The 68,990-nt window shown below is 44.5% G+C and overlaps 1 protein-coding gene across 2 annotated transcripts; it reads left to right on the top strand.

Annotated features, from left to right (window-relative positions):
• The first annotated feature begins 21,687 nt into the window (after window positions 1-21,687).
• kcnab3 (potassium voltage-gated channel subfamily A regulatory beta subunit 3) lies at window positions 21,688-68,472 on the top strand. Of its 2 annotated transcripts, XM_062983861.1 has the most exons (15): window positions 21,688-22,424; window positions 45,405-45,448; window positions 45,715-45,752; window positions 45,840-45,919; window positions 49,195-49,239; window positions 49,702-49,746; window positions 51,053-51,096; window positions 52,862-52,948; window positions 53,354-53,389; window positions 56,550-56,635; window positions 58,989-59,109; window positions 59,590-59,684; window positions 61,948-62,068; window positions 62,214-62,302; window positions 64,229-68,472. In XM_062983861.1, exons 1-15 carry the CDS (start codon window positions 22,165-22,167, stop codon window positions 64,316-64,318), a joined length of 1,281 nt encoding a protein of 426 aa, XP_062839931.1. In that variant the 5' UTR covers window positions 21,688-22,164; the 3' UTR covers window positions 64,319-68,472. The 2 variants fall into 2 exon arrangements, with proteins under 2 accessions (XP_062839931.1, XP_062839932.1); XM_062983862.1 differs by lacking the exon at window positions 53,354-53,389 and having other exon boundaries at window positions 21,714-22,424.
• The last annotated feature ends 518 nt before the right edge of the window (window positions 68,473-68,990 follow it).

The raw sequence follows: 68,990 nt of genomic DNA, 5'->3' as shown, positions 1-68,990 counted from the left end.
TATATATTCAAAATGAAATAGACTTATTATTATTATTATCCATAATGACCTTAGAGATGAGACCCAAGTCTAAATACAAAAATTCATTTATATTTGTCCGTAGACACCTCCTAGGTCATGTGGCCAGCATGACTGCATAGAGTACTGTTACCTTCCCGCTAGACCTATTGATCTAGTCACATTTGCATGTTTTCAAACTGCTAGGTTGGCAGAAGCTGGGGCTAACCGTGGGAGCTTACCCCGCTCCTCAGATTCGAACTGCCAACCTTTGGATCAGCAAGTTCAGCAGCACGGCAATTTAACCCACTGCGCCTTGTATCCTGGGATAATCCCACCCATTTTTCATACACTTTTGATTTTGCTGACCAAATATGTAGATCTGTGCTGTCTTAATGCCAGTAGGCTGAAAATCGGTGAAGCAAGTTTAGCTGCTTTCCACTTTTCTGTATTTAGCTTTTCATACATTCCCAGCAGGGGATTCTGGAGGCACCTGCTGTTGAAGTTACTTTTTGTAGACAAATGCACACAATTGTAATAGGATTGCTTAGAAGAGAATCCCACTCTGTACCAAGTCAAGCATTTATTGCATTGTTTACTGCAGGCGTGCTGCTGCAATGATACTGAAAGTTGCATTTCTCCAGCCCTCTGTTCTCCAGTGCTGATGCTGCTAAACACTTCCAGCTATAGAGGATAAGGAGGGAAAGACATGGACGAGTAAGACTGTAAATATGAGGTGTGCCTATATAGGAGAATTGATTCATTTATAGTTCCTGTTTATCAGTTTGGGAAGTGTGGATTTTGAAGATCTCTCTCAAAATGCAAGTTGATTGAACTCCTCTGGTGAAAGGCCAAAGAAGATCTTGCAGTTCAATGGATCAGGAGAGTATTGGATTCTGGAAAATTGGTCTGTGTTAGAAACACACCTGCCCTCTCCAAACAGATGTGGCTATATCTGTGTATTTAGAATACGTTTGCCCCATGACGCTCTCAAAGCTGCTTACAGGAGACCCTCAGACTAAAACCGCACTCCTATCCAGTTCAGGCACAGCAGCCCTGCAGGATGAAGATTATTCAGGGAATTTGTGGCCTTCGTCCTTGAGCTCACCAGTGTGATACAAGGCTTTGGCTCCCACCCCTGAGGGGTCTCCAAATGCTGGACGCGTCTCCAGTGAAAGAGACAAGGATTTTGGAGCAGCATCCAAGCCAGCTGCCAGGCAGCACCACTAAAAGGCAGAGTGCCTGTGCTCCATACTGGGTTTTAGTGTCTGATGGGGATTATCTTTGCTTAATCCTCTAGCAAGGGCAAGCAGGTAGCTTGGAAGGCAGAGTGAGAGGGCGACCATGCACCGAAGAGTCCTTGCAAGATCTAGGGCTCAATTTACATTGTATGCGGGAGGAGTCTCCCTCCTTATATTGAGTTGAAGATCTTTGAATAGCTGGGCCCAGGGCTTAGCTTGCCCTACCTGCCTTTTTGACATAACCTCCTAAAATCTTGATAAAATTGAATCTGAAGTCCTGCCTCTGAAAGCCTACATAGGCTTGCTTGCAGGACTCTGAAAGATTCTGCTTCGGGGATTCTGCCTCTCATCATCTACCAGACTTTTAAACTCAGGCCCCAAGACAGGAGCAGGTCGGTCTGTGACCCTTGTAGCCTTGGGACTGTAATATTCCTGACCATATCCTCCTGCTGCTGATAAATGTAACCATCCCTTAAATTGGCTTGCCAGTGGCAAAGAAACACAGGCATGCCTGCAAAATAAATGTATTTACTAGTGTGTTTTCTAAATGATCATCAGGTGTTTTATGCTGGCTTTTTAAAACCTTTGCAGTGTTGTTGAGGAATGTTGGACCTTGTAATGACTGCATAGGAAAGATGGTCTAGAGCAGGGGTCCCCAAACTAAGGCCCGGGGGCCGGATGCGGCCCTCCAAGGTCATTTACCTGGCCCCCACCCTCATTTATAATATAATATTTTATACCAGTTTTAATAATATAATATATTGTATATACATATGATATTGATAATAATATTATCATTTTATACAATATAATACTAATAATAATACCATATAATAATATTAATTATATGTTATATATTACATATAATATTACAGTACAGTGATATAGTTCAATATAGTAATGTATAATGCTAATATTGTGCTATGCTAATAATATAATATATTGTATGTATATATAGCTGCTCTGAGTCCCCTTTGGGGTGAGAAGGGTGGGATATAAATGTAGTAAATAAATGTAGTAAATGAATAAATAAATAATTTTAGGCTTAGGCTCCCCCAGAGTCTGAAATGACTTGAAGGCACACAACAACAACAACAATCCTAATTAACCTATCTCATTGGCCAGAAGCAGGCCCACACTTCCTATTGAAATCCTGATAGGTTTATGTTGGTTAAAATTGTTTTGATTTTTAAATATTGTATTGTTCTTTCATTGTTATTGTTGTTGTTGTTTTGCAATACAAATAAGATACGTGCAGTGTGCATAGGAATTTGTTTGGGTTTTTTTTTTCAAATGATAATTCGGCCCCTCAACAGTCTGAAGGATTGTGGACCGGCCCTCTGCTTTAAAAGTTTGGGGACCCCTGGTCTAGAGAATCAGACTCAGTGGACCCATGAATTCAAATGGCAGAAAAAAGGATTCCACCTAAACATTAGGAAGAACTTCCTGAGGGAAAGTTCTATTTGACAGTGCAATATGCTCCTCAGAATCCAGGGAAGTCTCCTCTGGAAGTTTTTCAACAGACCAATGGCCATCTGTCAGGAGTGCTTTGGACTGAGTGTTCCTGCATGACAGGGAGTTAAAGAAGAACCTTGGAGTCTCTCCCAACTGTATGAATCTATCTGGATTGGAATCAAACACATCTAGAGGTTTTTTTTTTTTACCATGTCAGAAGCAACTTGAGAACATACTGCAAGTCGCTTCTGGTGTGAGAGAATTGGCCGTCTACAGAGACATTACCCAAGGGACGCCCAGATGTGTTACCATCCTGCTAGGAGGTTTCATGTCCCCACAAGCTAGAGCTGACAGACGGGAGCTCATCCTGTCTCATGGATTCAAACCGGCAACCTTCAGGTCAGCAGTCCAGCCAGCACAAGGGTTTATTTAACCCATTGCACCACTGCTGCTCCTATCTAGAGTATAATAAGCACACTCTGTTTGTGATTCTGTGTACAGTACTGTGTACAAATTCCAAGTTGTACTTTCTATCATTTGAAGAATTTTGTAAGACAGAGCCCTTTGACCACAAACATCTCTGGGGATTTTTTTTTGTAGCAGTGACTTGCATTTGACACCTTTGGAAACATTTGCTTATTATTCCTGCAAGCATCACTTCAAACTGCCCAACGCAATTCAAGTACAGGGTTTGTTTAGACTGGGCTGCCCCTCTTCCCTGGAAGGGAAACCCATGTTTTGCCCTTCCTCCATGACCTGGCCGTGCCGCCCGCTGGTTCCTTCCTCTGTCCTCATCCCACTTGCCTGCCTTGTTGTTGTTTGCCCCTCCGCCCCACGCTTGTGCTTCCGGCTAATCCCAGCAAGCGGACCAGGTGGCGTTAGGCCGGTAGCAGGGATGCTTCGGGTGCGCTGAGAGGCTTTAATTTTTGCACAGTTCCCGAGCTTTAATTCCCACAAAGCCCCAATTGAGAACAGCCTTTGTGGGCCCTGCCAACTGTCGAAATTTTTAACCATTTGAAATCTATCTGAACATAGCTGCCAACCTGTGCACTGTAAGGGAGGGCAGGATGGAGGACTCCTTTCTAAAATTGAATGTCAGAAAGCTTGCCTGGTCCCATTGTTGGGAGTGGGGTCAGATCTTGTGGTCCAGAATTTGGAGAGATTACTTCTAGATCTTCCAGAAGCCACATTTTTATAATTTTCAAGTGACTTTTTGGAATACGGTCTAGTGGATTCATATGATAAAAGATTCCACAAAACATTAGGAGGAACTTCTTTGCTGTAGGATTTGTTCAGCTGTAGGATCTGACTACCTCCGTCTTTCTGCCTTTAGAGGTGTTTAAACTGTCTATTCCTTCATGACTGAGCACTGGAATAGATGAGAGAAATTTACCTTTTGGGGCCACAGTTTGCTCATGCCTGCTTTGTAGTGTTGAATTGAAACAGAAGCGTTAAAGTCCCCAATTTTTGTATATGCTAGAGTGCCCAATTCACTTGATGGGAAGATACTTGCTTTATCAGTTGCTTGATGCATCTTAATTAAGCTGGTCCCTTTGCTGGAGCATGGATGGAAAGTTTAGGCTTGCATAAGACAACTTTCCAGAAGTTTTGTGATCAGCAGTTGTGCCTTGGGTACGGGCAAGCAATAGGACAAAGAGGGCAAATAATTTGACTCCTGCAAAATTGATGTTGAAATCGAGAGCTACTCTGCCTAATGCAAGATTTGAAAACAGTGAATTCTGTTGTGATAACTCTGCATCCTACTGATCCCAACTCATACACATCATTGACTATTATCATTTATTCCGATGCAAAAGGCTTTGCCACTGCATCTTCCTAAATATGAGTGTGATGTGGCAGCTTTAAAAGCCAATGTGGTTCTAGGGTGCATCAAAAGGAGGATAGTGTCTATAAGTCTGCAGAACCTGTGACCCTCCAGATGTTTGGGACTCCAACTCTCAGAAGCCATAGCCAGCTTTCCAGGGGTCAGGATTCTGAGAGCTGACATCCAAAACACGTGGAGGACCACAGGTTCTGCAACCCTGGTCTAGAGCTAGGGTAATAATCCCCCTCGATGGATTGTCACCTTATGGTGAGGGGGCTTGCGTGTTCTAATGAACCTGCCGGGCGTAACCATCGGAGTCATGTCCTAGGAGGGGTGTCAAAAAAGGTTCCAGACCAAGCACAATCTTAAGACCTGAAGACCTCAACGGTGGACCAGGCAGACAATAACACGGTACATGTTACAATGGTTGTGAAGGCAGAAGAAGGCTGCAACAGATTGAGAAGCCACTGTCATCGTGTTAACCATGTCACTGGTTAGGATCATCAGTCTGTGAAGACTGTTGATCTGCTATGCACCAACTTCCACATATTAAAAAAAACTCACGCACAGGCGTCTTCCAAGAAAAATACTACACTTGGAAGGCCATCATACCCGGGAACAAGGGATCACCTAAGTAAGTTAGTAACAATAGACCCACTCTCTTCTACTTTAGTCAGACCTCACCTGAAATAACTTTGTGTCCAGTCCTGGGCAAAGCAAATCAAAAAGGAGATGGACAACCTGAAAGGTGTCCAGAGAAAGGGTAAAAGTTTTCCCCTGACGTTAAGTCCAGTCTTGTCCGACTCTGGGAGTTGGTGCTCATCTCTGTTTCTAAGCCGAAGAGTCGGCATTGTCCATAGATACCTCCAAGGTCATGTGGCAGGCATGACTGCATGGGCCGCCATTACCTTCCTGCTGAAGCAGTACCTATTGATCTATTCACATTTGCATGTTTTTGAACTGCTACCGGTAGGTTGGCAGAAGCTGGGGCTAATAGAGGGAACTCACTGAGTCCCCAAATTCAAACCGCCAACCTTTTGGTCAGCAAGTTCAGCAGCTCAGCGGTTTAAACCGCTGCGCCACTGGGGGCCCTTGTGTCCAGAGAAGGGCCATGAAAATGGTTAGAGGCCTGGAAGCCAAGGCCTGTGAAGAACTTGATGTGTTTCACTTGTAGAAGAGAATGACACCGAAAAATGGATTCAAACTTCTGGAAAAAATATCACACCTAACCATTAGGAAGGAATTTTGTGTGGTTAGAACTATTCCGCAGTGGAATCTGTTGCTGTCTCGGAGTCCAGTGGAGTCTCCTTCCTTGGAGATTTCTAAGCAGAGGCTGGATGGCCATCCATCAGAAACACCTTTACCTATGTGATGCTGGACTGCGGTATCTTCCAGCTCTATGACTATGATTGTATTCATAGGAATTTGACAGCAGCTCAGGTCAAAAGGCAGAGAGGGTTATGCAGAAGGAAAGAGCCAAAAGCAGAGCGCGTGGGCAGGCTCCGGTCATTTAGGGCTCCCAGGCCAAGGAAATGGGAAGGGTAGCAAGGGAGAGGGGGCTACGGTGGAGGAGGCTGGGTGAGGCCAGAGGCCGTGTTTCACCAGCTGCCAGGCCTGTAAATCCCCCACATGTTCCCTCCCTGCGGGGCGTAGAGGGGGGAGTGAGAAGGGAATCTCCGGGCATTAAGCACCGGGACTCCAGCTAAGCCACTGCCCTTGGCTGCAGCGTAGCAGGTGCCGCGGGCATCTCTTCCAGGCCCTTTTGCCATCCGACCCCCCCTCCGGTGGCACCATGTTTGCCAGCTCTTCCCGGGGGGGACCGGCCCCTGTGGGGCGGGGGGGGTGCCGGCGGCGGTGGGGGCAAGTTCAGTGTGGACGAACTCTACGGCTTGCCCAAGAAGAGCAAAATATCGAGGGGGGAGAGCGTCCGGCAACGGTCAAGCCAAGCCGGTCAAGGCGGCATGACAGGCCGCGAGGGGACGGCGTTGACCCCTGCCCAGATGTTGGAGGCGGCCAGGTGCCTGATGGAGAGGCGGCGGGTGGAGAGCTACCTCCTGGAAGCTGGCCTCAGCCTCGAGGAGATGGAGATGAACCGGACTGGCATGAGATACAGGTACATGGGGCATGTGGGCATTGGCTACTCAGGAGGGCAAGGTGGTGGCACAGCGACCAGGACAGGTGAGTTCCACAGTGTTTCATATGTTGACATTGGGAACCAACCTTGTTATTTTTCAAGAAGAACTCTCAACATGTTGCTAGGTCTCATGGAGACTTCGAAGAAGAGTGCTTCATCTCAATTTGATGTGAGTACAAGTGATTTTGTTGACTGAATTAGGAAACGATTGGTTTAGATCAAGCTTGGGCAAGCTTTGGCCATCCAGATGTTTTGGACTTCAACTCCCACCATTCCTAACAGCCTCAGGCCCCTTTCTTTTGCCCCTCAGCCGCTTGGCAAAAGGAAAGGGCCTGAGGCTGTTAGGAATGGTGGGAGTTGAAGTCCAAAACACCTGGACGGCCAAAGTTTGCCCATGCTTGCCATAAAGCAAACATCTCATAGGGTTTCCTTGGTAATATGAGTCCAGAGTGCTTTTGCCATTGCCTTTCTCTGTATTTTGTCCGAGGTCAGCCGTGTTTCCATGGACACATGGACATCACACTGGCTCCCTTTATGATTTCTCACACCATGCTTTAAGTCCATTGCCTTCTCTGCTCCCACGCTATTTGCCAATCCTTTGGAACTTACCAACGTCCAACCTTAACATCTTGGTATTCTTGGTATTCCGTGCCTCACATTTTCACACGGACCCGTATTTAGGTTACCAGGGATGGAAATCAGAACACAGTGACCCGGTTGGGAAAAGATTTAAGCATCTTGGTCTGTTCCGCATCTTCAAAAAGAAGGTCAAGAAGGAAAGTTGAAGACTGTGCGTTGGAGGAGAGAGTGGGTGCAAAGGGTGAAGCAAAAGTTAAAGTTTGGATCAATGAATGCCTTGAGCATCAACAGGAAGAAGTTTGAGAAAATGGTGTCTTGATGGGTCAGAGAAACAAGTTTCTCACCCTGTGAATTTTGTGGGCAAAGTTCATACTTGAGTCAATGTTTCATGAAAGAGAAAAGGGCTTTTTCAAATAAACCTTTTCTTGGGTTGCTGTGAGTTTTCCAGGCTGTCTGACCGTGTTCCAGAAGCATTCTCTCCTGACGTTTTGCCCACATCTAGGGCAGGCATCCTCAGAGGTTGTGGGGTTGGTTGGGAACTAGGAAAGTGGGGTGTATATATCTGTGGAATATCTATGGTGGGAGAAATAACTTTTGTCTGATTGAGGCAAGAGTAGATGTTGCAATTGGCCACCTTGATTAGCATTAAATGGCCTCTCAGCTTCAAAGCCTGGCTGCTTCCTGCCTGGTAAGGAAGGATTCCTCCCAACAAAGGGATAATGATTCAATGTTAACAGCCTTTAAGCTGAACAAATACTATACATTATCAGGCATTCCATGCCACCCTTTTCAGTTTGAGAAAACTTTTGTTTTTAATTTCACAGTTCATTCCCCTTCTCGACCTGAAAAGGGTGGAATGGAGTGCTTGATAATGTACGGTATTCATTTAGCTTAGTGTTAGCATACATTGAATCATTATCCCTTTGCTGGGAGGAATCCTTCCTTCCCAGGCAGGAAGCAGCCAGGCTTTGAAGCTGCAAGGCCATTCAGTGCCAATCAAGGTGGCCAATTGCAACATTCACACTTGCCTCCAACAGACAAGAGCTCTTTCTCACAACCTAGACATTCATTCCACAGATATATAAACCCCACGTGCCTAGTTTCCAACAGACCTCACAACCTCTGAGGATGCCTGCCATGGATGTGGGCGAAACGTCAGAAGATAATGCTTCTGGAACATGGCCAGACAGCACAGCAAACTCACCACAACCCAATGATTCTGGCCATGAAAGCCTTCAACAACACATCCTTTTTCTTTCCCATCACAGGGTTAGAGAGTGGTGCGTTGACCTCTTCCATGCTGTGAGATTTAGCAAGATCATACCTGGTTGCATCCTGGTTTCTGTTTGACCAAATGAAAAAAAAAGTCCCTCTGAATCCAGATATTTTATAAAAGCTCACGGTGCGGGATCAATTTGAAAGAATTCCAAGGAAAAAAGTATTTCCCAGCTAAATATACTGCAGAGTATTTTTTGCCATTGCCCTTGTTCCTTTCATAGTCTGCCCGATCATCTGTCAATATCTGAGAAAGGCATGCATACAACCTGTTCTCCCTTCGCTCTCCTGAGTTGATAAGATAATATGGATATAATAATTTCATAAGCCTGCCTGATCCCTGAGAAAAGTTGCATGCGAGGGAGTGATTTCCTGTTGCCGGTAATGGTTTATCGTGACAGCAGAGCTGTTTGAGATCCCTCCCGGTTTTCCTTTACATGCCCTTCCTGCCGTTGGGCTTCTCCCACCTTTGACGCAGCAGTTCCTTTCAAGTGTTTAATGATATTCAAGCAACTTTTTAAATAATTGGCACTGAAAAATAATTGGCACTAAAGAAACTAGCATATGGAGTAGGAAAGTAGAAAATGAGATTCTGACCTACACAAGGGAACGGTGGACCCAGTCTCCTTGGTTATTGCATGGAAAGCCCACAAAAAGAAATAACAACTGGACCAATCATATAAGGCAGGTATCGGCAAATTTGGGCCCTCCAGGTGTTTTGGACTGCAACTCCCACCATTCCTAACAGCCTCAGGCCGCTTAAGCGGCTGAGGGGCAAAAGGAAGGGGCCTGAGGCTGTTAGGAATGGTGGGAGTTGCAGTCCAAAACACCTGGAGCGCCAATGTTTGCCCATGTCTGAACTAAACCAAACATTTGTTAATTGCAAGGGTTATTTGAAAAAGTCTATTTTTTTAATTGTACAAAATGCATAAGGTTGTGGGCGAACTACAACTCCCAGAAACGAAGGCCAGTACCCCCCAAACCCCTCCAGCAATCAAATTTCGGCATATCAGGTATGTGTGCCAAGTTTGGTCCAGATCCATCAGTGTTTGGCTTCACAGTGCTCTCTGGATGTCGGTGAATTACAACTCCCTCAAATCAAGGTGAATTTTCCCCAAAGACCTCCAGCATTTTTTGCTGGTCATAGGGGCTCTATGTGCCAAGTGTGGTCCAATTTCATCTTTGGTGGAGTTCAGATTGTTCAATGATTGCAGTTGAACTATACATCCCAGTACCCACAACTCCAAAATGTCCAGGCCAATTCCTCTCAAAACCTACCAGTATTCAAATTTGGGCATATCGGGTATGCATTCCAAGTTTGGTCCAGAGCCATCATTGTTTGGGTTCATAATGCTCTATGGATGTAGGTGAACTACAACTCTTATAAATCCCTCCAAAGACCTCCAGTATTTTTTGTTGGTCATGGGGTTTCTGTGTGCCAAGTTAGTTCCAGGTCCATCCTTGGTGGAGTTCAGAGTGCTCTTAGATTGCAGGTGAACTATACATCCCAGTCCCTACAAGTCCTATAAATCATGGTGAATTCTCCCCAAACCCCTCTAGTATATTCAGTTGCTGATCAGTTCCTCTGTTTCCTGTGTGCCACAGAAAAGAATAGGAAAGGGTTATGGGAGAAGCAGTGGGCGGGATCATAATCATAACTAAGAAACTAGAGCTGATGCAATCTATCCAATGCAGTTTTCTGAACCAGCACCCCAAATAACCCCAGAATTATGGTAGTTAAGGCATTACGTATCCTCTTTACTTACCATACGGGCATATCCTTTATATTTTCTGCATTTCCTTAGCCAGCATTGCTATATTTACACATTACCATCTTAAAGAATATCAGAGTGCTCTAATCCATATGCATAATCTCTATATAGGAAGCGCACAAGTATCCAAAGGAGACCATGTCCCTGGCCATTACTATATATAGCAGCATCCATTATGGTCATAATGGGAAATATCGATTTAGAAAGCCCAAATCGATGGCAAATAAAATGCAGAGCGCTCTCTCGGTCAATCTCATTAATAACATCAGCCATTCACAAAACACTCGTTGCTGGTAACAGAGCCATCTGTGCTGGATAAAACAACGGACATGTGTAGCGTGATTGAAAAAAAAAACCTGGTTTGCAACCTCTTGATGAATTGAAACTCTTCTTCCTCTCAAAACGGTCACTTGAAATGATGCTTTAGTTTGTTGGCATGCTATTTGTGTTGCTCAGGCATGGGCAAACTTAGGCCCTCCAGGTGTTTTGGACTTCAACTCCTACCTAGGAAACCAGGCAAGTGGGGTTTATATATCTGTGGAATAATGTCCAGGGTGGGAGAAAGAACTCTTGTCTGCTTGAGGCAAGTGTGAATGTTGTAATTGGCTACCTTGATTAACATTGAATAGCCTTGCAGCTTCAAATCCTGCCTGCTTCCTGCCTGGGGGAAGAGTTCTTTCTCCCACCCTGGACATTATTCCACAGATTTATAAACCTCACCTGCGTAGTTTCCAACAGACCTCACAACCTCTGAGGATGCCTGCCATAGATGTGGGTGAAATGTCGGGAGAGAATTCTTCTGGAACATGGCCATACAACCCAAAAAACTCACAGCAGGTTGAATTGGTTGAGACTCTGTGAGACATTCACTGAAAAATTACAACAATATGTACTGCGGGATGTCCCTTCCACAAAAAAAGAAAAGAAAGTTTTTGCAGTTTAAGAAATGTTTTCATGTTTTTATGATAGAACCAATTAGGAAATGACATTTATAACCCAGGAACAAAAGTCATGTTACATAGTGTGTGTGTGTGTATGGAGCCCCAGTGGTGAAGTGTGTTAAATCACTGAGCTGCTGAACTTGCAGACCGAAAGGTCCCAGGTTCAAATCCCAGGAGCGGAGTGAGCACCCGTTGTTAGCTCCAGCTTCTGCCAACCTAGCAGTTCGAAAACATGCCAATGTGAGTAGATCAATAGGTACCGCTCTGGCAGAAAGGTAACGGCGCTCCATGCAGACATGCCAGCCACATGACCTTGGAGGTGTCAACGGACAAGGCCGGCTCTTCGGCTTAGAAATGGAGATGAGCACCAACCCCCAGAGTCAGACATGACTGGACTTAACGTCAAGGGAAACCTTTACCTTTACCTATGTGTGTGTGTGTGTGATTTATTACATATATCACATAGATTTAGAGGTTTCTCGTTACATTTGCGTGACACATCGCAACGAACACCCAATTTAGAAAGCTGTGCTGCTGCTCTTTCCTTGCTAAAACATCTCCAAAGACTGGCAACCTTTGAGTAGGGCTGCTCTACGTGATCCGTAATAATAAGTCTCTCAATAACAACCACTACCAAATGGCAACTGCAGGTAGGAAATGGAGTGGAGTGTGGTTTGGGGTTTCAATGATTGGCCCCTTTGGGTATTTTGTGTGATCCATCAGGATCTATAGAGAACATCCTATAGTTCTGGCACCGCATAATAGTTTTGGCCAACTCCCATTCACTTAACAGTATCCCTTTGCCTTGCTTTATCTGGAGGCCAGGTGTGTGGCCACCTACAAAAGGTAGTTGGTGTTGTGGCTCAGCAATTGGCTGGGGATTTCTCAGAGGATGAGAGGGGTGATGGGTTTCAAAATGAGGAGTATGTGTGACTTGCTGGCCTTAGACTGGAGAGAATTGCAGGCAGCTGAAGATGAGGCAGAGGATGTTTTGGATTCCGATGGTCATTCCTTAGCAATCGGAGAAAGGGAAACCGGTAAAAATTAATTTCTCATGGGAAACAGTCTTCAGCTGATGGGGAGTTTTCCCGCAAAGTCAGATTAGTTCTCCAGATAGTGAAAGATAGATTAATTATGCTGAGAGACTTCGTAAGAAGTCCTTGATGCCCAGGTGTGTGAGGCATGATCTCATGGCATCTTGGTTGGGTTTTAGCTTAAATTAAATGGCGTTTACTTGATGTCTCTCAGAGGAGACAGCGTTGTCATAAGGTTTGGATTCCTGTCTCAGCTCTCAAATTCATAATTTCATAATTCAAGTTTACTGTGTTTGCCTATCTTCCTGGAAGTCTTGGTCTTGAAAAAGGTTCCTGTTTTCACGTTTGTGGATTTATGCCTGTGATTTTGACTCTCTTGACTTCATGTACTTTGCCATGTTTGGATTGCTGCTATTTTGTAAATGGATTGCTGCTATTCTGTATTTCCTACTCTGCTGCTCTTTTGGTAAATGCCCTTTTCCCCCTTTATACATGCTTTCCTTAATAAACTGCTGCAGTTAGTACTACTGGACTGTGGTGTGGTGCTGGGTGAAAAGGTGTCTCAAGGGTAGAGTGCATACAGTTGGCTACCATCAGGAAAGATGGCATATGAATTTTTGTCGGGTTTGTTGTTCATTCCATAATGCAACCCAGACAGCAACACTGTCAGCTTTTTAGCGTTCGTTGTTATTCATTTGTTTTAAGCGTATAATCTATACAGTTGCATTTCCTCTCTGGGCGGAATAGACACAAAAGCGTGCCAGCCGTTGGAAAACAGGATTACAAACGGTTTCCCACCTGTAGCAGACAAATCAAACAAGAATCAAGTGGCAGGAAAATCAGAAGTGACAGGCAGGCAAACAACAGAAAGCCAATAAGGAATTCTAAAAATGTCATTTTGATACCATTTTCCCTGACTGATCAAGAGCTATTTAGAGTCTATCTAGAGGAGAATATTTTTCTGTTACTCCCATTTGCCTCCCGAGTACCACATTATTCCATTAGCCCTTTAGTTAGTAACTTCCAGTGGCTGGTTTTTTAGTAGTAATTCTCTTCGATTTAGCAGGTAGATATTTATTCTGTTTTCCATCTGTACTACCATTCCCTATGGATATACTGGATGCGTAGATTTGGAGATTTTCCTCCGATGAGATGGGAAGTAAGTTGCTTTTCTTCATTGGATCGTGGCTTCCTGAGTATTAGCATGGGGCATTTTAAGGGGAAATTGAGTCTCGAAAACAAGCATCAGCATCTTGGGAGTGTTTTGTCCCAGCTGTTTGTTGAAAAATAAGCACCAATATGTGGCAAAGGGCTAGAATTAAAGGACATTATTAACATATGTGGAGGTCAATATGTTTTATAATGCCCACATTGCCATGACTCCGAGAGACTATCACAGGCATGGGCAAACTTGGGCCCTCCCTCCTACCGACTGTTAGGAATTGTGGGAGTTGAAGTCCAAAACACCTGGAGGGAGGGCCCAAATTTGCCCATGCCTAAGGTTATAGATAACATTTATTTTGAATAGGGAAAATGCCTTGGAGGGCAGATGCATTCGATGACATAATGGCCATTGCAATAAGAAAGGTGAATATTTTTGGCATCGCAGTGCTTGATAAAGGTGTTGTTATTGTTGATCTTATTATTACTAATGTCTATATATAGTGTTGCCCGGATGTTGTTGGGTCCGCTGCCTGCTTACTTTCTCCCTTCTCCAGCTCTAAGAAGGTCTCAGGGTTGTTGTATGTTTTCCGGGCTGTATGGCCATGTTCCATGTTCACAACCTCTGAGGATGCCTGGAAGCGTCAGGAGAGAATACTTCTGGAACATGGCCACACAGCCCGGAAAACATACAACAACCCTGTGATCCCGGCCATGAAAGCCTTCGACAACACTCTAAGAAGGTCTACTTGCAATGTTTCCATGGCAAATGTGAGCAGGCTCTCTTTGTGGCTCTTTCCTTCCTTTCTCCATTTCCCCATACACCTTCCCCCGCTCTTGATTTTTTTCCTTTCTTCCTTTGTTTTCCCTCATACACCTTCCGCCTCTTCTTTCTTTCATCTCTCTTTCCTTCTGTCCCTTCCTTTCCCTTCTTTCTTCCCTTCCCTTCTCTTCCCCTATTTCTCTTTCTTTCTTTCCTCCCTCCTCCATATCCTTTCCTTTCTCTTCCTCCCCTCCTGGTTCCCACAGAATTTGTTGGACTCTGTTGAATTCCCACAGAATTTGAGGAGCAAGAAGCCACCTTTGCTCCTTTGCTTCAGGTAAGCCTTGTCTTAGATTGCACTAGAAAGCCGAGTGTGTGCTTGACTCCTATAGCTGCTCTGTTGGACTCTAGCTGCTCTGCCGGAGGCACCAGAAAGCTGTGTGAGTGTTTGTTTTGAAGGAGAGGCTAGATACTTCAGCCAGCAGTTGAATGAGAGTTTGTTTCCTGTTGTTGGAGGGCCAGCAGTTGAGTGATTGTTTCCCGTTTAAGCTATTTAAATCAGTGGCTGAACTCAAGTGGCAATTGGGTTCCCACAGAAGTTGAGGAAGCGAGAAGCCTCCTTTACTCCCTTGCTTCAGGTAAGCCTTGTCTTAGATTGCACTGGAAAGCTGAGTGTGTTCTTGACTCCTGTAATTAAAGGCTATGAGTCTATGATTCCATTATTCCTTCCCTTATTCTCTTCTCCTTTTCTTTCCTTCCTTCCTGCCTTCTTTCTTTCCTTCTTTTCTCCCTACTCCTCATACACATGCCATTTTTCTTTCCCAGACACATCACAGAGGGTCACTTCACCTAACAACAGCCAATCCTTTACCTAGCAACAGCCTGTCTAGTGACATCACTGAGGGCCATTCCACCTAGCAACAGACTTTGTGGTACAAACAGACAAACATAATAATAATAATATAATATACTTTATTTATATTTCACTCTATCTCCTCAAGGGAACTCAGAGCGGATTACAGGTACATACATGACAAATGTATTGTCGAAGGCTTTCATGGCTGGAATCACAGGATTGCTGTGTGTTTTCCAGGCTGTATATTTCTAGAACATGGCCATACAGCCCAGAAAACACACAACAACCCTATTTGATAAACATTCAGTGCTGTTATACAATAGACAATTGACAGAGACAGACATAAACGGAGGCAAGGCTTCCCTCTATTCATCTCTGGCATCTGGAGTCTGTGCTTGACTTGGCCATGGGGAGGTGCTGTTGTTCCATTCTTCCACACCGAGTAGCCGGTCATCCATAGACGCCTTCCTGATCGAACCATTGGTTTTTTTTTCAGGGGCGCCTTTTACCTCTCCGCCAAAGCAGTACCTATTTATCTACTCACATTGCTGTTTTCGAACTTCTAGGTAGGCAGAAGCTAGGCTGACGATGGGAGCTCACCCCACCCATGGCTTGAACTGCTAACCTTCCTGTCGCCAAGATTTTTTGTAACTGGCGGTTAACCCGCTGTGCTATGGAGTAGAGTTTCCTGTACTAGTGTAATTTTGGAAAGGTTTATTAAGTGGCTCTTTAACCACAATGGGAATTTTATTAATTTAATATATTGCATGCAATACCCTAAAGACATCTGACTCTGTCTGATCCCGATGCTAAGTAGGGTATGCCCTGGTTAGTACTTGGATGGGAGACTGGCAATTGAATACCAGGTCCTGTCGGATGTATTTCCGAGCAATGTCAAAACCACCTCTTGAGTATTCCTTGCCTAAGAAAACATTATGAAAGCCATTATCAAAAGGCAACTTAAAGACACACACATAGAAGAGAGACATTTTCATCAGATATAGTCACTCTTATTAAAAAAATAAGAGTTAGCTTCATTTTAATATAAATTGAAAGCAAACTTCGCTTGGTTAATTTAGTGTTTGAACGGAAGACTAAGTGTGTAAGTAGCAATTATCATCTGACATTATGTAAAACATCTAATGGGGAATTAAAGCGGTAATACTGTTGGGGGTGGAGGAATAAGGCGAAGCGAATGAATAAGCAGTTTATCTTCTGCTCAAACTCCAAAGGAAAGGACTTTTGGTCAGAGGACCGAAAAAGAGTAGGAAGTGACTAATGGCACTAAAGTAACGGCTGGGAGGGAAACCCATTAATTCAAAGGACAGCCGCTTCGAGAAGGCGAATAATAATCTTTTTAATTTTTAAATGAGCGTTTGCGTGGAGAAATTTATCCAGATCTTTCACACTGGGTGGCTGGAAAGTACACCCTGGGGAATAAGAAGAGCCATTGAGTGTGGTTTTCATCTGTGTCAATGCCAATATTAATTATTGATCGCTTAAACTACTTGGGATTCCTTGGTGGTCTCCCATCCAAGTCCTAACCAGGGCCCACCCTGCTTAGCATCCAAGCTCAGGCGGGAACTTCTGCTTTTCGCATCCTTGTTTACTTCCGTATCCCAAATATACATACATACATATATGTATGTTAGTGGCTCAGGGTAGTTAAGGCCAATCTAAATTTATTTTATTTTATTTTATTTTTATTTTGCCAAGGTAATCCAAATCCCGCAATTAGAAAAACGCTGCATTCCGCTGGCTGGATAAATTATGCAAACTAAGGACATTGGCTCGAGGCTGTTTGTGGAGGGGGAAGAAAAATAATTTATTCTGCTGCTTGGCCAGCTGGCGAGATTGAGAGAAGAAATGAGGATTTCGTGGCATGCCACCTAATTACGGAGAGTTGTTCTTATATGCACTTGCTCATTTGGAAGCTGGTCTTAGAGGTTCGTTAAATGCAGGAGATTCTGGGGAGGAAAAAAGGGACTCGAAGAATCAGAGAGTTGGAAGAGAACCCAAAGGCCATCCAGTTTGACACCATTGTGCCAAGCAGGAATACACAATCCGATCCCTCCCAACAGATGACCATCCAGCCTCTGCTAAAATCCTCTGGAGAAGGAGACAAATGCAAGATACTCCACTTAGGCAGAAAAAATGAAATGCAAAGAGACAGAATGAGAGACGATGCCTGGCTCAACAGCAGGACATGTGAAAAAGTCCACATGGACTGGAAGGTAAACATGAGCCAACACTGTCATGCAGCAGCTAAAAAAGCCAATGGGATTATGGAGCCCCGTTGGCGCAGTGTGTTAAAGCGCTGAGCTGCTGAACTTGCAGACCGAAAAGTCCCAGGTTCAAATCCCGGGAGCAGAGTGAGCGCCCGCTGTTGCTCCAGCTTCTGACAACCTAGCAGTTTGAAAACATGCAGATGTGAGTAGATCAATAGTTACCACTCCGGCGGGAAGGTAACGGCGCTCCATGCAGTCATGCCCATGGCCACATGACCTTGGAGGTGTCTACGGACAACACCGGCTCTTCGGCTTAGAAATGGAGATGAGCACCAACCCCCAGAGTCAGACATGACTGGACTTAACGTCAGGGGAAACCTTTACCTTTACTTAAATAGGAGTCTAGTGCCTAGATCCAGGGAAATCATGCTACCTCTCTCTATTCTGCCTTGGTCAGAACACACCTGGAATCACACTATGTCCAATTCTGAGCACTACAATTGAAGGGAGATGTTATCAAGCTGAGATGTGTCCAGAGGAGGGCGGCTGAAATGATCAAGGGTCTGGAGAACAAGCCCTACGAGGAGCGGCTTAAAGAGTTGGGCATGTTTAGCCTGCAGAAGAGAAGGCTGAGAGGAGACATGAGGAGGGCCAGGGATCAAGAGGTGAGGGGAAGTCATAGGGAGGAGGAGGGAGCAAGCTTATTTTCTGCTTCCCTAGAGACTAGGATGAGGAACAATGGCTTCAAACTGCAGGAAAAGAGATTCCACTTGAACATTACAAAGAACTTCCTAAGTTTTCCAGGCTGTCTGGCCATGTTCCAGAAGCATTCTCTTCTGACGTTTCGCCCACATCTATGGCAGGCATCCTCAAAGGTTATGAGGTCTGTTGGAAACGAGGCAAGTAGGGTTTATATATTTGTGGATTGTTCAGGATGGGATTTTGTTCATTTTCCTGCTTCCCTGCTTTCTATTGAAATTATCCACAAGCTTGTGGATTTCATTGACTTCTCTGTGTAGTCTGACATGGTGGTTGTTAGAGTGGTCCAACATTTCTGTGTTCTCAAATAATATGCTGTGTCCAGGTTGCTTCATCAAGTGGCCTGCTCTGGCTGACTTCTCTGGTTGAATTAGTCTGCAGTGCCTTTCGTGTTCCTAGATTCATTCCTGGGCAATGCTGCTGCGTTTGGTGGTCCCTTTGTACACTTGTCCACAGCTACAGGGTGTACAGTAGACTCCTGCAGAGGTGAGGAAATCCCTCTTGTCCTTGGCTGAACGTAGCATCTGTTGGATATTCTTAGTGGGTCTGTAGATGGTTTGTAGGTTGTGTTTCTTCATCAGAAAGGAATTCCAGTCATGAAACAATTAGGGTCAGCTAACACCTCCCAACAAAGGATTCCCCTAGGCAGGGCGCAACCAGGTGTTGAAGTTACAAGGCCATTAAATGCTAGTCCAGGTGATTAGTTACAACATTCATACTTGCCTCCAACAGACAAGAGTTCTTACTCCCACCCTGGACCTTTCACAGATATATAAACCCCTTGCTTACTGCGTTGTCGAAGGCTTTCATGGCTGGAATGAGAGGGTTGTTGTGAGTTTTCCGAGATGTATGGCCATGTTCCAGAAGCATTCTCTCCTGATGTTCCACCCACATCTATGGCAGGCATCCTCAGAGGTTGTGAGGTATATTAGAAAAAAGTAATCAAGGAAGATTTATATATCTGTGGAAGATCCAGGGTTGGAGAAATAACTTTTGTCTCTTGGAGGCCATTGTGAATGTTGTAATTAATCACCTTGATTAGCATTAATGGCCATGCCAGCTTCATGTCTTGGCTTCTTCCTGCCTGGGGGAATCCTTTGTTCAGAGCTGTTAGCTGCCCCTGATTCATTCAAATCTGGAATCCCTCTGTTTTCAGAGTGTTTTTCCTTATTTATCTTTCTGATTTTAATCAGAATGCTAATCAAGGTGATTAACTACAACATCCACACCGGCCTCCAACAGACAAGAGTTCTTTCTCCCACCCTGGACCTTCCACAGATATATAAACCTTTCCTTCTTAGTTTTTCCAATATACCTCACAACCTCTGAGGGTGCCTGCCATAAATGTGGGTGAAACATCAGGAGAGAATGCTTCTGGAACATGGCCAGACAGCCTGGAAAACTCACTACTGCTCAGTTGCATAGTCGTTTCCAACTATGGACCTCATGGACCAGTCCAGGCCAGAGCTCCCTGTCGGCCGTCGCCGCCCCCAGTTCCTTCAAAGTCAAGCCAATCCCTTCAAGGATACCGTCCATCCATCTCGCCCTTGGTCGGCCTTTCTTCCTTTTTCCTTCCATTTCCCCCAGCATCGTGATCCTTTCACAGCTTTCCTGTCTCCTCATGATGTGGCTTTGCCTCCAATATCCTTCCCTCCAGTGAGCAGCCACTAGGCATTATTTCCTGGAGGATGGGCTGGTTGGATCTTCTTGCGGTCCAAGGCACTCTCAGGATTTTCCTCCAGCACCAGAGTTCAAAAGCGTCTCTCTTCCTTCGCTCAGCCTTCCTTATGGTCCAGCTCTCTCTCGCATCCATAGGTCACTATGGGGAAGACCATTACTTGACTATGCGGACCTTCGTTGCCAGTGTGATGTCTCTGCTCTTCACTATTTTGTCAAGGTTGGCCATTGCTCTCCTCCCAAGAAGGAAACGTCTTCTGATTTCCTGGCTGCAGTCTGCATCTGCAGTGATCGTTGCGCCTAGAAATATAAAGTCTGTCACTGCCTCCACGTTTTCTCCTTCTATTTGCCAGTTATCAATAGGTGTAGTTGCCACGATCTTGGTTTTCTTGATGTTTAACTGCAACCCAGCTTTTGCACTTTCTTCTTTCACCTTGGTGATAAGGCTCCTCAGCTCCTCCTCACTTTCGGCCATCAGAGTGATATCATCTGCATACCTAAGGTTGTTCATGTTTCTTCCAGCAATTTTAACTCCGGCCTTGGATTCGTCAAGCCCCGCATGTCGCATGATGTGTTTCTGTGTACAAGTTGAATAGGGAGGGTGAGAGTATGCAGCCCTGCCGCACTCCTTTCCCAATCTTGAACCAGTCTGTTGTTCTGTGATCTGTTCTTACTGTGGCTACTTGATCTTTATACAGATTTCTCAGGAGACAGACAAGGTGACTTAGTATCCCCAGACCACCAAGAACATGCCTTAGTTTATTATGATAAAACTCACAGCCACCCAATAAATCGTGTGTGTGTGTGTGTGTGCGTGTATATATATGTGTGTGTGTGTGTGTGTGTGCGTGTATATATATATATATATATATATATATATATATATATGTGTATGTGTGTGTATATATATGTGTGTGTGTGTGTGTGTGTGTGTGTGTATATATATATATATATATATATATATATATATATATACCCTGTTTCCCCGAAAATAAGACATCCCCGAAAAATAAGACCTAGTAGAAATTTTGCTGAATTGCTAAATATAAGGCCTCCCCTGAAAGTAAGACCTAGCAATGTTTTTGTTTGGAAGCATGCCCAGCGCCTGCCAAACAGAACACCAGAGCATTCAGGATTGGTAAATGTACATACCAGTTGTACATGGAAATAATGGTAGTAACAAGAAATTCTTGATAGGCTTCACAGTTTGTCTGGTTATGCTGGTTTGTGATGACAACTACTGTACAGTATATAATAAATGTTCATTTTTTAGTTCAACAATAAATGTGAATTCTTCTTCATGGAAAAATAAGACATCCCCTGAAAATAAGACCTAGCACATCTTTGGGAGCAAAAATTAATATAAGACACTGTCTTATTTTCGGGGAAACACGGTATATATGTGTGTGTATATATATATATATATATATATATATATATATATATATACACACACATACATATATATTTCATACATATACATATATATATAAAACATACACACATACATACACACACACTATTTTGGGGGAAATGAGGGGGAAATGAGACAAAAACCTCACTTTCCCAGGAAAGAAGCCCAAAGAGCTGCACTTCCCATGCGCGCCCAGAAGGGGGCAGCACAAACTCCAAGTTGGGCTTCTATCTCCATTGATATCCCCCACCTTTCAAAAAAAAATTCAATCTGCTGCCTGCCTATTCATTTGTTTTATCTGCCTTTTTCTCAATTCTCCCGGCTTCAATCCTTTTCTTCGCTTAAACGCCTATTACCCCAAATCCTTTCTCTTTCCAGTCCTGATGGAGGCTTTTATCTCTGTGCCTGAGTCCCTCTTTGAGTGGATTATTCCAGGGTGGGGAGGGGGGAGATCAAGAGAGCCAAGGAAAACCCTTGGAAAAGCTGGCTGCAGATGTCACTCTGTTCCCATTCTCTATGGGAGTCCTGAGTGCCTCTTTTCCCCTCTATTGCCTCCCCAGCTGTAAAATTAAACCCACCCACCCCCCTTTTAAAATATATAGACCAAAATTAATCCTCTTTCCATCAGGGAAGGAGGAGGGAGCTGCTGCTGGACCAGAGCTTGGGCATTCTCGCCCGCATCCTCGCCTGCATCCCTCCTCCCCAGTGAGCAGCATCTTTGCCTTGCAGTGGTCCTCTCTCTCTCCCTCTCTCTCTCTCTTGCCTTCTCCTTCTGGTGGGCGGGGCCTGGTATGCAAATGAGGCCCAGAAGTGGGGCGGACGCAGCCCGGGACACCAGCTTTGGACTCTGCCTGCGCCCCTTTTGCTGAAGAGCCCCCCCAAAAAAGGGAAAGGCTAAAGCCGGGATCCATCCCAAGCCTGTCTCTCTCTCTCTTGGAGAGAGAACAAGGCTTTGCGCTCTCCCCGTCCCCCCTCCCCTTATAAGAAGGGCTCAGGTCTTCTGGAGGAGAGGGTCTGCTGTTTAAGTCCCCCCCCCCCATTTCCTTCTGAAAGATGCAAGTTTCCATCGCGTGCACGGAGCAGAACCTGCGAAGCCGCAGCAGCGATGACCGGCTTTGCGGCGGAGGAGGCGGCGGAGGAGGGGGAGGGGGCTCCCGGGCCCAGGGGGGCGGGCAAGGCAACGGGGGGTACCAGCCCCCCGGGGGGAAGGGGCCCCGCTTGGCCCTGGGCAGCCGGGGCCCCAACCAGCACCTGCCCCACATCGCCTTCCTCCTCCGCGAGTCCACCGGCAGGGCCACCGGCATGAACTACAGGTACCAAGCAGCAAGGGATGGGATTGGGGGGCTTTTGGGCGGTCTTGGGAGGGGAAGGGGTTGCCCAGTGCGGATGTCAGCTTTGGTGGGGATCGCTCATTGTATTGAGGGGTCTTTGGGGGGCTCAATCTTTAATGGCGTGATTGTAGAAGGGTCTGAAGATTAAGTTGTGTTGGGAGGGCTTTGGGGGTCTTGAGGATCATGTTGGGGTCCCTCTTTTGGGGGGTCCTGGAAGCGGAAGGGATTGCCCAGTGCAGATGTCAGCTTTGTAGAGGATCGGTCATTGTATTGAGGGGTCTTTGGGGGGCTCAACCTTTAATGGTGAATTTGTAGAAGGGTCTGAAAATTGAGTTGTGTTGGAAGGGTTTTGGGAGTCTCAAGAATTATATTAGGATCCCTCTTTTGGGGGGTCTTGGGAGGAGAGAATTGGCCAGTAGGGGTGTGACCTTTGTGGGGGATCATTCGTTGTAATGGGAGTTCTTAAGGGGTTCTTTAAATGTAATGGGGGGTCTTTCGAGCTTTCATGGTGCAACCGTAGAAGGATCAGAAGATGGACTTGTGTTGGGAGGGTTTTGGGGGTCTCAAGGATCATGTTGGGGTCCCTCTTTTGGAGTGTCTTGGGAGGAGGGAATTGGCCAATGGGGATGTGACCTTTGTGGGGATCATTAATTGTATTTGGGGGGGGGGGTCTTTCAACCTTTAATGGTGCAACCGTAGAAGGATCAGAAGATGGAGTTGTGTTGGAAGGGCTTTAGGGGTCTCAAGGATCCTGTTGTGGTCACTCTTTTGAGGGGTCTTGGGAGGGGGGAATTGGCCAGTGGGGGTGTCACCTTTGTGGGTGATCATTCATTGTATTGGGGGGTCTTTAGGGACTCAACCTTTAATGGCATGACTTTAGAAGGATCAGAAGATGGAGTTGTGCTGGGAGGATTTGGGGGGTCTCAAGGCTCATGTTGGGGTCTTTCAAGGGATCTTGGGAGGGGGTGGACTGGCCAGTGGGATGTGGCCTTTGTGGGGATCATTCATTGTTATGGGGAGTCTTTAGACCTTTACTGGTGCGACTGTAGAAGGCTCAGAAGATGGACTTGTGTTGGGTGGGTTTTGGGGGTCTCAAGACTCATATTGGAGAGAATCTTGGGAGGGAAGAATTGGCCGGTGGGGATGTCACCTTTGTGGGGGATGCCTAATTGTAATGGGAGGGGGGTGTCTTTCAACCTTTAATGGCGTGACTTTAGAAGGCTCAGAAGATGGAGTTGACTCAGATATGGGGCTCACCATATCTTAAATGGCTGAGGGGGGAAGGAAGGCGCCTTAGAGCAGGCATGGGCAAATTTCGTCCCTCCAGGTGTTTTGGACTTCAACTCCCACAATTTCTGTCCTCAGGCCCTTTCCTTTTCCCCCTCAGCCGCTTAAGCCTGATATAGGAGGTGAACCCCATATCTGAGTCAGTGGTTGAAGTCACTCCAGTGCGATCTCTTTGTATTTGAACCTTTTTCCATGTATGTCCCCCTCCTTTATAACTCCATAACCTAGCAATAGGACCCTTTTGTGGGACAGGATAGAGCAAAATGTTGAATTGGGGGGCAATTTAAGGAAGGGATACTCCCATTTTGGAGGAACTGGTGAGGAAGCTGAATGGGGGGTGTGCTGTGCCAGTATGGGGAAGGGGAGTTTAAGTGGAGACGATTACATTGGGGGGATTGCTATTTCAACTGGTTGGGAAATGCAGGAGATTTGTGGAGTTCCTTTATTGGGTCCGGAGCCCCGGTGGCTCAGTGTGTTAAAGCACTGAGCTGCTGAACTTGCAGACCGAAAGGTCCCAGGTTCAAATCCCAGGAGCGGGGTGAGCGCCCGCTGTTAGCTCCAGCTTCTGCCAACCTAGCAGTTCGAAAACATGCCAATGTGAGTAGATCAATAGGTACTGCACTGGCGGGAAGGTGACAGCGCTCCACGCAGTCATGCTGGCCACATGACCTTGGAGGTGTCTACGGACAACGCCGGCTCTTCAGCTTAGAAATGGAGATGAGCACAAACCCCCAGAGTCAGACATGACTGGACTTAACGTCAGGGGAAACCTTTACTTTACTTTTTATTGGGTCCAGGGAATAATGGGGAGCAGCATTTTCCATGGATTTGGCAGGGGAAGATTGGGGAAAATAGGGATATATGAGGAACACACCACACTTGACTTTTTTGGGGGAAACTATGGCATAAAAAGGACATAACCCATGGATGGAAAGCATTTCCCAGACCCTAAGAAATGCATGCAGATTTAATTCCAGGCTCGCATGAGGAATCATTGGAAAGTCTGCTACACTTGCAAGCAATTTGGGGGGGGGGGGGGCAAAAGAGTTAATTAAACCTCATATTCTCCCTCCCAACTTAGTCAAAGCATAGCTCCGCATTCCCTTCCTTTTGCTTTTGGGGTGGTTTCAATCCTTCTCCCACTTCCCTTAGCTGGCATTTTAATTAAAATGAGATGCTTTCTTTGCTCGCCCCAAGGTTAATCCATTTGCTCACCAGGGAATGGAGAAATAGGAGGGGGGGTGGACTGTGGGTCCTAGTGGCACTGTGTTTGTGTGCGTATATTTATAGATAGATGTAAAAGACAGCGGCAGAAGGGCCGTCGGAAAATCCTGGGATCCTGCAATGGAGGGATCAGGAAAGACTGAAGGGAGCAGGGCATTTGGAGGGTCAGAAAGACTCCCCCCCCCCCCCCCCCAAATTCATTGCATCAAGCAAGAAAAGACTGGGTTCATTCCAGAGTGAATTGGTCAGGCTTGGCTGGACCATTTGGGCATCTCTGCCCTTCATTTGTGCCACAAAAGAAGAAGACACAGGCGTACTTGAAAGACAGGTGTCACACCTTAAGGGCAGGCATGGGCCAACTTGGGCCCTCGAGGTGTTTTGGACTTCAACTCCCACCATTCCTAACAGCCGGTAGGCTGTTAGGAATGGTGGGAGTTGAAGTCCAAAACACCTCGAGGACCCAAGTTGGCCCATGCCTGCCTTAATCCACTATTATCTATCTGTCTGTCTATCTATCCATCTTAGGGAGTTGGGCTGGGTGGTCCTTCTACTCTGTGATTCTATCATTTCTATCGAGCTATCTATCATCTCTATTTATCTATCATCTGTATCTCTATCTATCATATCAGGAGCCTTCGGTGGTGCAATGGGTTAAACCCTTGTGCCGGCAGGACTGCTGACTGAAAGGTCGGCAGTTTGAATCCGGCGAGCGGGGTGAGCTCCCATCTGTCAGCTCCAGCTTCCCATGCAGGGACATGAGAGAAGCTTCCCAGGGAAATGTCCCCTAGGCAACATCCTTGCAGACGGCCAATTCTGTCACACCAAACGCGACTTGCAGTTTCTCAAGTTGTTCCTGACATCAAAAATAATCTATCATATCTGTCTGTCTGTCTGTCTATCTACCAGTCTGTATCTATCTGTCTGTCTATCTATCTACCTGTCTATCTCCATCCATCTATCTATCTATCTATCTATCTATCTATCTATCTATCTATCTATCTACCTAGCCATCTACCTAACTCTATCTATCTATCTATCTATCTATCTATCTATCTATCTATCTACTTGTCTGTCTATCTATCTATCTATCTATCTATCTATCTATCTATCTATCTGCCTGTCTATCTATCAGTATGTCCATCCACCTGTCTATCTATCTGTCTGTCTGTCTATCTACCTGTCTATCTATCAGTCAGTCAGTCTGTCTGTCTGTCTCTGTCTGTCTACCTATCTATCAGTCTGTCTATCTGTCTGTCTGTCTATCTATCTGTCTGCCTATCTATCTACCTACCTGTCTATCTACCAGTCTATCTATCTATCTATCTATCTATCTATCTATCTATCTATCTATCTATCTATCTATATTTGTCTATCCGTCTATCCATCCATCCATCCATCCATCTTATAGGGGTTGGGCAGGGCTCTTTTTCAAGTGTGATTCTACCATCTGTCTATCATCTAAATTTCTGTCTATCCTATCTGTCTATCTATCTATCTTAGGGGGTTGGGCTGTGATTCTGTCCTATCTATCTATATCTATCTCTATCTATCTATCTACTCTATTTATCGACCATCTGTATCTCTATCTATCTATCATATCTATGTATCAGTCTGTCTATCTATCAATCATAGAAGGGTTGGAACGGATGGTTCTTGGGGTCTCTTCAAACTATGATTCCATCTGGGTTGCTGTAAGTCTTTCGGGCTGTCTGGCCATGTTCCAGAAGCTTTCTCTCCTGAGGTACCTCACAACCTCTGAGGATGCCTGCCACAGATGTGGGAGAAACGTCAGGAGAGAATGCTTCTGGTACATGGCCAGCAGCCTGAAAGTCTCACGGCAACCCAGTGATTCCGGCCATGAAAGCCTTTGACAATATGATTTTATCATCTATTTCTATATCTACCATCTATATCTCTATCATATCTATCTGTCTATTTATATCCATTATCTAAATCTATCATATCTATCATCTCTATATCTAGCTACCTGTCTGTCTATCATCTATATCAGGCATGGGCAAACTTGGGCCCTCCGGGTGTTTTGGACTTCAACTCCCACAATTCCTAACAGCCGGTAGGCTGTTAGGAATTGTGGGAGTTGAAATCCAAAACACCCGGAGGGCCCAAGTTTGCCGGTGCCTGATCTATATCTATCTCTTTAACTGTCTATCATCTCTGTTTGCCTATCTTAAGAGCTTGGACTGGATGGCCCTTGGGGGTCTCTTCAGTCTCTGTGACTCTAGGGCAGGGGTCCTCAAACTTTTAAAGCAAAGGGCCGGTCCACAATCCTTCAGACTGTTGAGGGGCCGAATTATCATTTGGGGAAAAAAACCCGAACAAATTCTTATGCACACTGCACATATCTTATTTGTAGTGTAAAACAACAACAATAACAATGAAAGAACAATACAATATTTAAAAATGAAAATAATTTTAACCAACATAAACCTATCAGGATTTCAATAGGAAGTGTGGGCCTGCTTCTGGCCAATGAGATAGTCAGGTTAATTAGGATTGTTGTTGTTGTTGTGTGTCTTCAAGTCATTTCAGACTTTGGGCGAGCCTAAGTCCAAAATTATTTATTTATTCATTTACTACATTTATTTACTACATTTATATCCCACCCTTCTCACCCCGAAGGGAACTCAGAGCAGCTGTATGTACATACAATATATTATATTATTAGCATAGCACAATATTAGCATTATACTATATTGAACTATACCACTGTACTGTAATATTATATGTAATATATAACATATAATTAATATTATTATATGATATTATTGTTAGTATTGTATTGTATAAAACGATAATATTATCAATATTATATGTATATACAATATATTATATTATTAAAATTGATATTAAAATATTATATTATAAATGAGGGCGGGGGCCAGGTAAATTACCTTGGAGGGCCGCATCCGGCCCCCAGGACTTAGTTTGGGGACCCCTGCTCTAGGGTTAGATCAGACCTGGGCTCAATGTGGGAATGGTGCCTAATGGGTGGGGTGTGGTTTTCATGAAGCAGTATGGCTTGGGCTGGCAGCCAGGACTCCTGGGTCTGGTTCCCTCGAGGGCAACCGCACGCCCACATCCGCATGTATACACACACACAAGAGTGGTATTGTTGTTGGGACTGGCCTGCCTCCAAGATGCCTCACGAATCCCCTAATTGCCGCTCGGGTTCCCTGGGCCCCTTGCCAGCCCAGCAAAGCCTCGCACCAGATTGAAAAGCAGGAGGAAGCATCAAAGTTTCTGAAAAGACATGGAGGGAGTATACAATATTTCAAGCTGAGACCCCGAGATCAATATTAATATTACCGCATATACTTGAGTATAAGCCGACCCGAATATAAGCCAAGGCACCTAATTTTACCACAAAAAAACTGGGAAAGCATTGACTCCAGTATAAGCCGAGGGTGGTAAATTTTAGAAATAAAAATAGATACCAATAAAATGACATTAATTCAGGCATCAGTAGGTTAAATGTTTTTGAATATTTACATAAAGCTCAAATTTGAGATAAGACTGTCCAACTCTGATCAAATCATTATTCTCATCTTCTTCAATGTAAATGTGCTTATGTATCCTTTTAATAATAATTGAGTAAAATAATACATGTAATAATAATAATAATAATAATAATAACGGTGGCGCAGTGTGTTAAAGCGCTGAGCTGCTGAACTTGCAGACCGAAAGGTCCCAGGTTCAAATCCTGGGAGCGGAATGAGCACCCGCTGTTAGCCCCAGCTCTTGCCAACCTAGCAGTTCGAAAACATGCAAATGTGAGTAGATCAATAGGTACTGCTCCGGCGGGAAGGTAACGGCACTCCATGCAGTCATGACGACCACATGACCTTGGAGGTGTCTATGGACAATGCTGGTTCTTCATGTTAGAAATGGAGATGAGCACCAACCCCCAGAGTCAGTCACGACTGGACTTAACGTCAGGGGAAAATCTTTACCTTAATAATAATAATAAATATAGGAAAATAATACAAGTAATAATAGAGTAAAATAATAATAATAATAATAATAATAATAATAATATCAGATTGAAATAATAAATGTATTATTATTAATAATAATAAAAATAGAGTAAAATAAATGTAATAGTAGCAACAATAATAGAGAAAAATAATAAATATAATAATATCAATAATAATAGAGAAAAATAATAAATGTACCATATATTCTTGAGTATAAGCTGACCCAAATATAAGCCAACTACGATAGGACCCTCACCTGAGTATAAGACGAGGGGGGCTTTTTCAGTCTTAAAAAAAGGGCTGAAAAACTAGGTTTACACTTGAGTATATACAGTATTTCATTTTCTAACAAGAGTTGATCTTTGGGTCTCAGTTTGAAATACTACTTATAATAATACCAATAATAATAATAATGTTCTCGTGTTTTGACAGGTCACTGAGCATCCTCTAAACATGTGCAAAGTGCCTTTCTAGCATTTTTTTGCATAACTTTGACTCATTGGCAAGAACATCCAGAATATGTTGTCAAAGGCTTTCATGGCCAGAATCACTGGGTCACTGTGAGTTTTCAGGGCCATATAGCCATATTCCAGCAGCATTCTCTCCTGATGTTTCACCCACACCAAAAAAATCCAAATCAACAGGAAACAGTCAGGGCCAGCGAACACCTCCCAACAAGTTTCTGTGTGAGTTTCTGCCAGAGCCTGATCCCAGAAGGGCAGTTGGTTCTCGCAGAAGCAGAGGAAGCAGGAGGACATTTTTGCTCCCTGGCTTCAGGTAGGACTTGGCTAAGATTTGGCTAAGATTTTAAACTGAGTTTGGGCTTGGCTCCTGTGGTCAAAGTCTAACTGTTGTGTGACTGTTGTGTTGAAAGAGAGCCAGGTACTTAAGTTGATTGACAGCAGGCATTGTCCCCTGTTAATTGAGTTTCTGGGAAAGCTTTATTTGCCAGTGTGAGTTTCTGCCAGAGCCTGATCCCAGAAGGGCAGTTGGTTCTCGCAGAAGCAGAGGAAGCAGGAGGACATTTTTGCTCCCTGGCTTCAGGTAGGACTTGGCTAAGATTTGGCTAAGATTTTAAACTGAGTTTGGGCTTGGCTCCTGTGGTCAAAGTCTAACTGTTGTGTGACTGTTGTGTTGAAAGAGAGCCAGGTACTTAAGTTGATTGACAGCAGGCATTGTCCCCTGTTAATTGAGTTTCTGGGAAAGCTTTATTTGCCAGTGTTATTTGCCAAGAAAAGGCACCTTTACTAACTATCCTTTGCAGTACATACAGGAAACAAAGCAACATAAACAAATACACAAAGACGTGGTTTGTTGCAGTCTGCACATAAAGTGCGTGCATATTACTTAACTGTACAAAGATCCCACTTGGCCACCACGCTCACCAAGAGATGCAACAAAAGCAAAACATTCCCATCACATGCACCAGCTGTGGCATGTTCCGCTTTTTCACACAAAAACTAGACAACTACATCTGCTCCAAATGCAAACAGATGACTCTGATGGAGCAGAGGATCCAACAGCTCGAGCACCGTATTAAGACCCTTAAGGACATTCAGGCACTCGAGCTCTTCTTGGACACTGCACAACACGCTGCTGTAGATCAGCAGCCTGCATCACACCAACACCACCAAGACCATGATCAGGAACCTTATGGGGAGATCAACTCAAAGGTAGACAACCCTCAGGCTTGGAAGGAGGTCACCCATAGAAGGAGACGCAGGACCAGGCAGCCTCCGCAGAACTCCTCTGCTCAGCTGCATTTACACAACAGATTTGAAATTCTTACATCATTAACATACAATCAGGAAACACATCTTGTGGAGGACCACAGTTTCTTAGATACCACTCAGTGGACCATCCTGGATCAATGCGCAGGGGATAGCCCTGACGGGGACAGTGCATCACCACAGTCACACTTATGTAATCATGCAAATGCTCCATCCCCAATCATAGACCAGGAGCAACAGGAACATCCTTGGGAGAGTAATGGGCTCTCGGATGTATCTCAATGGATTGTCATTGATGAATGCACTGGGGATGTTGAGGAGGAGGACAACACTTTACACCTACATGATTCACTTCAACAGGAACACTCTTCAGGGGACATACACACTGTCTTGCACAAAAGGGACCCTGTCAATCCTCAAAGGAAACAGGTCTTGGTAGTAGGTGACTCCCTCCTTAGAGGAACGGAAGCCATCATTTCCAGACCGGATGGGATGGCTCGAGAAACATGCTGCCTCCCGGGGGCAAAAATACACCATATCACTCAGAGGCTCAGCAGGCTCCTAAAGCCCCATCACCCTCCCCACCTTATGTTGATTCATGTAGGTACCAATGACACCGCTAGGCATACTTTTCAAAAGATCACAAATGATTTTCGAGCTCTGGGAACAAAGCTAAAACTGTATAATGTACATGTGATCTTTTCATCCCTCCTCCCCGTTGTAGGACATGGCTCTACAAGGGCCGGAAAAATAGTACAGGTCAATAACTGGCTCAGAAAATGGTGTCAAGAGGAGCATTTTGGCTTCCTTGACCATGGTCTACTCTTCCAAGAGGATGGACTACTGGCAAGCGATGGGGTGCATCTCACACAAGTAGGAAAACATCTTTTTGCACACAGACTCACAAACCTCATCAGGCGCACTTTAAACTAAATCCACTGGGGGAGGGGAACAACAGCCTGGCGAACACTATATTACCCACGACCACAGGGAACCGCCGTAAGGCTAAACGGAGGGCTGCACAAACACAGCAAGGACCAAGTACAGAGAGCACAATAATCCCAAATAAACAGTTCGAGGGGAGGTCACAGGGGCTTACATGTCTTTACACTAATGCTCAGAGCATGGGAAATAAGCAAGACGAACTCCAACTCCTAGCACAGCACCACACATACGATGTCATAGGCATCACTGAAACCTGGTGGGATGACTCCCATCACTGGAATTTAACCATTGAGGGCTATAACCTCTTTCACAGAAATAGAACAAAGGGGAGAGGAGGGGGAGTAGCTTTATATGTCAAAAACAGTTACGTTGCAGAAGAAATGCAAGACTGTAATCCGGGAAACCAGCTTGAAAGCATCTGGATAAGAATCAAGGGAACCGGGACTCAAAAAGATCTTGTTGTGGGTGTCTACTACAGACCTCCGAGTCAGGATGAAGGACTTGATGAAGCCTTCTGTCAACAGCTGACCAAACAGGCACAAAGAAGAGATATAGTAGTCATGGGCGATTTCAATTATCCCGATATCTGCTGGAAAACAAACTCAGCCAAGAGTACAAAGTCCAACAAATTCCTCACTTGCCTTGCAGATAATTTTATGGTCCAGAAGGTAGAAGAGGCAACAAGGGGATCAGCAACTCTTGATCTAATCTTAACAAATGTGGAAGACCTGATCAATACAGTTGAAGTGGTTGGATCCTTAGGGGCAAGTGACCATGTGCTCCTGCAGTTTGCAATACAAAGGAATGCTGAAACTAAGACAAGTCAAACACGCATTCTGGACTTTAAGAGAGCTGACTTCCAAAAAATGAAGGAATTACTGAGCGGCATTCCATGGACGCCGATATTAAAAAACAAGGGAGTTAAGGATGGATGGGAGTTTTTCAAAAGTGAAATACTCAAGGCGCAAATGCAAACAGTGCCAACAAAGAAGAAAAATAAGACAAGTGCAAAGAAGCCAGAATGGATGTCCAAAGAACTTCTAACTGAGCTAAAGCTCAAAAGTGACATGCACAAGAAGTGGAAAAGGGGAGAAATCACCAAAGAAGAATTCAAACGTATAGCCAACTCCTGTAGGGAAAAGGTTCGCAAGGCTAAAGCGCAAAATGAGCTCAGGCTTGCCAGGGACATAAAAAACAACAAAAAAGGTTTTTTTGCTTATGTTGGTAGAAAAAGGAAGAAAAAGGAGGCGATAGGGCCACTGCAAGGAGTAGATGGGGTGATGGTGACAGGGGATAGGGAAAAGGCAGAACTGCTTAATGCCTTCTTTGCCTCGGTCTTCTCAGAAAAAGAAAGCCATCTTCAACCTCAGCAACATGGAATGGACGAAGGATTGGGGGAAATCCAACCCCAAATAGGGAAACAAGTTGTCCAGGAACACCTGGCCACTCTAAACGAATTCAAGTCCCCAGGGCCAGATCAGCTACATCCAAGAGTATTGAAGGAACTAGCGGAAGTTATTTCAGAACCACTGGCAATCATCTTTGAGAGTTCTTGGAGAACAGGAGAAGTCCCAGCAGATTGGAGGAGGGCGAATGTGGTCCCTATCTTCAAGAAGGGAAAAAAGAACGACCCAAACAATTACCGTCCGGTCAGCCTCACATCAATACCAGGCAAGATTCTGGAAAAGATCATTAAGGAAGTGGTCTGCAAACACTTAGAAACAAATGCGGTCATTGCTAATAGTCAACACGGATTTACCAAAAACAAGTCATGCCAGACTAATCTGATCTCTTTTTTCGATAGAGTTACGAGTTGGGTCGATACAGGGAATGCCGTGGATGTAGCATATCTAGATTTCAGTAAGGCCTTCGACAAAGTCCCCCACGACCTTCTGGCAAACAAACTAGTAAAATGTGGGCTAGACAAAACTACGGTTAGGTGGATCTGTAATTGGCTAAGCGAACGAACCCAAAGGGTGCTCACCAATGCGTCGTCTTCATCATGGAAAGAAGTGACAAGTGGAGTGCCGCAGGGCTCCGTCCTGGGCCCGGTTCTGTTCAACATCTTTATTAACGACTTAGACGAAGGGTTAGAAGGCACGATCATCAAGTTTGCAGATGACACCAAACTCGGAGGGATAGCTAACACTCCAGAAGACAGGAGCAGAATTCAAAACGATCTTGACAGACTAGAGAGATGGGCCGAAACTAACAAAATGAAGTTCAACAGGGACAAATGCAAGATACTTCACTTCGGCAGAAAAAATGGAAATCAAAGATACAGAATGGGGGACGCCTGGCTTGACAGCAGTGTGTGCGAAAAAGATCTTGGAGTCCTCGTGGACAACAAGTTAAACATGAGCCTACAATGTGATGCGGCAGCTAAAAAAGCCAATGGGATTTTGGCCTGCATCAATAGGGGAATAGCGTCTAGATCCAGGGAAGTCATGCTCCCCCTCTATTCTGCCTTGGTCAGACCACACCTGGAATACTGTGTCCAGTTTTGGGCACCGCAGATGAAGGGAGATGCTGACAAGCTGGAAAGCGTCCAGAGGAGGGCAACTAAAATGATTAAGGGTCTGGAGAACAAGCCCTATGAGGAGAGGCTTAAAGAGCTGGGCATGTTTAGCCTGCAGAAGAGAAGGCTGAGAGGAGACATGATAGCCATGTACAAATATGTGAGGGGAAGTCATAGGGAGGAGGGAGCAAGCTTATTTTCTGCTGCCCTGCAGACTAGGACACGGAACAATGGCTTCAAACTACAGGAAAGGAGATTCCACCTGAACATCAGGAAGAACTTCCTCACTGTGAGGGCTGTTCGGCAGTGGAACTCTCTCCCCCGGGCCGTGGTGGAGGCTCCTTCTTTGGAGGCTTTTAAGCAGAGGCTGGATGGCCATCTGTCGGGGGTGCTTTGAATGCGATTTCCTGCTTCTTAGCGGGGGGTTGGACTAGATGGCCCTTGAGGTCTCTTCCAACTCTACTATTCTATGATTCTATGATTCTATGAACAAAGGATTCCCCCAGGCAGGAAGCAGCCAAGCTTTGAAGCTGCAAGGCCATTCATCAAGGTGCCCAATTGCAACATTGACACTTGCCTTCAACAGACAAAAGTTGTTTCTCCAACCCAATATCTAAACCCCACTTGCCTAATTTCCAACAGACCTCACAACCTCTGAGGATACCTGCCATAGGTGTGGGCGAAATGTCGGGAGAGAATGCTTCTGGAACATGGCCAGACAGCCCAGAAAACTCACAGCAATCCAGAATGTGTTTAGAATATTGGACTGGGATTTAGGAAATCAAGGTTATAGGTTTCCCTGATCCATGAAACTCACTCGGTGACCTTTGTTTCCTCACTTGACCTATCCGATAAGGTTGTTGTTGTGGAAATAAAGTAGGGGAGCAATAGGAAGCATTGTGTTCAGCACTCTGAGTTCACTGGAAGATAGAAATAACTAAATTCTCAGCATTCACGGCTTTGTAACTCCCCTTCGGGGGACTCTCTGCTCATGCCCAGAAAAGCTGAGTTACCCTACTTCATGTGTGTTCCTGGGGACATCAGTTCTGCTCTTTTTTGCAACCTCTATCTGCCTCCCCCACTCCCACCCCCACTTTCCCTTTTTGGGGAGGGGGGACTCTTGGCAATTAGTCACCTTAATAGGTTGCAAGCCCTCAGAGATTTTGCTAATAAATCATTTGTCAGTGTTGGAATTCAACTCCACACTGCCCAAGTCTGCAGTCCTCAATGAGGAACAGTTAGCTTAGGAATAGGCTGAGAGAATCCCTTTCCCCCTGACTCCTAAATAAGAGTTGGGATGCATCTATTCGTTCTCTTCTCTCTCTTTCTGCTCTCACCCTGATTGATTTTGTAGAATGGATATTTGCAGGTGCATGCCTTTGTTTCAAATGTCTGCTTTTTACATCTGAGTGTATTGAGAGCTCTCTCTGTTTGTGTGTCAGGAGAGATGTTGTGCTTGTAGATTTTCCCCTCTTATGAACCCTAGAAGAGATGGAGTTAGAGAGTAGCTAGGACCCAGTTCTTTACTATAAAGAAATGTAGATATTGTTTTTGTAAATATACCTTTTGTGATTTTAACGACAGAACTCTGCATGTTTGCTTCCTAAGCTCTAATTTTTTTACAGCCACATGGCACTTCACGCTCTGCTTGCTGTGAGCTGAATGCCAGAAAATCCTAACAGTAATGAAGTGCCTCAACCCACCAAAATTACTCATCCCACCTTCATGGATGGTAAAAGTACTAATTCCTATGCTGGTTCCAAGGAGCCCCCAGTGGCACAGCGGATTAAACCACTGAGCTACTGAACTTGCTGACCTAAAGGTCGGCAGCTTGAATCCTGACAGTAAGGTGAGCTCCCACTGTCAGCCCCAGCTTCTGCCAACCTAGCAGTTCGAAAACATGCAAATGTGAGTATATCAATAGGTACTGCTCCAGCAGGAAGGTAATGGTGCTCCATGAAGTCATGCCTATGGCCACGTGATCTTGGAGGTGTCTGTGGACAACACTGGCTCTTCGGCTTAGAAATTGAGACAAGCACCAACCCCCAGAGTTGGACACGACTGGACTTAATGTCAAGGGGAAACCTAATAATAATAATAATAATAATAATAATAATAATAATAATAATAGCAATAACTTTATTTTTTTATCCCGCCTCCATCTCCCCGGAGGGACTTGGGACAGCTTACATGGGGACGAGCCCAATCAACATAGTTAAAATAACACACTGAGATACATAAAACAATATCATAAAGCAAAATAAAACAGCAACATTATACCAGACTAGCTGTGCCCAGCCACGCGTTGCTTTGGCATATGGGAATCCTTTGTTGGCCAGGTGGAATAGCAGTGAATAGCCTTGCAGCCTCAAAGCCTGGTCATTTTTTTCTTATGGGAATCCTTGTTTGGTGAGCTGGAATGCAACGGAATAGGGTTGCTGCTTGGAAGTCTAGGTACTTTTGTTCTAGAGGAATGTTTTTTTGAGACTGCTAGAATTGCAATGAATAGCCTTGTTGCTTCAAAGCCTGACTGCTTGCTACCTAGGGGAATCTTTGGTTGGTCAGCTTCAATAGTACATAGTAGTATCACTGCTTCAAAGCCTGGCCACCTTCTACAAGGTTAATCCTTTGTTGTTATGGTTGAATTGCACTGAATAGCCTTGCAGCTTCAATGCCTGGCTGTGTTATACCTAGGGGAATCCTTGTTTGGTGAGCTGGAGTAGCACCTTCAATCAAAGAGCTGCTTTGAAGCCTGGCTACTTCCTTTGTAAGGGAATCCTTGTTTGGCCAGCTTGAATTGCACCAAATAGCCTGTCCGCTCTCTACATACGGGCATGCTGTTTTCTTTTCCTTTTTTTATGGTCACTCCTTGGAAAGTGATTAGTTTTGTGGCCAAATTTGGTGTGATATGACCCAGTGATTTTATTGCTTACTCTGTCCTAATGATGCACATTACATTTTTATATAGAGAGATTATATAAGGCGACCATTGAACCAACAACCAGTGAACCTGAAATAACTATCAGTTTTCTGGGCATGGGTAGGCGGACTGGTGCAAATCAATTTTGAGGATAGAGTTGATGGATAAAGTGCGTAAATCAGACGACAAAATCAGGGATGGAGGGCAATGTAACATAGAACATAATATCTCTGGGTAGAGAACAGTAGTATAGTGCCAGGCTGAGATTTTATGTCCTAGTTAAAAACGTGACTGTTCTGTTGTGCTTTTGAGTAGACAAATCCGTTATAACCTGGGCCATATCTACACTGAAACTTGCCCTGCTTACTTTTAGTTTGATTCCCATTCAAATTTATCTTCCCTACCTGTTGTATCTATTTGATGTATGTCCTATTTGTAATAGACACTCCCTAAATCAGTTTTGATTATCGCCCAGATGTTATCCTGTATTGGACCTTTAATGCCTGGACATTTTAACTATGTCGATTATAACTATGACTTGTTTAAATTGTTTGTAAATTGTGTTGTCTGATGTCTAAATTGTTATTTTATGATTTTATGTGATTATGTTGGGCTTGCTCCCTGTGTGAGCCACCCCGAGTCCCCAGCTGGGGAGATGGAGGCGGCATACAAAAATAATTTTATTATTATTATAAGTATGACACAGCAAACAAGATAGATATGCTGGATTTCATATCACAAAATCACAAGTCGAACACTTCCCAAGTGTCTAGGACTGTGTGATGTATTTTCGGATGATGCGCGCAGATCCCAGTAGGGTGGCCTTTTGCAGTTGGCAGATCGTAATTTTGTCAATGTCTATTGTTTCCAAATGCCAGCTGAGATCTTTTGGCACGGCATCCAGTGTGCCCATCACCACCGGGACCACCTGCACTGGTTTCTGCCAGAGTCTTTGAAGTTCAATCTTGAGGTCCTGATAGCGGCTGAGTTTTTCCTGTTTTTTTCGTCAATGCGACTGTCACCTGTGATGGCAACATCAATTATCCAAACTTTTTTCTTTTCCACAACTGTGATGTCTGGTGTGTTTTGTTCCAGAACTTTGTCAGTCTAGATTCAGAAGTCCCACAGTATCTTTGCGTGCTCATTTTCCAATACTTTTGCAGGTTTGTGATCCCACCAGTTCTTTACTGCAGGGAGGTGGTATTTGAGGCATAAGTTCCAATGAATCATTTGGGCCACATAGTTGTGCCTCTGTTTGTAGTCTGTCTGTGCGATTTTCTTTCAGCAGCTGAGGATATGATCAATGGTTTCGTCGGTTTGTTTGCACAGTGTGCATTTTGGGTCATCAGCTGATTTTTAATCTTGGCCTTAATTGCCTTTGTTCTGATGGCTTGCTCCTGGGCTGCAAGGATCAGGCCTTCTGTCTCCTTCTTCAGGGTCCCATTCATGAGCCAGAGCCAGGTCTTCTCCTTATCAGCTTTTCCTTCAATTTTGTCAAGGAACCTTCCATGCAATGTTTTGTTGTGCCAGTTGTCAGCTCTAGTTTGTAGTGCGGTTTTCTTGTACTGGTTTTTTGTCTGCTGTGCTTTGAGGAGTTTCTGATTTTACTTCAATCAAAGCAGGTTCTTCACTTTGCTTTACATATTCTGCAAGGGCATTATATTATTATTATTATTATTATTGTTGTTGTTGTTGTTGTTGTTGTTATTATTTGGGACCAAGTTGACTACGGGATTGTCTAGTCAAAAGCACAGCGGATCATCCACATCTTTTCATCTTTATGGATCTTTGCCTTTACCTGTGCTGGTTCCAAATGCTAATATATGTTCAGTAGGCTTGTCCGATCGATGGAAAAAATGTTTCAATTCTCGTTTCTAAAGTAGGGGGTGCCGGCTCTTCGATATAGAAATTATTTCTTAATTTTTCACCCAAAATTTTCGGATATTTCCGAAAATTCGTAATGTTTCTAAAATGTTTCTAAAATGGCGGACGCGCATGCGCAATTGCCAAAAAACAGGAAACCGGGGGGGAGTTTTCTGGGGGTCTCCTGCCCTCATTTCTTGAGCTATCCTCATCAAATTTGGTACAGTGGGAGAACACATTCCACACTCTTTGCTCAACAAATTGCAGAATGTTTCCTTTCTCCTATGATTTTTGGCAAATTTTCATAACTTTTTATAATACACTATTTTTGAATATTTGAAGAAACCTGTTCCTGGTTTGAAAGTCTTATTTCCTGTTCAATTGGGTTCTTATCACTGTAAAAGTCCCTCTTCTACTTGTGTAGACTTTGGATTAGAAATGCAGCACACGCCAAGCAATGCCTTGACAGCATTAGCAACGTCCTTTGGAAACTATAAATTGCTGTGGACCCTCTATTGAATCAAATCAATTTCTGACTTTGTGATTGCAGAAATAAAACTCAGCCCAAGGCTTGGGGATAGAAATGGAGCATGAGGGAAGCACTGCCTTGGCGGGTGCCCCACGTCCTTTGGAAACTATTTCTTCCAATGTACCCTTTAGGTTTGAAAACAATGTGTGTCTTTGTGATTGCTGCAATAACACTCAGCCCGGGGGCTTGGGATTACAAACGGAGCGGGAGGGAAGCAATGCACTTGCAGAAACGCAGACGTCCTTTGGAAACTATTATTTTCAAGTCCCCCCCCCTTTCAGGATTGCAAAGAAGGGCTGATGTGGTGATTGCTAAATTCCAAAAAAGAAAACAGAAAGGCAAAGGGACTCCCTCTGGAGTAGAAAAGTAAAGCACCCCAATCTCTGCACTTGCAGGAACGCAGACGTCCTTTGGAAAATAAAAGTTCCCTAAAGCCACAGCAAGGACTCTGCCACAAGCCCCAAGCCAATTTCCCAAAAAAACCCACAATATCGAACCAGCAACAACAGACAGACACTCTACCCCCTATAGCCAGAACAGTCACTTAGCCCTCTCTCCCCCAAGCAAGCAAGCAGCTTCCCAGCGCACGTGAACCATCCTCTCTCCTCGGTATCCTAGCCCAGAATGGCTTGGCTCAGTTGGGGAGGGGATTTTTATAGACATCCTCCACGTGGACGCGGAGGATGCTAGCCCCCACCTTTTTCAGCCATCGTGGAAGTCTCTGATTGGCCAGGGAGCGGTAGCCAAGTTAGGCTGCGCTAGGCTCCCATTCATGTTAGGTTGCAGAAACAAACAAAAAATTAAAAAAAAATTAAAAAAATATTTTAAAAAAATTTTGGAAGGAAAAAATTTAACGAAAATTTTAAGAAACAATTAGAGAATGGGCCAACGATGGTTCGAATTACATTGCCAGTTGCGCCCAGGGAAAACGTTTCAATACTTGTTTCAAAAAACGAGAACAATCAGAAATAATTACGAAACGAGAAACATAACGAAAATTTGGACAACCCTAATGTTCAGAGTGGTTTTAATCTATCCCCAGCAAAGCAAATGGGGAGGAAAGTTTACTATTTTGGATTAAACCACCCATGAACCCCATTCATTTTGGCCAATAGCTATGGTAGCCAGGAGAACTCGGGAGTTGTGATCCCAATAAAATGTCACCCAACACTGGTCCAGCTCTTGTATGAAACTGGACTGATTTTCTTGAGTTCACTTCAATCAATCACTTCCACTCTGTATATATTCATGGGCCAACTTTGACCCTCCAGGTGTTTTGGACTCCAACTCCCACAATTCCTAACAGCCTACCGGCTGTTAGGAATTGTGGGAGTTGGAGTCCAAAACACCTGAACGGCCGAAGTTGGCCCATGAATATATACGGAGTGGAAATGATTGATTTTTATGTAAATGGAGTGAATGGAGAGTTTCTGGGGAATTTTTTGGTCCCTGCAAAGTGACTCCCTTATGCCTTGGTTCTGGTCCGTCGGTGCAAGGCAGGGACGGCAGGGTTGCGTTTCTGGCCCCTCTGCCTTTGCCATCTGTTTCCTTCATATCCCTTATGGTTTAATTATGAGGCCAAGGCATGATCCGTATCAACGCGCCAGCTGGCGTTTGGGGGACAGCGATACTTATTCCCTTGATATGGGGAGGGCAAGGAACGGCGGAGTTGGCATAGCCATCGCTTGCTCTCAGACCCTTTTATTTCCCTTTGTTTTATTTGACCCTGATGCTCCCTCTGCTTTCAAATCATTTGGACCCATACAAACGAAGGAAGTCTGGAGAGACATGATGGGGAAAGGAGGAAACGCAGGGTTATTTCTCCAGCAGGCAAACATATATGTTTTGACTTTTACAGAGAGAGATGATGATGGTGATGATAATGGTAATGTGTTACCCATTTCTCCTTATTGCTTATGACAGGGTACAACATGATTAAAATTTATCTATACACACAATAAAAGTGAAAATCCATATGTGTGTATGTGGCTGGGGTGTTCACTTACATAGACAAGCTCCTGCCTTCACTAACAGCTATAGCTCCCACTATTCAGGAGACACCAGTGGCCCTCTCTCCAATGACATTACAAGTTATAGTGAGCGCCGTGAACATGTGCAACCTCTGCCAGTGTCTTCCACAAACATCATACTGTCCACCACCAGGCTTTCATACAGGGACAATTTCCTCCTAGATTTTCTGTTTTTCCTCCAACACAGACATCCCAGTGTTTCTCTCCATTAGTGTGGAATTTGCATGACCCCGCCCACTGCCTCTCCCGTAACCCTTTCCTGTTCTTTTCTATGGCACACACTAAACAAAGGAATTGATCAGCAACTGAACATACTAGAGGGGTTTGGGGAGAATTCACCATGATTTATAGGAGTTGTAGGGACTGGGATGTATAGTACACCTGCAATCTAAGAGCACTCTGAACTCCACCAACGATGGAACTGGAACTAACTTGGTACACAGTTAGTTTCATGACCAACAAAAAATGCTGGAGGTGTTTGGAGACATTTATAAGAGTTGTAGTTCACCTACGTCCAGAGCACACTATGATCCCAAACAATTATGGATCTGGACCAGACTTAGCATGCATACCCAATATGCCCAAATTTGAATACTGGTGGGTTTTGAGAGGAATTGGCCTGGACATTTTGGAGTTTGAGGTGCTGAGATGTATAGTTAACCTCCAAACAGTGAGCACTCTGAACTTCACCAAACATGGAATTGGACCAAAATTGGCACACAGAACCCCCATGACCAGCAAGAAATACTGGCGGTCTTTGGGGAAAATTCACCTTGATTTGGAGGAGTTGTAGTTCATCTATATCCAGAGAGCATTGTGAACCCAAACACCGATGGATCTGGACCAAACTTGGCACAAATACCTGATATGCCAAAATTTGATTACTAGAGGGGTTTAGGGGGAACGGACCTTCCTTTCTGGGAGTTGTAGTTCACCCACAACCAGAGAAACTGTGCCCTCCACTGATGATGGACCTGGTCCAAACTTGGCACACAGAAACTCTATGACTAATTCAACCTACTGGAGGGGTTTGGGAGGATTGACTCACCATAGTGGGAGTTGTAGTTTACCCTACAGCCAGAGAGCACACTGAACCCCAACGATGATGCTTCCAGAGCAAACTTGCCCAACAACACAAACTTTAAGTAGTGATGGAGTTTCTTGGGGTTAACCTGACATGATGTGAGTTTTAGTTCACCCACAACCTTATGCATTTTGTACAATTACAAAAATGGCTTTTTCAAATAACCCAGACAACGTCAGATACCCAAGATTGTGTGTGTGTGTGTGTGTGTGTGTGTGTGTGTGTGTGTGTATATATATATATATATATGGATTTGACTGAAGTTATTTAAGAACAAACCTACAGAACGTGTTCATAACTTGCTGTGTCTGTACACGTGTTTCTTCAGTTGTAAAATGCCATTGGTTGTATGACACAGCCTAATTTCAATCCCAACAACAACAGCAACAACGAAAAGGATATACGTACCTGTGAGTCTTAGACACACTTCATATTTAGAGAAACTTGTGTAGGAAACAAGTGTGTCTTAGAACTGAACAAGTACAGTATCAAATAGCATGGAACAAGTATACTTAAATGACGAGTTGCCTTTCCTGCAGATTTCCTGAAAAGACAATTCATTATTTTTTCCTCTATGAAAAAGTCTAGGAAATGGGAAGGTCTCAAAGGTAGTCCTGAGGCCACATGCCATTGAGTTTTTGTGTTAAGAAAGGAAGCTGGGATGATGATAATAATAATAATACCAAGGTAGACCCATAGAGTTGGAACAGGGTCCCAAAGGCTATGTTCCCTAACTTTGGACATGTGAAAAGATGAATCTAAAGCCATTGGGACCCACCAAGGGAGGTAAGGGCCAACTTGGGCCCTCCAGGTGTTTTGGACTCCAATTCCCACCATTCCTAACAGCCTCAGGCCCCTTCCTTTTGCCCCTCCGCCGCTTAAGTGGTGGAGGGGCAAAAGGAAAGGGCCTGAGGCTGTTAGGAATGGGGGGAGTTGGAGTCCAAAACACCTAGAGGGCCCAAGTTGGCCTTTGTTACGGGATCTTTGCACAAACCTACTCTCTGCTCTTCCAAGTGGCAAATGGAAAATGCCAATGAGTGGAAAATCTGTTGTCTCTCTTTCACCGCCTGAAGGTTGTTCTCCAAATCACTGTCCCATGCCATCCCACCGCTTCCCACTTTATCTCCCCTGGAACCTCTAAGCCGGCGCAGCGGTGACCCCGTTTCCAAGCCCCGAGTTTGGCTTCCCATCTATTTTTATCTCCCTTCTTGCTCACAGCGGTGGCTCCGCTCGCTAATGAAGCTGCGAGAGGCGCATGGCAGCGCTAATGAACATGGGGACAGGAGAAGCAGGGTGCGGAGGGCATCTCTGGGGGCACCGCTCTGTCTCTCTCCGAACGTGGCACCCGGAGTCCCGGCTCCAACTACCGCTTGACTCACTCAACTGCGAGGCGCACATAGAAGGCATATTGAACCCATTATAATGGATTAGTTCCCCCTGAATGTGTTTTCCGTTGCGCATCGGAGAGCAGCTGATGTGAAGAATAATGTGGCTGCACTTAATTTCTCCTTCCCTGCTCCATTTTTCTGACTCTCACTTGTTCCCTCTAAAGGAGTGTTGTTGACCTTCAGATGTCGCTCAGCTTGAGTCTCATCACACCTTGCTATTGGCTCTCCTGGGTGGAGATGCTGGACACTGTAATTGGACATCTAGAAGGCCACAAGATGATCTTCACTCCCAAAGTTTCCAATTCCCTCATAGTCCTCAAATCCTTGATCAGATGTTGGACTTGATAAGTTTTTGGCCTGATGTTGGACTGGATAGGACCTTTGTTTGATGTTGGATCAAGGTCCTTAGTCCAATGTTGGTCTAGATCTGATATTGGACTAAGACAGGTTCTTGGTCTTCACATCTTTTTATTTTTCATATATAGACCAGGTAGGCCTTTGTCTGATGCTGGATTAGATATGCTCTTGGTCTGAACTTGAACTAAATATGCCCATGGTCTGAGCTTAGGCTAGATATGCCCTTGGTCTGATCTTAGACTACATATCCCCTTGATCTGAGCTTAGACTAGATATTCCCTTGGTCTGATCTTGGACTAGCTAGATCCTTATTCTGAGCTTACACTAGATATGCCCTTGGTCTGAGCTTGGACTAGATATATCCTTGGTCTGATCTTGGACTAGCTAGATCCTTATTCTGAGCTTACACTAGATATGCCCTTGGTCTGAGCTTGGACTAGATATATCCTTGGTCTGAACTAAGACTAGATAGGTCTTTCTCTGAGCTTAGACTAGATATACCCTTGATCTGAGCTTAGAATAGATATATGCCCTTGGTCTGAGCTTGGACTAGATATGCCCTTGGTCTGATCTTAGACTAAATATGCCCTTGGTCTGAGTTTGGACTAGATATGCCCTTGGTCCGAGCTTAGACTAGATATGCTCTTGGTCTGAGCTAAGACTAAATATGCCCTTGGTTTGAGCTTGGACTAGATATACCCTTGGTCTGAGCTTAGACTAGATAGATCTTTGGTCTGAGCATGGACTAAATCTGTTGTTGGACTAAGATAGGTCCTTAGTCTTCATATGTTTTTATTTTTAATATATGTTTGTTGGACTAGGTAGGATCTTGGTCTGATGTTGGAATAGAGATGCCCTTGGTCCAATATTGGACTTGATCTGATATTGAACTAAGATAGATTTTTGGTGTTCACAACTTTCTATTTTTTATTTATGGACTAGAAACACCCTTGATTTGGTGCTAGACTAGATCTGATATAGGACTAAGACAGATCCTTAATCTTTATATCCTTTTATTTTTCATTTACCATGAAATTAAAATCTACCCAATCATCATCTTTAACCATTTATTTTCCTTTCTCTTTTCCGTAGGAACCTGGGCAAATCAGGACTTCGTGTTTCCTGTCTTGGGCTTGGTAAGTTCTTGGGAGGAGAAACACTTGGTTTGTTGAGCTTACAACAGGCATGGGCAAACTTGGACCCTCCAGATGTTTTGGAACCCCCCCCCCAGGAATTGAAGTCCAAAACACCTGGAGGGCTGAAGTTTGCCCATGCCTGTCTTACAACATCCCCCACTCCTTTTGAGGGCAACAACTTCCAGAATCCCCTGGTTTCTTGGATGGTTTTCAGAATCTCCTTTGGATGTGTCATTCTCAAAAATCTCCATTTCTCCCCCCTGCAGGCACATGGGTGACCTTCGGATCACAGATTTCAGACGAGGTAAGCACTCATGATCAGAAATCCTCTTTTCCCTTCTTTGCTCCTCGTCCAGGGCCCCATCGTTTACCTTTTCCTTTCTGTTTCCAGATGGCAGAGAATGTGCTCACCATCGCTTATGAAAACGGAGTCAACCTCTTTGACACGGCTGAGGTCTACGCTTCTGGAAAGTATGTCCACCTATTTCATCCTCAGTTACTTTCCACTAAAAGGGGGTGGATCCCATGACTATCTTCTGTGTAGCTTTGGGTTGCATAAGCCCACTGTGTCAATCAGAAATACATCCCACAGAGCAGGGTTGCATATCCATGCCAGGGAAAAGAAATAGCTACCATGTAGATGATGATGATGATGATGATGATGATGATGACGACGACGATGTTCACCATCTCCATCACCATTTTGCTCCAGTATTGCAACTCAAGGTGGCTTTGTTGTTGCCATTTGCAATCAGCTTTGCTTAAGACTTTTGGCAATTCCAAGATCCACAGGTCTTGCAAAGTCATTGGCCGCTGTGGATTCCATCATTGAGTCAATCCATCACCACTCCCTTTTGTTTGTGTGCCGAGACATTTTCAAATTACAATAACCCTACAAGCAATAGATGATGATGATGATGATGATCATCATAATCAATTGCTGTATTTTATTGTTTTTGCCAAGGGGTACTGTGAATTTATGATGTTGTGTTTACTGTTTATTGACTATGTTTTGTTTTGCACTTGTTGTATTTTGTATTTTGCCTCACACCTTGAGTGTTTTGTGAGCTGCCCCGAGTCCCTCTGGGAGATGGTGGCAGGATATAAATAAAGTTTATTTATTTATTATTATTATTATTATTATTATTATTATTATTATTATTATTATTATTGACATCATCATCATCATCATCATCATTACCATTTTAGTCCAATATTGCAACTCAAGTTGTGTTGTATATCCATGCCAGGAGAAAGAACTATCTGCCATGTAGATGATGATAATGATGATGATGATGATGACGATGACTATCACCATCACCATTTTACTCCAGTATTGCAACTCAAGGTGGCATTGCTGTTGCCATTTGCCATCAGCTTTGACTTTTGGCGATTCCAAGATCCACAGGTCTTGCAAAGTCATTGTATATGCCGTCGTTGAGCCAACTCATCACTTTCCCCTTTTATTTGTCTGCCCTCAGGTCATTTCCAAATTACAGTGACCCTAAGGCAATCCCATAATGCTATATTCTTTTAACCTGAGATTGTGTGACCCACCTGGTGTCCCATAATGGGTCTCTGTGGCCAAGAGGAGAATCCAGAAGTTGCCCAGACTCATGGCCTAATGTTCAACGCACTTGGACTCATTGGCTCATTGCTATGGTCTCATGGAGGTTGGACTTCACAAGGCCTTCAGCCTTCTCTGACCTAGTTTGATGCCTCATCAAATTAGACATGATCCAGGATGCCATAGCATTGAGCCATGGAAGTTAAAGTGGTGTCAAAGCTGCAGTGTAGATGCATCCCACATCTTGCTTCTTGCTGCTCACCGGTTTGCCCCGTTTTACTTCTGCCTGCCAGATACTATCACGGAAAACTGCTGTCTCAGGGCTTTTCAGGAGGCAGGAGTGGAAAATACATGACATGATTCTGTCAGGCCAGATTTGAGGGTGAGCTGATGCTCAAGGAAGGAAGGAATGAGGCTCTGGACCGGGCAAGGAACGGAGAGGCAATCTGTCGCAAGGGTCAGGCGAGGTGACGGAAAGCTTCCGAACGGACAAACAGATGATGCGGAGAAGTCGGGAATGATTGAGGAGAAGTGGCAGGTGCCCGGATCGCTGGGTGTGTGTCTACACTGCAGAATTAACACAATTTGAGAACATCATCTCAGCCAAAAAGTGCCAGCTAGAACAGGCATGGGTAAGCTTGGGCCCTCCAGGTGTTTTGGACTTCGACTCCCACAATTCCTAACAGCCTACCGGCTGTTAGGAATTGTGGGAGTTGAAGTCCAAAACACCTGGAGGGAAGGCCCAAGTTTGCCCATGCCTGTGCTAGAACTCCAAGTGGTGTCCAACTACATTAAATCTGCAGTGTAGATGAACCCGCGGAGTCATCTGACTTCAGCAATTCTATATCGGTGCTTTCCTCTGGGGCTTTCTAGTCAGTGTCTTTGGAGACTGGAAGAAACGCAGAAGTGAACTTGACAGCAAAACCAAACAAGAGCCAGGCTGACCCGTTCTGGTAGAAGAGCAGGTTCAGAAATGCGACAACGTTGTGATGCTGATTGCAACCGAACGTTGTCCTTTTTCCAACGACTTGTGGCCTTTATCGCTCGGAGTCAAAGCAAACTCAAGGCAAAAAGCCACTGGCTATCTTCGGGCGCTCATTGAAACCTGTTACTCCCATTCTGTTTTGATATATATATATATTTCTCATTTGTACCAACCAACTAATAGGCATCTATATATATATATATAAATGTAATGTGCATAATTCCCATGGAGTAAACAGCAAAACCACTGGGCCAAATCACACCAAATTTGGCCACAAAAGACATAGTCATCCAATCTATGTCTTTCCATCAAAGAACCCTATAAAATTAGGTCCAAATTACAGAAACCCCCCAAAACCCAATATTACAAACCACGCATGCGCAGAGCCCTCCCCCTTGGAAACTTGGTGATGTTAGCCAGGTGGGTGGGGCTTCAAAACGTGACTGAGCACAGCAAGACAGATTTCCAGACAGGAAACAACCAGAGCCAGCTAACACCTCCCAACAAAGGATTCCCCCTCAGAGTCATCATCATTATTATTATTATTGGGTTCCTGGGAACCATCAAAATGAACAAAACCTGGTAGCCAGCTTTAAAAAAAAACTCTACAATCAGGACAGTAAATAAAGAACAACACTCTGAAAATAAGGGTATTTGAGACAGGAAACAACCAGAGCCAGCTAACACCTCCCAACAAAGGATTCCCTTAGAGATGAAGCAACCATGCAAGCTCATTCATTGCTAACCAAGGTGACTAATTACAACATTCTTACTTGTTTCCACAAACAATAACCCACTTAGGACGAAACCACAGCAACACGTGGCCGGGCACAGCTAGTATATATATATATGTGTGTGTGTGTGTGTGTGTGTGTGTATACATATGTGTGTGTGTATATAATATTAAAGTCTAAATTGTAATTTCACTGATGAATAATTCAGCGAATGCATCTACACTGTACAATTAATGCAGTTTGGCACTACTTTCATTGATATGGCTCAATGCTTTTGGAATCATGTAGTTTGGCAAGCAACCAGCACTATTTGCCAGATCTTTAAAAACTATGATTCTCAGAATTCCATAGCATTGAGCCGTACCAGTTAAAGGGGTGTAAAACTGCATTCATTCCACTGTGTAGATGCACCCACAATCAACTCCTTCTAAAACATTGTTTCTCTTTCATTGTTTATCAGAGCGGAAAAAACTTTGGGGAACATTCTGAAGAGCAAAGGATGGAGGTAACGTCCCTTAATAACCCACTTTTTTTGGGATGTGATTTCTTTGGCATCAAAATCAACTTTCCCCAACTTTTTAGATACGTTGGCGTACAACTCCCATCATCCTCATGGTCATGGGAGTGATGGGAATTGTAGTCCAGGACCTCCCAGGTTGGAAGATGTGGACCTCAATCTTCTTCCATTACATGCCTTTCCAATATAAAGTCTTAACTCTTATTGATATTATTATTATTATTATTATTATTATTATTATTATTATTATTATTATTATTATTATATCTAGGAATCTCATAGAAATTGCTAGACAGGACATAACTCTAGGGCAGGACCTAGAGGTTTGCCCATTTGCATTTTTTCCACTTTCATGGGGTCTCTGAACCCCTAACATATATGGAAGCGAAGGGCTGGCTGTATTGAATTCCTTTGCTTTACTAATTTTCCCCTCGTTTCTCTGCTCCGCAGGCGTTCAAGCTATGTCGTCACCACAAAGATTTACTGGGGAGGCCAGTAAGTAGTCAACACTTTTGGGGGGTATTGAGCCTGGGAGGAGACACTGGGAAAGGAGGAACATTTGTGTGAGTTTGTGTCTACTTTGTTTAGTTAATACAGTTTGACATCACTTTGACTGCCATAGCTCAATGCTTTGGAACTCTGGGAAGTTGTAGTCTTGCAAAGTCACTAGCCTTCTCTGTCGGGGTGAGGTGGGGGTAAATAAACAAACAAAACACCTACTGGGTAGGTATGTGAATTCTTTCTCGAGCTGCACATAGGACTGACTGTCTCAAGGCAAGCAATTAGCTCCGAACCAAAAAACTGCAGAGTCCTGATCAGCAGCAGAGATTTATAGTACAGCCTCTGACCTTGTTTTTTTTTAGTTCAATGCTTTAATAAGCATACTTGAGCTCTGGCTTTTATCCTGTTGTAGTTCAGCAAGCAGCTGAGCATTTTTCAGACTTTTTTGACATGTCGGAGGACGAGGGGCCTGATGGGTTTCAGAGTGTTCAAAGTGATGAGTCTTGTCAGTGCCAGGAGGGATTATGTTTTGCATTTTTGTGATCGTTCCCAAGCAACCAGGGATAGTGAAACCAGTTCTCTTGGGAAACGGCCTTTGGCTGATGGGGAGTTTTCTTGAGAAGCCAGATTAGGTTTGAGAATGGAGGGAGTGAAAAATAGACAAATTAGATGATCTGAGACAATCTGTGAGAAGACCTTGAAGCCCAGGTGTGTTCGACATGATCTTATGGCCACTTGGTCAGGCTTAAACTAAGTAATGTGGGCCTCACGCTTCTCAGAGGAGACAACGTTGCCAAAGGATGGCTGTGTCTGCTCTCAAGTTCATGTTTCCAGTATCCTCAAGTTTCCTGTTTAAGTTCATGCCTATGTTTTCTTGAAGGATATACCTTGAAAAAGTTCGTGTTGCCTTGTATATGGATTTATGCTTGCAATAACGCTGTGGATTTTGGCACTCTTGTCTTTGTGAACTTAATCCTTTTCGGATTATTTCTACTTGAACCATGGCAGTTGAAGTATTTTACAGTGTAGATGCACCTTGTGTTAATGACACACAGAATCCTTTTGCAATTTGGACTCCTTTGTCAGTAACTGAAGTTAGACAAAAGTGGGAGGAAGAGAAAGAAACAGGGACCTACTAACATCAGTTGAAAAGTGTGCTGATAGTGGATTAATTAGGACTGTTGTTGCCAAAAGCGGGAATGATCCTTTTGGAGATTTACAAACCCAGGGATGTTGGGGAGGAAATGAACCCAGGTTCTTAATACCTATGTTTTAACAAATCTTCTTATTTTCTTCCAAGGGCCGAGACCGAAAGGGGTTTGTCGCGGAAACACATTATCGAAGGTAAGGCTTTTGAAGCTGGACAACGGTGGCCAATGTTGGGAGGGAGCTGGAAGTAGGGAACAAAGAAGCGATGGATGGGTTGCAAACACAGGGAAGAGATTGATTATTGGGTTTCTGTGAGTTTTCCAGGCTGTCTGGACATATTCCAGAAGCATTCTCTCCTGATGTTTCCCCAACAACTATGGCAGGCACCCTCAGAGGTTGAGAGATCTGTTGGAAACTGGGCAAGTGGGGTTTATCTATCTGTGGAAGGATGTCCAGGGTGGGAGAAAGAAAGAATTCTTGTTCGTTTGAGGCCAGTGTGAATGTTGCCAATTGGCCAGCTTGATTAGCATTGAATAGCCTTGCAACTTCAAAGTCTGTCTGCTTCCTGCCTGGGGGAATCCTTTGCTGAGAGCCATTAGCTGGCCCTGCTTGTTTCCTGTCTGGAATTCCCCTTTTTCTGAGTGTTGTCTTTATTTACTGTCCTGATTCTAGATATTTTTAAATACTGATACCAGAATTTGTTAATTTTCATGGTTTCCTCCTTTCTGTTGAAATTATCCACATGATTGTGGATTTCATTGGCTTCTCTGTGGAGTCTGGCATGACAGCTAACACCTCCCAACAAAGGATTCCCCCAGGCAGGAAGCAGCCAGGCTTTGAAGCTGCAAGGCTATTCAAAGCTAATCAAGGTGGCCAATTGCAACATTCACACTTGCCTCCAACAGACAAGAGGTCTTTCTCCCACCCTGGAGATTATTCCACACATACATATAAAAACCCCACTTGCCTAGTTTCCAACAGACCTCGCAGCCTCTAAGGATGTTAAGTCTGGTTGAGTCCGACTGACTGACTTAAGGCAAGCAGTTCGTTCCGAACCAAAACACTGCAGAGTCCTGATTAGGAGTAAGCAGAAATCAGGGTTGGTGCTCATCTCCATTTTTTAAGCCGAAAAGCCAGCATTGTCCATAGACACTTCCTAGGTCATGTGGCCGGCATTGTCCATAAACACCTCCTAGGTCATGTGGCCGGCATTGTCCTTAGACACCTTCTAGGTCACGTGGCCGGAATTGTCCATAGACACCTCCTAGGTCATGTGGCCAGCATTGTCCATAAACACCTCCTAGGTCATGTGGCCGGCATTGTCCATAAACACCTCCTAGGTCATGTGGCCGGCATTGTCCTTAGACACCTCCAGGGTCATGTGGCCGGAATTGTCCATAGACACCTCCTAGGTCATGTGGCCGGCATTGTCCGTAGACACCTCCAGGGTCATGTGGCCATTGGCATGACTGCATGGAGCGCTGTTACCTTCCCGCCGGAGCAGTACTTATTGATCTACTCACATTTGCATTTTTTTGAACTGCTGATTCTGTGCCTGGCATAGATGTGGGCAAAACATCAGGAGAGAATGCTTCTGGAACATGGCCATAGAGCTTGGAAAACTCACAGCAACCCAGGGGGTGTGTATGAATCAAATAAATACAGAAGGTTACAAGGAAGGTCCACAAAGTTGTGATTCAGAAACGCACTGTAAAACATCCCTCCCCAACTAACAACCTCTTCCACTAAGGATGATGGGATTGCCATCCCCAAATGGGGAACCTCCAGTTGGTATAAAAATTCATGTTCGGAATTGTATATGGACAGAGTGTGGCACATTTTGGGTTCGGAAAGAAGATAAGCAGGAGGTTTTGGGTAGAGGATGGCAGCATTGCAGTTTCCTAAGGATTTGGGAATAGCATGCATCTCACCCACTCTCTTTGCTTTGCAATTTTTGAAGGACTCAAAGGCTCTCTGCAGCGGCTTCAGCTGGAATACGTCGACATTGTGTTTGCCAACCGGATGGACGCCAACAGCCCCATGGAAGGTGGGTGAAACATATATTCACCCCAAACATCTAACCAAGGGTCTAGGCCAGGCATGGTCCAAGTTGGGTCTTCCAGGTGTTTTGGACTGCAACTCCCACCATTCCTAACAGCCTCAGGCCATTTCCTTTTGCCCCTCCGCCGCTTAAGCGGCGGAGGGGCAAAAGGAAAGGGCCTGAGGCTGTTAGGAATGGTGGGAGCTGGAGTCCAAAACACCTGGAGGACCCAACTTAGACCATGCCTGGTTGTAGAAGGGATCGGGGAGGGAAATGGAGTGGATCGAGGGGTCCACATCAGGGTGTCTCCCCCTCCCCCAAAAAATCTGAAATGCTTCTCTCTTGCTGCCAACTTCCCTGCTCTCCAAACTCCAACCTCGGCTCATTGGTTCTCTCCTTCCCCTCCTGCAGAATGCGACCCGAATTTCCGATTGCTCTTGCTGGAAGGTACTGCGGACTGATTACCCCCTCCCCCTTTTTACCCAATTTCCAAAATTTTCCATCCTATTTGCCGCCCCTTCGCCTTCCCCAGACCTTCCTGAGCCCCATACCTCTCAAGGCTTTACAAGGAAGGGATCAAAGTCCCAAATGAATCACAACTGTTCTTACTGTAGGGATGGGAAGAAGCTTGAAATATAATATAATATAATACAATAATACTTTATCTATTGTTATATTATATAATACAGACACAGGGAAACATTCAATGCCTTGTTACAATGACATACAATGAGACACAAATACACAGACAAAGGCAAAGGCTTCTTCTTTCATTTCCGGCTCTGGAAGCAGTGTTCATCTCTGGCTTTGTTATTTATATTCTGTGCTTCTCAGAGCGGATTACAACAAATTAACAGGCACAGGGAAACATTCAGTGCCTTGTTACAATGACATACGATGAGACATAAAGACACACACAAAGGCAAAGGCTTCTCCTTTCATTTCCAGCTCTGGAGGCAATGCTCCTCTCTGGCTTTATTATTTATATTCTGCTCTTCTCAGAATGGATTAAAGCATATAAACAGAAACAGGGAAACATTCAATGCCTTGTTACAATGACATACAATGAGACATAAAGACACAGACAAAGGCAAAGGCTTCTCCTTTCATTTCCAGCTCTGGAGGCAATGCTCCTCTCTGGCTTTATTATTTATATTCTGCTCTCTCAGAGCGGATTACAGTATATAACCAGACACAGGGAAACATTCAGTGCCTTGTTACAATGACATACGGTGGAGACATAAAGACACAGACAAAGGCAAAGGCTTCTCCTTTCATTTCTGGCTCTGGAGGCAGTGCTCCTCTCTGGCTTTATTATTTATATTCCGCCCTTCTCAGAGCGGATTACAGCATATCAACAGACACAGGGAAACATTCAGTGCCTTGTTACAATGACACACAATGAGACACACAAAACACAGGCAAAGGCAAAACACCGGCTCTCGAGGCAGTGCTCATCTCTGGCTCTGGGGGAGGTGCTCTTCTCCGTTTCCAAGCCAAGGAGCCTGCGTTGTCCTCAGACACCTCATTGTTGTGTGGCCAGCAAGACTGCTTTGAGCGTCTTTTTTGCCTTTTCCTGCTGAAGCAGTACATATTTATCTACTCACATTTGCATGTTTTCGAACTGCTAGGATGGCAGGACTAGGGCTAATGGCAGGAGCTCACCCCGTCCTGCAGATTTGAACTGCCGACCTTCAAGTCAGCAGTACAAGGGTTGAACCCATTGTGCCACCACAGCCCGAGAGATAAAAGCAGAATACAAACAAATAAATACATATTATTATTATTATTATTATTATTATTATTTCTATTATTATGATTACTAATACTAATAACAATAATATGCTATGGGAAGAGATGGTAAATTTCCTTTGGGTTATGTTTTTCTTTGTTGGGAAGGGAATTTCTGAAGATTTTTCCCTTGGTATGCACATAGTGGAGCCCCCAGTGGTGCAGTGGATCATACTGCTGAGCTGTTAAACTTGCTGACTGAAAGGTCAGAAGTTTGAATCCAGCGTGTGGGGTGAGCTCCCACTGTTAGCCCCAGCTTCTACCAACCTAGCAGTTCAAAAACATGCAAATGTGAGTTGATCAATAGGTACTGCTCCAGCAGGAAGGTAACGGCGCTCTGTGCAGCCATGCCAGCCACATTACTTTGGAGGTGTCTAGGGACAATGCCGGCTCTTCAGCTTATTAAAATGGAGATGAACACTAAACCCCAGAATCGGACACGAATGGACTTAATGTCAGGGGAAAACCTTTACCTTATGCACATAGATAGGAAAGGCATGCTGTTTTTAATAATAATAATAATAATAATAATAATAATAATAATAATAATAATAATATTTCTTACCTGGCTCAAGATAGGTTACAAAATTGCTAAAACACATAATCATAAACACTTGGTAAAATACACATATTAAAACATATTTCCATAAAATATATATTAAAATACACAAAGGTTAGTGCAAGTTTAAAATTCATCATTAAAACCTGCATTAAAACTGTTTTTATAGGATTTATTTTCAAGATGCTTTGAAATGAATGCATTTGACAAGTTTGCGTAATAAAACATTTTTTGAGGATCTGGAAGTTCATTCTATAGTATCTCTAGCCTCATGGAACTACAACTCCTGGGTACGGATAGCCCTGAGCCATGGCAGTTAAAATGGTATCAAACTGCCTTAATTCTGCAGTGCAGATGCACCCAAGGTTGGCCTCTTGAGAGGTATGCAGAGCCACTGCTCCCCTCTTTTTCTGGAACCCCACATTCCCCTTGGAATGGCATCCCATAATATCCTCCCCATTACAATGGCCCATGGATCCTTGTGCCGCCCCTTAAGCTCCATTTAGTAATGCCATCCCTTCACATTACTAAATATATGCCTCTTGGAAGTAAGGCCCATTGGGTTTAGTGGGACTTACTCTGGAATGTGCCTTTTGTCCCTAAACTTACCCAAAAAACATGTCACCTTATGACTTTCCCAGACTCTGCCCCGTAGATCCTATAGAAATGGGACGGAGGGTGAACGGTGGTCCAGATTGCAAAGGAATTGAATGTGTGTGTGTTGTGTTGGCATGCCTTGATGTGTTGCTCTCTTTGCCACGTAGGGTTGCCAACCGATTGGAACATGTAGTAATAACAACAACAAAAACAATGGCATCTTAAGAAATATAGAGATAAAGCCACTCTTATTATCTGGATGAGCTGATTCTGTGCCTCAGATGTCAGCTTACCGCAGAGCAATTGAAGACCCGAAAACAAGGGGAAAAGTAAAGTTGGCAACCCTATGTGTGTTTTTCTGAATTTACCATAAATATATGAAACCGCATAACCTTGCAAAAGTTGGAAGGTAGAGAGGGAAAGCAAGAGTATTTAAAATTCTAACCTTTTAGGTCATGTTTTAATGGAAGCCTTGAACCGCTTAGACTCGCTGTCTCCTATTATTAAAGATTGCAATATACAATTGGCCCTCCATGTTTCACTTTTTTGGGTTTGATGAACTGAATAGGCTTCTTAGAGCAAAGGTGAATGATGAATGGAGACAGGTGGTTTGTAGAGAGCAACAAATCCATGTGCTCACCTTCCCTTTCACCTCCGCAGAGATCGTCCGCGCCATGACTTACGTGATCAACCAAGGCATGGCTATGTACTGGGGCACCTCTCGGTGGAGCGCAATGGAGATCATGGTGAGTGATGCAACCCAAGCGCTAGCCTGCGCGCATTGGCTTAGATGTGACTGTCATGTTTGTGTTATGAATATGAGGATTGAATGAAAAGTAATGCCTCCACCTTTGTGACTCCTCAACAGATGTCAGTCCTGGTCTGTGGCAGGTCCTGGCTTGTTCAGTAGACTCTCCTTTACAGTTAGTTCCATTTGGCGGGAAGCCTTAGCATTGAACGGTTGTGTTGTTAAAATGCGAAGTATGGAACCCTAGCAGACGGTCAGTCGATGCAACTTAAGCAACGTGTCATTGAATTCTTGGCAGCAGAAGGTGTCACCCCAAAGGAGAAAGGTGTCACCTTCATTCTCATAATGCAAGAGGAATTCCTGGCAAATTTCAAGTCTGTGTGCTTTCATTTCAGGCGTCAGCATCCTGGGTCCCCATCGTGCAATAGCCAAGCAAAGCAATAATGTGACCCACATGTTCTTGTGAAGTGCCGATTATGCTTGAAATTTCTCTCTGAGAAATACAACAATCATCCTGAATCAATCTGTCAACCTTTTGCTTGTGAAACTCGGTGGTTGCCATCACAGGAAACTTTGTTTGTCATGCAAGTCAGATGTTCCCACCTCAATATCCTTAAACTTACTCGCCCAACGACACGCAGTATTCACATCAACACAATCCCCATAAACAGCTTGCATTCTCTGATGAATCTCCTTTGGGGTGACACCTTCTGCTGTCAAGAATTCAATGACTGCAGTTGCTTAAGTCGCATTGACCGACCATCTGCACAAGGTTCCATACTTCGCACTTTAACAACACAACCATTCAATGCTAAGGCTTCCCCGTCTGCGCAGGGTTCCATACTTTGCATTTTAACAACCCAACCGTTCAATGCTAAGGCTTCCCCGTCTGCACAGGGTTCCATACTTTGCATTTTAACAACCCAACCGTTCAATGCTAAGGCTTCCCCGTCTGCACAGGGTTCCATACTTCGCACTTTAACAACATAACTGTTCAATGCTAAGGCTTCCCCGTCTGCACAGGGTTCCATACTTCGCACTTTAACAACATAACTGTTCAATGCTAAAGCTTCCCCGTCTGCACAGGGTTCCATACTTCGCACTTTAACAACACAACTGTTCAATGCTAAGGCTTCCCACTAAATGAAACTCTAGAGGAGAGTCTATGGAACAAGCCAGTACCTGCCACAGACCAGGACTGCCATCTGTTGAGGAGTTACGAAAGTGGAGGCATTACTTTTCATTCAACCCTCATAATTTTTCAATAACTTTAAAGCATAGATTCTTTTTATTGCAATTTTCCAGCAAGAGAAAGGGTATCAGAACTGTTACACTTTTACACAAAGAATGACATTGGACATCTATCTGTACACGTAACAAAAGTGAAAAATGTGTATGTGTGTATGTGACAGAGGTGTCCACTTACACAGACAGCCTCCCGCCTCCACAAACAGGCTACAGCTCCCACTGAGCAGGAGACAACAACTGCCCTCCCTCCAATGACATTGCAGGTCATAGTGAGTTCCATGAACATGTCACCCAAACCCTGCCCATGTCTTCCAAAAACACCATTCTGCCCCCCACCCAAGTGAAGGCTTTCATGTGGGGACTATTTCCTCCTAGATGTTCTATTTTTCCTCCAAAATGGACATCCCAGGTTTCCTTAATTTGCATGACCCCACCCACTGCCTCTCCCTTAACCCTTTCCTACCCTTTCCTATGGCACACAGTTAACAGAGGAATTGATCAGCAACTGAACAAGAGGTTTGGGGAGAATTCGCCATGATTTTCAAGAGTTGTAGTTCACCTACAGCCAGAGAGCACTGTGAATCCAACCAACAACTGATCTGGACCAAACTTGCTATGGATAATGGGACTTGCAGTACCTTCACTGATACTGTGACCCCATCGACAATGGGCTGGGACCAAACTTGGCACAGGGAAGCCCCATGACCAACTGAACATATGCAGGGATTAGTGGGAATGGAGCTTCATTTTGGGAGTTGTAGTTCACCCTTATCCAGAGAGCCCTGAACCCAGCTGATGACGGATCTGGAGCAAACTTGGCCAACTGCAAATTCTGTCAAGGTCTGGGGAAGATTTCCCTGGAAAACTGGGAGCTGTAGTTCATCCTTATCCAGAGAGCCCTCAACCCAGGCGACGATGGATCTGGAGTAAACTTGGTACACAGACCCAACATGGCCAACTTTGCCTTTGACTGTGCTGTGAACACATGTCCATTAGAACTGTATTTTTGGAAGTCTATAACAATGCATTTCTATCTAATACAGCATTTTTCTGACACAACTTATTTCATGTGCCCCTGATTTTCCTCCTCCTTCCGACTTTAGGAGGCCTATTCGGTGGCACGGCAATTCAACCTCATCCCGCCTGTCTGCGAACAAGCGGAGTATCACATGTTCCAGCGGGAGAAAGTGGAGACGCAGCTGCCGGATCTGTACCACAAAATCGGTAAGAGGAAGGATGGGAAGAATAGCAGAGTCTTGCAGAGGATCAAATAGAGAACAGCGAGGACGACTTGCGGGAATGGGAATGATACGGATCTATCAATGATACGGAGCCCGTAGGGTTGGACGAGACCAAACGGGCCATCCATCCCAACCCCATTCTGCCATAGAGGAAGATACAATCAAAGCCTTCCTGACAGAGGGCCATCTAGTTGGTATTTAGATACCTCCAGAGAAAAGACTCCAGTGGACTCCTAGAAAGCATCCTAATGTTTAGGAAGTATCTCTTCCTGGAATGTGAATTCACTCCTCTATGGTCTCTTAGTCTCTAGACTCCTTTCAATGCAGCCTAGAATCGTATTAGCCTTTTTAGCTGATGCATCACACTGTTGACTCACGTTCAGCTTGTGGTCTCCTAGGAATCCCTTTTCCCCTTCCGCACGTACCCTCTTCAAGCACCTGCTTTTTGTGCTTGTCCCATTAGGAGTGGGAGCCATAACCTGGTCCCCTTTGGCCTGCGGACTGATTACCGGGAAATACGAGGACAGAGTCCCCGAAAACTGCCGCGCTGCCATGAAGGTAAGTTCTGTTAAATGGGGTGGGTGACTGCAGGGGACACATTGATCCCCGGGAAGGTCTTGGAAGCCCACAGTCCTTCCTGCTGCATCTCTATCTTATGACTTTTTAAAATCTTTGGAGATATTTGGGAGAGAAATGCTCCCAAACTCCATTGTTTATGTCCCGAACAGGTGCATCTTTGCATTTCTCTGCGCCATTTTGACCAGGCCTGGGCCAACTTGGGCCCTCCAGGTGTTTTTGACTGCAACTCCCACCATTCCTAACAGCCTTAGGCCCCTTCCTTTTGCCCCTCCGCCGCTTAAGCGGCGGAGGGGCAAAAGGAAGGGGCCTGAGGCTGTTAGGAATGGTGGGAGTTGCAGTCCATAACACCTGGAGGGCCCAAGTTTGCCCATACCTGATCTACATTGCATTTTCTTCCATCTGAATTCTTCCATTAGCATTAAAAATAAGCTGTGCTGATGGTCAGTGATGCAACAAATGGTACCCAGCAGACACGCACGCCAATCCATTTGCTGATCCATTCACAACAATTAATTCCATACAGCTTATCCCAGACTGATAATCTAATTCCCTGCAGTAATGGGACCTCTGGCCTAGGATAGACTGATGGAATGTGGATAGACTGATGGAATATAGGGTCCAAAGGCTTAAGAGGGAGTCCATCTTCCACCCAAAGGGTTATATGTGTTGTGACTCAGCCTTTGTGTGACTCTGATGACGATTCTGGGATGAAGGTTCAAGATGATGGGATTCAGGTTCAGGATGAGTTTCAAGATGACTCTGATGGGAATTATGGGATTCAGGTGCAGAGTGTTCCTGCTGTGGGAGATGAGGAGCAGGGAGGCTTTCCCACGGGAAGAAATGTTGTTGTTAATGTTGATGGTTTTCTGGTGCAAGTGTCGCACCTCAGAATAGTTCACCTTGCTGTAGACACCAGGCCGCACACAGTAGATAGTCTTTTGTAATTCTATTGAGCAAAAGCAGAATATATATAATATCAAAGCAGGCAAAAATATAGTTCCAAATGTAGCTGCAAAAATATAGTCAATAAATCCAATAATCCATAGACAAGAAGCAATAGTTCATTCCCAAAGATACAATAGTCCACAGGTTACAAGGATTCACGAACAGGAGAATTTCCAAAGCAGGAGTAGCATGAAGACATAGACCATTCACCCTGATGAAGCGAGGATTTGCTTTGACAGAGATTTGCCTCTCAACACACTGATTTCAAAAGCAACTCAAAAATGCATTTCTTTTCCCTTCAGTGGCCTCCCGTTTCCCAGCTAATCTAAGGCTTCGCCGTGGCATTCCTTTCCATTGTAAACGATCAGCCCGAGAGAGCAACAGGGCTTCAGACTCGGCCTGACCATCAAGGCCAAACAGCTCATTATCATTATCTTACACCTGAATGTGAGCCTGAGACAGATCAAGCTCATTATTTCCCATGGGAATGTTTCCTTGGTTCACATCCGTGACAGGCTGCACCAGGAGTTCATCCACAGGCTGCGCTTCTGAACCAGCCTGTGTCTGAATTCCATAATTCCCTATGACATCATCTTGAAATTCATCTTGCATCATTTGACACCTGCATCTGTAAACCAAAATCCCCTTCCTCATCTTCACTCTGGCACTGCTGCCGAGTCACAACAGCAAGAAGCAAGAAGGGAGAGCAGCTCCCAGCCTCAGCCTGATAACACTAACGAGCCCTATGGCCTTGACGATGAGGCCGCTTCTCTAGATCGGGCTAGTCCTTTGGAATTTCGGGGGTTGCGCAAAAGTCTCAGAATAGCAAATAAGAGGGAGGTCAAAGGGCAAAGAAATGCCTTCATGTTATGCTATTAAAACAGTCTGAGAGGGAAATCTTCATCAAAGCAATTTCCTCGTTTGAATCAAAAACCAAGTCTGCTTTCCTGTATTATCTTGCAGCCTGGTTGTATCCTTGTTTCTGGGACTTTGGCTTCTTTTGAAAGGACCTTGTTTCATGCCTAATGTTTCTATGGATTTGTTTCTTACAGCCTTGTTTTTGTAACTATCCTTTGGAACTGAACGTTTGCCTTTGTGAACTATCTTTTCCCTATTCCCTAATAAACTACAAAAGACTACATTCTGTATGCAGCCTGGTGTCTTTAGCATGGTGAAGCTAACCTGAGGTGCGACAATATGGTACAGGAAGTAAACAAATAGCAAAGTGTCTGCATAGTGGCCAAGGCTTGCTGATTCCATCGCCCATATGTCTTCCATTTTGTTGACCCCCTTGTAGGGTTACCAATGGCTGAAGGAGAAGCTTCAGAGCGAAGACGGGAAGAAGCAGCAGGCCAAAGTGAAGGAGCTGCACCCCATCGCAGAGCGCCTGGGTTGCACCGTGGCACAACTAGCTATCGGTGAGGAGAACATGGGAGAGTTTGAGGAGAAGGCATGGGCATCCACTTTGGGAGGCAGCAGTTTGGGAAAGGCTAGGTCAGAGGAATCGAGATAATTTTCTTGTTTGATTCTTATTCCTTTTTCTCTACTTTAAATAACCAAAAGCTTGGTGCCTCCGCTCCGAAGGAGTCAGTTCTGTCCTGCTTGGGGTCTCCAGCGCCGATCAACTCATTGAGAACTTGGGGTCAATTCAGGTGAGGGTCACAAACATCAGACCTCTTTTGTTTATACAAATTGTAGGGATTATCAGTTTCTGTAATGACAATGAGGAGGGTGACTTGGCTGTTTGGTTGTGCATTTAAGTAAATCAGATCTAATTTGCCAAATAGTCACTGTTGAATGTTTTTATGTTGAATGTTTTTATATTGTGGAATAACATTTTAAATTGTAAGTCGCTCGGAGCACTCTGGTGGAGAGCGACTAATTAAGAAATAAAGTGAAGTGAAGTGAAGTGAAGGTGACAATGGCAGGCATCGGCCAACTTCAGCCCTTCAGGAGTTTTGTACATCAACTCTCAAAATTCCTAACAGCCTACTGTTAGGAACTTCCTAACTGTGAGAGCTGTTCAGCAATGGAACTCTCTGCCCCGGAGTGTGGTGGAGGCTCCTTCTTTGGAGACTTTTAATTAAAGGCTGGATGGCCATCTGTCAGGGGTACTTTGAATATGATTTTCCAGCTTCTTGGCAGAATGGGGTTGGACTGGATGGCCCACAAGGTCTCTTCCAATTCTAGGATTCTATGATTCTCTATTCTCTATTCATACATCAACTATACTCAACTAACTTCTGATGCAAACAGACTCATACTCTAACTGACATCAACTGAACTAGCTGACTTCTGATTCTGAAATGAAGTCTCATTCTGAACATTCTCAGATCTGGATCACATGGCCTGCAGTCCCTCCCAAAACTTCAACAACATAGAGTTAAGGGGAAACTGCATACCAATATATACATACAACATAGTGACCATAAGCCAGAAAAACAGTAAACTATTGCCTATGTAGCTTTGCCTGTGCATATGCCCCTCACTTTCTGTGAGCTGGTGCCTTTCTCCAGGAAGTTCCAAAGGGAGAAAAAAGCTCAGAGTAAACAAGTTAGGTCATTGGTATCACTTGTGCCAAGTAGGTGTGGAAGGTGAGGAAGACCCTCAGCCATTGGTCAATTTTAGATAAGTCAAGATATAAATTCTTGTTTGCGATGCACATATTGCAACAGCCATTCGCATAGTACGGACCCACTAAAGTGGGTGCCTAGGGCTATTTTGCCTTATCAGCTGTGATAACAATAAAAGGCTTGTTTTATTGCTCTTTTGGAATTCTCTCCTTTACTTCCCCTGTGGGCTAATCTCCAACAATAGTAAGCAATATAGTACAATATAGTAAGCAATCTCAATTATATACATAACAACTAGTATAAGGGGATTATAGAAGCTGGGTTGGGGTGAGTTTTTTGGGCTGTTTGCCCATGTTCCAGAAGCGTTCACTCCTGACATTTTGCCCACATCTATGGCAGGGATCCCCAGAGGTTGTGAGGTACCTCAAAATCTGTGAGGATGCCTGCCATAGATGTGGGCAAAACGTCAGGAGAGAATGCTTCTGGAACATGGCCATACAGCTTGAAAAAATCACCACAACCCAGTGGTCCTGGCCATGAAATCCTTCGACAATGACTTGTAGAAGGTTGCTATTTCCAACATAAGGTAAAGGTAAAGGTTTTCCCCTGATGTTAAGTCCAGTCATGTCCGACTCTGGGGGATGATGCTCATTTCCATTTCTAAGCTGAAGAGCCAGCATTGTCCGTAGACACCTCCAAGGTCATGTGGCTGGCATGACTGCATGGAGCGCTGTTACCTTCCCACCGGAATGGTACCTATTGATCTACTCACACTGGCATGTTTTCGAACTGCTAGGTTGGCAGAAGCTGGAGCTAACAGCGGGTGCTCACTCCGCTCCCGGGATTTGAACCTGGGACCTTTTGGTCTGCAAGATCGCAGCTCAGTGCTTTAACACACTTCGCCACCGGGGCTCCCTGCAACATAAATGGTATTAATTCCACAGTGTAGACGCACCTTAAGGTGCATCCCTTTAACACCTTCTTCTTTCTTCCCCCCTTTTGCAGGTGTTGTCCCAACTGACGCCGCAAGTGGTCCAGGAGATTGACGCGCTCCTGGGCAACAAGCCCAATGCCAAAAAGGAGTCCCGGGCGTAGGGGCACGTTGGCGCCCGGGGCTGTGCACGCTCTTGTCCCGACAGACTGCAGATCCCATCGCTCCGCCGTGGGGGGGGGGGGAGGCTGCCGTGAGCCCCCCACCCCTGGCCCGCCCTCCGCCCGCTCCCCGCCGGCCGCTGCCTCTTAGATCCGTGGGGCTGGGCGCCTCGGAGCCGCTTTTGCGCATGAACCAAATATCCGTATACTTCCAACGGTGGATGGCGTGGGGCGTTCGGGGCCCCTTCTGCCCCACAGCAGCTGCTTAGATAATACAATACAACTATATGGCATGAGCAACACTCCGCTATGGGATCGGCGGGTGGGAGGCACCGCCACCTGCTATAAGGCCGGGATCTTATGGCCGCTTTTGCCTCTCTAGTTTTCTCCATATCAATAGATCTAATTTTTTGGGGAGGGTGTTTCCTTTTCAAAGATGGGACAAGGGGTGTATCTACCCAGGCATGGGCCAACTTGGGCCCACCAGGTGTTTTGGACTTCAACTCCCACCATTCCTAACAGCCGGTAGGCTGTTAGGAATGGTGGGAATTGAAGTCCAAAACACCTGGTGGGCCCAAGTTGGCCGAGGCCTGGTCTACACTGTGGAAGGGATGCGGTTTGATACCCAGGATCTTGTAGTATTGAGCCATAGGTGTCAAAGCGGCTTTGAACTGCATTAATTCTACAGTGTGGATGCACCCAAGGCGTGGAGTGAAGTGGAAAGATAAGCACACACCTTGATAGCGAAAAGAGCCTGGTAAGGAGAACCTTCGGGCATCGTTACAGTGCCGGTGGTTGTTATTCCATTTCATGCCATCCTTCCATCTTTCGGTTGGTTTTTTGCGATCGTTTCGTGTCATCTTCCACCTTTTCTGTTTTGCAACAGTGCCAGTACAAAAAAAAAAAAGCACAAGGGTCTAAGTTAGCAAGCAGGAAGGGTCACCTGCAAGACACTTAAAAGCACAAGGCCAGTCCGGGATGCAGGGCAAAACAAAGGGGTGGATCCCCACTGCACAATGGAAGCAGTTTAAACCCACTTTAAATGGTGCCCTGGTGCTGGGATATGTAGATTGGGAGGGAATCAGCTGCTAAGGCAGGCATGGGCAAACTTGGGCCCTCCAGGTGTTTTGGACTTCAACTCCCACAATTCCTAACAGCCTACCGGCTGTTAGGAATTGTGGGAGTTGAAGTCCAAAACACCTGGAGGGCCCAAGTTGGCCAATGCCTGTGCTGAAGAGTCCCACTATCATCTCCTTGGAGTGTTTTGATTTAACCTTTAGTCCTTTGGGAACTATACTCATAGGGAGTGGACTATAAATCCCAGGGCCTTGGTGGTTAACGTGGGCTCAAAGACTATTTATGCCATATGGATTCACCATCGGAGAGAACAAGAAGGTGTCCCCAAAAGTCACCATACCTAGGGGAAATGGGAGCCGAACGTACCGTTATTTACAAAAATATTCTCTGTGTGTTGTATATCTGAAAATGTAATATATATATATATATAAATATTAAAAATAATAAAATATAATAATGAGTTTGTTCCTTCTATATCTATGTATGGAGACTTTTGGGGATACTCAGTACTTCTAACAAGCTGAAGCGAGATGGGGGTTTAAACTGAAGGACTTAATAATAATAATAATAATAATAATAATAATAATAATAATAATAATAATAATAATAACAATAATAATACTTTATTTTTCTATCCCACCACCATCTCCCCGAAGGGACTCGGGGTGGCTAACATGGGCCAAGCCCAAAACAGAGACAAAATATAACAAATTAAAACAAGTAGGAATAACTAAAAACAGTGTGAACACAACAATAAAATAAAATAAACAATTAAATAATTGAATTACAAGTAAAACAGGCTTTGACTTGATTGGAAACATTATTGTTTGGATTGCATCTCCCATTGGTCATTGGCTGGGGGATTCTGGGGACGATAGTCCAACAAAAGAGCCAGCCTTTTTCTATGTGGATATTTGCCCTTCCCTTTGGAGATAAATGTTGACATAATTTGATGTCCCATTCCCATCTCCCACTAGCGACCAAAGAAAGAGGAAAATCCTCCAAATCCTAGCATCCCCTGCTTTGGAGTTGTCCTGGTTGGAGATGATGGTGGTTGCAATACAACTCATCTAACAAGTGGTTCAAGAGTGGGGGGAAATGACCAAAAATAAGAAAAATGTGTCATTTCTGCCATTCTGTGTGATTCCTGATATATTTAGCTTTGGATAATGTTTTATATAATTTGCAGTAATGCTGTTATCGAAGGCTTTCACTGGGTTAGCTGTGAGTTTTTCCGGGCTGTCTGGCCATGTTCCAGAAGCATTCTCTCCTGATGTTTCGCCCACATCTATGGCAGGCATCCTCAGAGGTTGTGAGGTCTGTTGGAAACTAGGCAGGTGAGGTTTATAAATCTGTGGAATAATGTACAGGTGGGAGAAAGAACTCTTCCCCCAGGCAGGAAGCAGGCAGGATTTGAAGCTGCGAGGCTATTCAATGTTAATCAAGGTAGCCAGTTACAACATTCACACTTGCCTCAAGCAGAAAAGAGTTCTTTCTCCCACCCTATCTGTGGAAGGTCCAGGATGGAAGAACTCTTGTCTGTTGGAAGCAAGTTTGACTAGTGAAATTGCCAAAATCTATTGCATGTACAAAATCTCTTTAAAAATCCTCTAGAATCATAGAATAGTAGAGTTGGAAGAGACCTCATGGGCCATCCAGTCCAACCCCCTTCTAAGAAGCAGGAAATTGCATTCAAATCAGGACAGTTTATAAAGAACAACACTCAGAAAACCGGGGAATTCCAGACAGAAAACAATCAGGGTCAGCTAACACCTCCCAACAAAGGATTCCCTCAAGGCAGGAAGCAGCCAGGCTTTGAAGCTGCAAGGCCATCCAATGGTAGCCAGTTTCAACATTCACACTTGCCTCAAACACAGACAAGAGATCTTTCTCCCATACTGGAGATTATTCCACAGATATATAAACACAACTTGCCTAGTTTCCAAAAGACTTCACAACCTCTGAAGATGCCTGCCATAGATGTGGGTGAAATGTCAGGAGAGAATGCTTCTGGAACATGGCCATACAGTCCAGAACACTCACAGCAACCCACTGTAGTAATGCTTCTTCCCTTGTCCCAGGTTGGATTTAATTCCCAACTATTCACATTGGCAGGAAAGCCAAAGCCAGTCCTTTTTCTCCTTCATTTGTTGGCTGAGAGAGTGAAACCTTCCTCTTTTCTTCCAATTCTCCTTTGTTGTTTGTATCCCACCCTCAATCCTGTTACCTGGTTCCTTTTACCTTCTTTAGGTGTATCTACACTGTATAATTAATGCAGATTGACACCCTTTTATCCGCCATCAGTCAGTGCTATAGAATAATGGGATTTGCAGTTTGACAAGGACCTAAACACTCTTTGGCAAGGAGGACTGAAGGCTTTGTGAGGTTGAACCATGGAGGTTAAAACGGTGTTAAACTGCATTAATTTTACAGTGTAGACGCAGACTTGGTTCCCATTTAGTTCCTTCTTTATATTTATTTTTTGGAACCATGTCCATCTCTTCTAGGGAAAGAGAGCCATCTCTTCTTAAAGCAATAATAATTGTAATTGCAATGCTCAAAAGTGCCCTCAGGGTCACAGGAGGCCTTGGGGCAGGAATGGGGAAAGTTGGGGGGCTTTGTCTTGCCCCCGAAAAGCGCTCCCCTTTCGGGTGCCCAGTGTCCCATTTTGCACAAACCATTGCTTTGGATCCGCTACACACACATATATATATACATACATATATTCGCACACATATGTATGTATTATATCTATATATAGATACATAAACACACTACTTCCAGCAGGGTTGGGTCACCTGAGGTCAACTCCAGCCAGATTCAAAACATTGGAAAGAGATGAAAAAGCAGTCTGTTCCAAGGGGGAGCGGCTCCCCCTTGAGGCCATGGGAAGCACTGCAAGTCTGATACAGAAGTCTCTTATCTGTCCATTCACATTCCAGCCCTGCAGAGATGACCTCGAAATGCTTAATATATATATATAGAATTGGCTGCATTGACTTTTTTTCCTTTTTGGGGGGTAGGTAGGGTGCTAATATTTGACATGTTGAAATAAACAATACATGAAGTGACCAAACTGAGCCAAAGTTGCAATGGGAGTTCTTTCCTCTGTTGCGTTCGGAAGCAAAGGATTAATGGGTTGGAGGGTCCGGTTTAAGACCCTTCCAGAGGCAAACCTGACAGTTGGGACAAGACAGATGCAAGTGGCTGCAAGTTGCTTTCCCATTGGCAAACCATTAAAACCATTCCTGGTTTTAGTCTGAACTTTAAGAGATCCAAGATGCGGAGGCCTAACCCCAAAATAGATAAACTTCAATGCATAGATGATGGTGAGTGTGACACCTTTGGTTTCCAGTGGTCCAATGTACAGTAGAGTCTCGCTTATCCAACATAAACAGGCCGGCAGAAAGTTGGATAAGTGGGGCCGGGCTGTGGCGCAAGCTGTTGAGCAACCAGCTGCGGCCAGCTGCAATGAATCACTCTGACCAGGAGGTCATGAGTTCGAGGCCAGCTCGGAGCCCCGTGTTTGTCTTGTCTTTGTTCTATGTTAAGGCATTGAATGTTTGCCTTATATGTGTAATGTGATCCGCCCTGAGTC

The sequence above is a fragment of the Anolis carolinensis genome, chromosome 6 (assembly GCF_035594765.1).
Source record: "Anolis carolinensis isolate JA03-04 chromosome 6, rAnoCar3.1.pri, whole genome shotgun sequence".
NCBI classification, from domain to species: Eukaryota; Metazoa; Chordata; class Lepidosauria; order Squamata; family Dactyloidae; genus Anolis; species Anolis carolinensis.
Note: the sequence above shows the minus strand (reverse complement) of the source record. Positions and strands in the feature narration are given on the sequence as shown.

Coding starts and splice junctions, on each gene's coding strand:
- kcnab3 (XM_062983861.1), top strand. CDS start 22,165: ATGCAAGTTTCCATCGCGTGCACGGAGCAGAACCTGCGAAGCCGCAGC. Junction 51,097..52,861: donor GCGGAAACACATTATCGAAG/GTAAGGCTTTTG, acceptor CAATTTTTGAAG/GACTCAAAGGCTCTCTGCAG. Junction 62,069..62,213: donor CGTGGCACAACTAGCTATCG/GTGAGGAGAACA, acceptor AATAACCAAAAG/CTTGGTGCCTCCGCTCCGAA.